Source organism: Euphorbia lathyris, chromosome 1, assembly GCF_963576675.1.
Source record: "Euphorbia lathyris chromosome 1, ddEupLath1.1, whole genome shotgun sequence".
NCBI lineage: Eukaryota > Viridiplantae > Streptophyta > Magnoliopsida > Malpighiales > Euphorbiaceae > Euphorbia > Euphorbia lathyris.
Window position 1 is genome coordinate 65,262,904 of NC_088910.1, and position 72,089 is coordinate 65,334,992.

Here is a 72,089-nt window from a genome sequence, read left to right on the forward strand (position 1 = left end):
CTTTTCCGGCGTTGACCTCTTAATCCCGTCACTTCACTATGTTGTCTTTTTCATGTAAGTTTTTCTTTTCACATTTGTTCCTTGTTCGGCTTTTTGCTTCTGTTTTCCTTTTATCGATCATGTCAGACCTCGATTTCGCGCCGTTTGACGACGATTATGTCCGTGAGGTCTCTAACGAGGTCGAAGAGATGGTTGAGGAAGCTTCAACCAGCTCTCCTGGGTGTAATTCTCATCCCGACGACTTCCTTCATCTGGCGAATACAACCGACGAGGGTTTACGTTTTGACCCTAAAAAGTTGATTCCGCCACCTGTCCCAACCCCTCGTTTGTTACCAAAGAAGGATAGGTCGGGAAGTCTGGTTTGTCAAGAGACAATCGATGATTTGCGGGAGCATTATCCCTGGCTCCGAGGTCTCGAGACTATCATTCCTGGGGAGGATAGGGGACCGGGCGATTACCCAAAGGGGTACTTCACTATTTTCGTGGCCCAGATTATCTGCGGCTTCACTTATCCGCTGGCGGATGAGATTGCTTCCGTCCTAGGCGGTTACAGAATCGCGTCCGGGCAATTGCATCCTAACGGCTGGGCCGATTTGACTCTGGACAAATTCTTGGCGGATTGTTTAGAGGTTCCCTTTTCGCCCAAAATCTTCTCCAAGCTCCACCATTTCAAAAGCTCGGCGGGGTATTTCACTTTCATCCGCCAGAGCGGATACTATGGTTTTGACGAGAAGCTGAACAAGATCCGCGAGTGGGATCGATCTTACTTTTTTATCAAGTTTAATGAGGAAAACCTGAACTTCCTTCGTTGCTGGAGCCGACCCAACGTAAAGAGTTTGAACTTCGGGTATCCCAGCAAGGAAGAATCCGCCGTTATCAAGTTCTTGAAGAGCACTCCTCCTTTTGTATGGACATACGATCAGGCCTTTCATATGCTAAGGAGCCGAGTAGCGATTGCGTACCGCAAGGGGGATCGCGTTGTCTATATTCCTTATCGCATTTTTGTGCAAGGTACTTTTTATTTCCAAGTTGATGGTTTCTTTTAACCCTTTGCAGGGGTGATCCTTTATCTCAAATCGCTGCAGATCGGGAGGCTAAAGCCCTGGCGAGAAGAAAGAAGCGGATGACGGAAACCGCTTCCGTTGTAGGGGCGGATCCTTCTGGAGGGACGATTCCTTCTATTGGGGCGGCTTCCCCGGTTAGGGCTTCCGCTTCACAAGGTCCCGTTTCTGCCTCCGAGGATCTTCCTTTAACCAGGAAGCGGAAGATAAGTGCGGATACAGAGTCTTCTCGTTCTAAAAAGAAGAACACTTCAGTGTCCCTTACTGTTGGCGGCGCCCCTGTATCCGCCTCGTCTAAAGGAAAGAGCAGTACCCCCATTCACGAGGTATCTTGATCTACTCCCTCTCGTATTTCTACTTTTTCCTCATGAGCTATCTGCCATTCCCTTGATATTTGTCTTTATGCTTTTGCATCCAATCCCCGATATTAGCGGATGGTGGACTAGGACTTTCGGCCTGGCCGTGAACTTCTCTTACAAGGATATTGTATCTTCCATATGCAATGTCCTCGGGCGACTTCCCTCCGCCTCCCGTGTGCGCGAGCAAGTACCGCTCCCTAATACTGTGGAAGGGGTCGAGAAGCGTTCTGTAGAGGTATATTATTGCTTTGTCCTTCGCTTTCAAATATATTGTGTTCATTATAACCGCATATTTCTATTCGCCCATTTTTATTTGTGAGACGTGTTATATGCAGATTATCAATTTCGCTGAGGGCATTCTCCGAAGGGATGCAGAGCGAGCCAAGGAGTTGGAAAGTCTTGGTATGGAATTGGCGACTCAGAAGTCGCTTTATGATGATGTCCAAGGGAAGGTGAAGGTCCTAGAGGGCACCTGTCAGAAGGCCGTGGGCGAGAAGGAGGAGGTCCTTAAATCCCTTCAGGCCAAGTCCGATGAACTGCAAAAAGCCCTCGACGACCTAGCTGCTTTCAAGGAGGCCCAAAAGAAGAGGGTTGAGGAGATTTTGGCTGAAGATGGCGCCCGCATCTACTGGTATGGGGAGCAGATTCATGCCGCTTATGAGCACGGGCATCAGGGTCTAGTACTTAACCGCCCCAAAGTTCCCATCCCTGAAAAGGATTTAACTGGGGAGTGGGATAAGCTGGAAGCCGAGGATGCTGATATGGATGAGGTACTCTTCTTAGATTGGAAGAGTCTTCAGGATCCTCCGATTAGCTGCGAGATCCCTATTCAGCCCGCGGAAGGAGAGGCACCCCAAGCCGTTTCTCAACCTGTGCAAGAGGTACCTCTCGCCGAAGAGGTTACTGAAGCGGTTACCGATTCAAGGGTTGAGGATTCGCTTGAAGTAGATCCTCCTACCGGAGGAGATGAGGGAGTCGCCGAAGTCCAGGAGGGCATTAGGGGCGAAGGAGAGGAAGCTGTAGCATAGCTTAACTTATATTTGGACTTTTGTATGTAAAAACCATGTAACAAAGCGCTCTGATATATATATTTTCTTTCGGTTGTTGCTTTTCATATGTGTGTGATTGTCACTTTTTTGCCCTTTATATGTGCCCTTTGTCCTTTTGCCGACTCCATATTTGTGTTTCTTCATAGCTAGGGTGGCCAGACCCTTTTTGCAATTTTGAGTACTCGTTTATTCGCTTAATTTTATGCCTTAACTTGTAATTCTTCTTTCGAAAATAATCATAAGTTTTGATCATAAGGTTTTGCGAGTGATGCGTAATCATGCATCCGCCTTTCTTTAACAGGCAACACATTTATGTGTTTTTTATTTTAACCCTAAGGTTTTTTGCGAGTGATGCGTAATCATGCATCCGCCTTTCTTTAACAGGCAACACATTTATGTGTTTTTGATTTTAACCCTAAGGTTTTTTGCGAGTGATGCGTAATCAAGCATCCGCCTTTCTTTAAGAGGCAACACATTTGTGTGTTTTTGGAAAGAATCCGCATTTTGTTGTAACATACTGAGTGAATGTAATAACTTTTATTGATGACGAGAAAAAGTTTATTACATATGTACACCAATTGTGCGGGATCGAAGCCTCATTAAAACCTTTTATCAGAAAACCCAGTGGGAAAACTCATAAAAGGAAAAAGAGTACTCGTCATTTCCTCGAACTACTCGGCCTTTCTATATAGGCGTAGATTCTCTAGATTCCAGGTGCGCGGGAGCTTCTTTCCACTCATTTCTTCTATTTCGAAAGTGGCCGGTCCCATCTTCTTGGATACTTTGTATGGCCCGATCCAGTTGACGCCTAGCTTGCCTTTGCCATCTCTAGACTGTATTTTATCTGCTTTTTTCAAGACCAAGTCGTTTTCGTTGATCATTACTTTTCGCACTCTTCTGTCATGGTATTTCTTGATTCTGTTGCGGTACATTGCCATTCTCATGTAAGCTTTTTCTCTTCGTTCCTCCACAGAATCCAAAGCATCTCTGATGTCGATAGGATTTTGTGTGTCGCAATAATAAATTGTCCGATCTGTGGGCGACTTGATTTCAACAGGTAGGACTGCTTCGGCTCCATAAACTAGCGAGAAAGGTGTTTCGCCTGTTGCTGCCTTTATAGAGGTTCTGTATGCCGACAGCATATGGGGTATCTCATCCGCCCAACCTGTTTTTTTTGTCACCTAGCCGCTTCTTGATGCCTTGAACCATGGCCCTGTTGGTAACCTCCGTCATACCATTTGATTGGGGATGGTTTACAGAAGAAAAATGATTCTTGATTCCCATGCTTTCGCAGTATGTTTTGAACTTGGCACAGTTGAACTGGGTGCCATTGTCGGTTATAAGCTTCTGCGGGATCCCAAATCGCATGATAATGTTCTCTCGTAAGAACTCGATCATTCGCTCAGGTGTTTGTGCGGTTACTGCCTCCGCTTCTACCCATTTGCTGAAGTGGTCCACTGCGACTATCAAATACTTCCTTTTCTTTGTTGTTTCTGGGAATGGACCCACTATATCAATTCCCCATGTTGCGAATGGCCACGCCGTCATTATAGTGATTTGTTCAGCTCCGGGAACATGCTTTTCATTCGCATGGATTTGACAGTTGTGACATTCCGCAACCATCTTCTGGGAATCTTCCACCACCTTGGGCCTGTAGTATCCCACCAGTTTGACCTTTCTTGCCAATGCCGCCGAAGCTTCGTGCGCGCCACAAATTCCTTCGTGTAGTTCTCGCAGCACATAGTCTCCTTCATTGCGACTAACGCATTTCAACCATGGACATGTATACGATTTCCGATACAAAGTTCCATCCCGTATTGAGTATCGTGCCGACTGCCCAATTATTTTTCTGGCTAAGCTCTTATCAACCGGCAAATCTCCCTGCTCCAGATATTGACGGATTGGCATCCGCCAATCTTCATCATCTTCCAGTTCCTCGATGATCATAATCTGATCAACCTCGAATGCTGGTGCCAATTTTATTTCCAAGCTGCATGCTTTTTTACTCCATGGTTCTCTACTTGCCGCTGCTTTTGCCAATTCGTCAGCTTTTGCATTTTGGCCTCGTGGAACATGCACCATCTCCCAAACGACTCCCTTGTGCGTTAACTCTTGTGTCAATCGGCTGACCACCTGATGGTATTTTACTAGCTCCTCCTGTTTCACCAGATAATTTTTTATGATCTGGTTTATCATGAGTTTGGAATCGCTGTAGATTACCACTCTTTCTGGGGTGAGTTCATTGAGCAACCTCAATCCACATATCATAGCCTCGTATTCCGCGGCATTATTGGTAGTTTTGAAAGTTAATTTTGCTGCATAGTACAGGCGGATAACCTCCGGACCTTTGATGACGACTCCTATCCCAGCTCCGTCTGCAGATAAGGCCCCATCTGTGTACATGCTCCACTCTTCTTTTTGTGCCTTTGGACATTCATCATCATCCCAGGTGAATTCGTTCACGAAGTCGGCGAGCACTTGGCTCTTTAGCGCTGGTCTTCCTTCATAGCGGATATCGAATTCGCCCAGGCGAATTGACCATTCCATCAACCGGCCGGATGCGTCAGGTTTCTGCAGTACCTTTCGCATTGGGATGCCAGTTCTCACAATGATAGTATGCGCCTGAAAGTATGGTTTCAATCTAGCCGCCGTGGTTATCACTGCGAGGGCCATTTTGTCCAACTTCGAATACCGGAGTTCTGCATCCTTCAGGACTTTGCTCACGTAGTACACTGGATATTGTTGCCCTTCTTCTTCTCGCACCATCACAGTGCATATCGCCATGCTGGTGACGGATACATAAAGGAACAAATCTTCTCCGTCTTCCGGCCTGCTCATTAAGGGCGGATAACATAGTAATCGTTTTATCCCCTCAAATGCTTCTTGACAATCCGGCTTCCATTCAAAGGACTTGGATTTTTTGATGGCATTGTAGAAAGGTAGACATCGCCTAGCTGAGCATGATATGAATCGCCCTAATGCCACCAACCGCCCGTTCAGTCTCTGTACTTCCCTTATGTTCCTTGGCGTCTTCATCTCCATTACTGCTTTAACCTTCTCAGGATTCGCCTCAACCCCTTTGCCGCTAACAATGAAACCCAGGAACTTTCCCGCTCTTGCTCCGAATGTGCATTTCTCTGGGTTCAATTTGAGACCATATTTGATCAACACTTCTAGGATTTCTTTGATATCCCGCGGGTGGTCTTGCATTTTCTTGCTTTTGATGATCATGTCATCAACATAGATCGAGAAGTTCTCACCGGATTTGTCTGAAAATATCTTGTTCATCATCCTCTGGTATGTTGCTCCCGTGTTTTTCAATCCAAAGGGCATCACCTTGAAGCAATAAGTCGCCTGGTGAGTTATGAATGATGTTTTGATTTCATCCGCCTTCTCCATGGGTATCTGATGGTAACTGGATTTCACGTCGGTGAATAATAAAGCTTCATATCCTGCAGTTCCATATTCTGTACGTTCCATTCGGCTTTTTGACTAGCACCACATTGGCTAGCCATTCCGGATAGGTGACTTCTCGAATCGCATCCGACCTTAGCAAGTCCGCCACTGCTTTTTCAATCGCCTTTTTCCGCTCAGGAGCATGTCCCCTCTTCTTTTGCCGCACTGGGGTTGCCCCTTTATTTACATTCAACCGATGGGTTGCTACGTCTGGGCTTATTCCTTTTAGCACTTCATTTGGGGCGGCAAATGCCGACTCACATTGGATCAATACCTCGGTAATGGCTTTCTTTGTTTCTTCTGAGAGTCCAGCCGCTATTCGCACGCTCTTGTCATTCGAGATGGCGAATAGTTCCGTTTCTCCCAATGCTTCCGCCGGCAGCTTCTCTTCGACTTTATCCTCCTCTTCCAGTTTTGGTTCAAGTGATAATGTATAGGCCTGTTGAGATACAAGTTGATCACCTTCAACTATGACTCGCCCTTGGTGTGTTGGCAAATGTAACGTTAAATGCTTCATTGAGATGAGCGACTCCGTCTCCGACAGGAATGGCCGTCCCAGAATTATGTTGTAGGCCAGTGGGAGATCAACAATTGCGAATTCTAAATCACCTCGCCATTTTAGATTCTTATCGCCCATTTCTGCCTCCAACACCACCTGCCCACTTGTTTGGGAGGATTGACCCCCAAAACCAGTTACATCCATGAAGGTGTGTTCCACCCGCTCGTCGTTGATTCCCAACTTGTTGAATGCTGTCCGGGTAATGACGTTGCAAGAACTGCCTGTGTCAATAAGGACCCGCTTGACGTCCCATCCTTCAACGACCATCGTGATCACCAGGGCATCCGCATGTGGCTCCGTGATTCTCGTAAATGAGTAATTGAGGGCATCCCCCCTATGTGTGTTGCTCTTTCGCCGTTCACGGCGAGCTCTTTTTGTTGGAGGCTCGTAGATTCTGCCTGCTATCACGTTTATCACCCCTTTCTTCTGCTTCTTTTCTGGCCGTGTTTCTCCCTCATGCGGGAGCGTTGTTTTCTCATCAGCTGTTTCTTTTCTTACAAATTGACTCAGCTTGCCTCTCTCGATCAGTTTTTCTGTTTCCTTCTTCAGTTCGTAGCAATCATCTGTGTCATGGCCATTCAACCTGTGGAACCTGCAATACTTACTGGGATAGCGCCCCAAACTGGTTCGGCCTTTCACCTCAGGGAACCGCACATCCTTCTTCAAGGGGCTCTTTTCGATCCAAAGTAACACCTCTTGGCGAGTCGTGTTTAGTGGTGTGTGATGTCCTCCACCTTGAAAGGGACGATCGCCTCTTCGAACAAAATTACTTTTGGACTGGGTCTGACGCCGACTGTCCGAAGTGGTTCTAGCGGCATCTCTTTCTCACCGAGTTTGGGCCCTATGTTCCCTGTTGACATCATCCACTTCCATGAATTCTTTTGCTATCTTCATGAGCTCGGCTACAGTGCGTGGTTTGTTACGGATGATTTCTTCCCGCATGCTCCAATCTGTGGTTCCATCCGCCATGATGTTGCGAATACTCACGATATCTGGGTTCTGCAATCGCACCAGGATATCGTTAAAGGCGACAACAAATTCCCTTAGGGAATTATAGTTTCTCTGTTTGATCTCCTTCAGCTGCCTATCTGTCACATCTGCCGCTTTACAGCCCACGATCTTCGCACAGAAATCCCGACTATATTATTGCCAATTGTGAATAGATTCTGCCGGTAAAGATCGAAACCAATCAGATGTCGCACCGCCCAAAGTTGTCGAGAATAACCTGCAAATTATGCTTTCGCTTGCCCCTGCAACATCCATTAACTCTCTGTAGTTCCTGACATGAGCCTCAGGGTCAGAATTTGGATCCCCATAGTATTTTGGTATGGCAGGTGCTTTGATTCTGTGATCTGGAATGAATTCCCGCAACGAAGGGGCAAAAGGTGAATCGCTCTGGACCTCTGCTCTCGGCCTAGGCGAGTACCCCATTCGCTCCATCATGCTTCGTAATTGATCTTCTAAGTCAATATCGGGTATTCGCTGGACTTCTTCCATCCGCTGCTGGTGAATTCTGGGTGGCATCCACCCGCCCATCGGTGTTGAGACGTGTGCCTGTTGGGGGACTAACCGCTGTCCCGTTATAGGATCAAAGTTCCATGTGTGCTCTCGCCCAGGAGTCATCAACTCCGAATGTCTGTAAGGAAAAGGTTCCACTTGCTGTAGCGGAAGAGTGCCTTGCACTCCTGGCAACGGTTGGGATGGCTGCCAGGTCGGATGTATCGTCGTAATGAGATCTGGGTGCGAGTAGTTGCTCGGGTGGCTGTGTGGGTTTGTGCGACTACTCTGGCCCACTTAGTTTGGCGCCTGAGATGGCTGCGGGAGGGCCGATATGATAGGGATAGTCGGTGATTGTGTTGAGATAACCACAGGTTCTTGAGGAGCAGCCGCCTCGGCGGTATTGTGTTCGGCGAGGGCCGTTAGTAAATTAATCATTCGATCTCCAGCCGCCTGGCTCATGTTCGAAGCCAAGACTTGTCCTGCCATCTGCACGAAATCACTATTGGACATTTCCATCTCAGTTTGCACTTGGACTTCCAATAAGGGACTCAATTGTCCCGAAGGACCCGATGAGCTAGGCACCACAGGCTGTGTACTTGCAGGTTGCGAATTCGCAATCCGTGGTCCCCTGGAGTTCATACTGGTTGATCTAGTGGTAACACTGGTCGTTCGTGATGGTTCTGACATGTTCTTCGTGTACCTTTAACCAAATGTTGGTAAAAAAGGTCCACGCTCACCGCACCAATGATAACTTGCTGGATCCGCTTTGATATTCTTTGCCGGAGTTACCTGCAAAACAAAACCGGAGACAGGATCTCCGGGAAAACTCTCCGACGATCAAGTCAGTTTTTGTAAAAATGAGTCTATAATTTAGCAATAGCTTTGTGGGAAAAAATGTGAACGTACCTCCCCCCTTATTCTTAAGGCCTTTTATAGGTGTTTTTTGGGTAACCGCCGAGGGCGGTTACTCCTTAGTGGGCCACGTTCTGAGGGCGGTTACCCCTTTTTAGGCCATGTCCCTTTCGTGGCTTTCATGGCAACGAACGTGGTTTTGAGTGGGAGTCTTGACGCTCCGTTTAGGAATTCGGGGCGGTTTACTCGCTGCGCCCGCTTCCTTCATTCGGGTCCCATCCAATCTTAGCCCATGGGGCTTTAATATGGGCTGGGCTTGCGAAATGAATATAACCCGTTTTGGGCTTCGCGGGTTATCAAAATCATTCTTGAAACATCACCTTCATCCGAAGCCAAGACCGAATCGACTCATTTCCCCCTCGTCTTCTTTCCTCTCTCAATTGGTCCCACCATACCGAAGCATCCCCCTTCAAATGGTAAGCTACTAACCAACCTTCAATTCATCCAGAATATCAGTATGTTTGAAGAAATGTTCCACTTTTGATAGCCAATCCAATAACCCTTCGATATCCAATTCACCCCCAAATGAAGGCAAGTCAATTTTTAACTTGAAAGCATCATCCCTATCAAAGTTTCCAGCATAACCTCCCCTAGCATGATCATCATCAATATATGGGATTTCTCCCAACAATATCATCACGTCTATCATCAACAAACCCAACATTTCCAATATTTCTAACATTTCCAATACTATGAGCCCTCTTACCTCATGAGCCATTGGGCCCTCTTGATGCGGGTTTTATAGCGTCAGATTCCCACTTGGCAGAGGTGAACATGGAGGTGTCGATTGACATTGTGGTTGAGGGATCAGAATCTCCTCATTTATTCTTTGATGACCTTTGGTGGGTTTTTGGACCATGGTTCTTAATTCTAGTTGGAACCTCTTCATGGATGCTCTCATTTCCTTCATAAATTCTTGGGTTTTCTCCTTTAACTCGGTTCTCAAGTCTACAATCTTCTTGTCTACAACTTCCATTACTTCTTATCTTAATCTCGGTTAAACCATTACCGAAAAAATTCCCAAGTTAGAAAACGACCAGCTCTATTACCAACTGATATGGATTCATGACAATGATGATGGTTTTGATCTTAAAACAACAAAAAATAATCTCTTGACTAGATAAACTAGTAGGAAATAATCCCAAAAGGTTAATAACCTTGTTTCTAAAGAGGAAAAATGTGTTTGATCCATCAAAAGTTGTTCATCCTTACAAAAAGTGTGGCTTAAATACCTCCATAAACTAGATGAGAAAAGACCCAAAAGCCCTTACTAGGGTTACAAGTTTGAATTACATATTAGGGGTAAAATGGGAGGAATTAGATTAAGGGGGAAGTACAAGTTTGAATTAGATGAGAAAAGACCCAAAAGCCCTTACTAGGGTTACAAGTTTGAATTACTTAATAGGGGTAAAATGGGAGGAATTAGATTAAGGGGGAAGTATAAAAATAAACCATGTGGTTTGGGACATTTTCAAACATAAACTATGTGGTTTAAAAGTTGGTAAATAGGTACCTTGAGGTTGATTCCGCTAGCAAACACAAACCAAATGGACTAATGATGTTAAAAAAAGTCAAAGTTAAAGAAAAAATAGTTAATTTTGTCCTTATATTTATTTATTTTATAAATTAACCTACTTATTATCTAATTATCACAAACAAACCCCAAAATAAAAAATAAAAATCAATTACACCATCTTCTCTATCTCTCTTTAATCTCTTCTTTTTCTTCCTCTCTCTTCTCTCTCCTCTTTGTTAATTTAATGTGAAAATAAAAAAATAGGAGAGATAGAAGAAAGAAAGAAGAAGAAAAACACAAAATTAAAACATCTATTAAATGAAAATTACATTAACATTATAGAATTAAAAAATAAATAAAAATAAAAACCCAAAAGGTCAAAAAATATGTTTACTTCTTGGGGGCCAACCTTGACTTGATCTTCTCAACCTGCTTCGCCACCGGTGACGGTAATAGTCTGAGTTCCAAGCAACTGACTGTTGAAAGCCGCAATCACAGCGGCCGGAACCTTACCATTATTCTTCTAAAAATGCACCAATCCTTTTAGGAAAAACAAAAGTATCCCTTTGACTAATAGTCTTAGAAATCAACATATCAGCGGTGGTGATGAATCCAACAACCCACGTTCCTTCGAGAACAAACACCATTTTAGTGGCGCGTGGATGAGTGTGCGGTGGATTAAAACCGTCAGGAGCATAGTCAATTCGAGCCATCGAAACTCCTAACATATTTAGACCTAGAATTCTCGGAACATTAGCGTCGGTTACAAGAGAACCTTGAGTATTGTTTGTAAGTCCCGGTTTAGCTATTCCAGTGAAGTAGAAATCCTCCGCCGTTATGTTATCTTTGCAGGCAAATCCATTAAGCTTCACTCCTACTCAAAATTAATCAAATGGAAACAAAATTAGAGTTCAACAACACAAAAATCTCGAGTCAATTAGTAAAGTTGACACCAAATTCGAAGATCAGATGATTATCAAATTTGGACAGAGTAAAACTGTAAATATTTACAAAGTAAATTAAGAAAGAGGAGAGAGAAGAGAGAGGAGGAAGAAGAAAAAAAGAGATTAAAGAGAGATGGAGAAGATGGTGTATTTGATTTTTTATTTTATTTTGGGATTTGTTTGTGATAATTAGATAATAAGGGGGTTAATTTATAAAATAAATAAATATAAGCACAAAATTAACTCTTTTCCCTTTTCCCTTTGACTTTTGACTTTTTTTTTAACATCGTTAATCAATTTGGACTGTGTTTGCTAATGAAATCAACCCCAATGTACCTATTTGCCAATTTTTAAACCACATAGTTTATGTTTGAAAATTGCCCAAATCATAGGGTTTATTTTTGTACTTTTCCCCTTAGGTTAATGGCAAATAAGTAAATAGGTCTAAATGGCAAAACAGTAAATAAATTGAGGCAGCATTGTGGCAGAATTGTGGCAGACTTGTCTTCATTGGTCGTTAAGCAGAGTCACACGGCGTGTGCTCTATCTCACACACTGTGTGGCTAATTCTTCGATCGATTCTACACGAGCTTTGGGCCTTTGACTCGTCGTGTGGTGCTCGTCCATGATCTCCAAGAACTGCCACTAATATGTTTCACACGATGTGTGCTAAGATGACACGATGTGTGAATTATGCCAAGAAGTTCGAGGGACTCCGCAAGCCTCCCACACGACATGTGATGAGTTGACACATTATGTGGCTCCTCCCCTGTGCATTCCTCCTCCATCGAACCTGCTCACACGACGTGTGGCTAAGACGAGACGTCGTGTGTGTTGGTCCCTTGTAAGGTTGCAAGTATAGTTCCAAGGGGGGGTTAGGAACTATTTAAACTTTTTCGCAATTAGGGCAGACTTCTTTTTCTAAGGAAAAAGGTTTTAACAGCGGCGCTGAGTAAACAGCAAGATACTGGCTTGGTCAACTGGTGACTAGGTCAGTTTCTTAGCTTAAGTCAGGAGATAGCACTTAGAGTCTATTCCTGAGCTCAGACGTTCAACGCGCACAACTCAACTTGACCTCTTTACTTAGTCAGTTTTTAGTTATTTTAAGCAAGCAATATAAATAAGGAGTTAAAGGTAAGAAATACTTCACTCAGCAGATTTATCCAGGTTCGGCTTCTTCTAAGCCTACGTCCTGTCCCCGGAACACGTTCCGAGATTTTGAATCCTCTACTGAGCTCTTTAAAGGTAGATCCTCAAACCTTTTACAATATCAGCAACTGAGTATGACAATAGTACCTTCCTCTATACCTCTACTCAATCCTAATCTCTCGCTGAGTACTAAAACCGAGTACTCAGCCTCTCCTTTCTATCTCTAGAAATGATAAGTGTTTTGTCCTATACAAAGATTTGCTAAGACACTTTAGACGATTGAAACAATCACTCTAGACTTTTACACAGATATAAGAATTGTAGTGTAAGAATTTGTTTTGCTTCTTTGCTTGCAGAACTTGTAGAAATTTGGTCAGCGTAATGGCTTGATCAAGTTCTGTATATAGTGAAGCTTGTGATGGCACTATTTATAGAGACGTCTGGGCATCGATCATTTCGAATTTCGAAATAACCGTTGGAGGGAAACGGCTACATGTCGTTGTCATCCTGACTTGCTCAGAGCTCTCGGCCAATCAGAATTGTGTATCTTCTGTCCTCGGTCAGCTCAGCAGACTGTCTCTCCTTTTATGGTAAAGTCAACTGGACAGCATACTGTGTCGTCTGAACTTTGCCCAAAAGGGAAATACTTTGTCTGGAAGTTTTGCTTTGCCAGCTGCTATCTTGTACGCTTTGTCGAGACTACTCAGCAGCTTCATCTTGAAGTTGTTCCCGAAGGTCTTCTAGATCCTTCCGTTTGCTGAGTTGCGTTTTGTTCAAAACGGCAACGTCTTGACACACGCGGGCCGAGTTCTACTGAGTTGTTTAACTTGGGCCTTGGCTTCCGTATTGGGCTTGGGCCTTTTAATCCTTATGTCTTATAACAGTTTTAACTCAACATTGAACAAACACATTAGTAGAATAAATCAAAGCATTTAAACTTAGTGTGTTTAGAATATGTATTTTAAATTATACTTAAACAATTTTGTCAAATCAAAATTATGTGGAAAGGTGTTTCAACAGTGTGAGCCCACCTTCACTCTTGGGTTGGTTGGCTTAAATCGATGCCCTCATCAATGCATCAATTAACATTCGTATAAATTCTAGTTCAATGTGCTTCTACATATACCCTTTTCTTCAATTAGCAATAATAAAATGATAAGATGTAAATTTATCCCTATCACCTTTTAGACAAGTGCAGATTTATCCTTAATATATGAAATGGTAAATTTTATTCCAATACCAACATCAATTGTACCCTCCCTAATATAAAATTTGAATGGGTTGGTTTGAATGTTATTTGATCGTCACATCTGTCGATGAACTTAAGTAATTTCATGCATTTTGACAGATTATTTATAACTATATTAATAATATAGTAAACATTTTAGGTCGTTTTTGTGGTTAACTTGTATGTGGTTTACTTACTTATTAGTATTTTAGCAAGTTGTTTGTAACTATATTACTAACAAAATAAATATTTTAGATATTATTGATGTTTGGAAGATCTGATGTGACCGTTAATGTAACCCTCTCACTAGGATCACATGATATCTCACACAACATTAGTTACAGACATGTTTTCAAGTCTCAGTCATATTCATTCATAAAACTATATCCTTTACATATTATACATAGGAAAAAGCGTTTACAATTTACAATACATGTTTAAGTCATTATCCTATATAGAGGATTCACAAAACAAAATACATCAAAATACTCCAAAATGCATTGGCGAGAATGGACTGACACTGCCGGTGCGACCTTAAACAAGAAGAACTCCACCTAACCTGTAAAAAATCTATTGGCAATGGATGAGCTGCCTACTCAATAAACATACTACACATATATGTATACAAAAGTAATGTAAAGAACAGAGATCAGAATATATCATCATTACCAAGTTAGCATATTAAGTAGAAAGATAGTCACTTGTTTCACTTATTACAGTAATGATTATTTTAGTAATTATGGGCCCTGTTGTACTTAGATAATATATATAAAATGGTCATTGGGCCTAATTTGTCACGTCCGTACCCAAAAATATGAATTGTAATGTGATATTAGATTATATAATATTTTCAGTTATTAACCAATTAGGTGTTGAAAGTGTATAATAAGAGTTATATCAACTGAGTTTTATCAACTACGTGGCTTTGATTCCCAATTAAAAATTTAAGAGACGTTACGTTCGGGATACGTAGGAAGCTTGATAGAATTATCAAGTCCAAGCCAAATAATGAAATAAACTTATATAGTCCGAATAAATTTTTATATATTAGACTATAGATTCGGCTTTTAGGTTGTTAGGCATTTGTTATTCTATTTTCCCTTCATGCCCGATGCCATTTAGGGTCAGGTGTGACATAATCTGTATTCCGGCTCACTAAATTCGGAATACAATCATCTGTGCTACGTAGGGCTGTAAATGAACGGAGCCACTCATGAGCAGCTCGACGATCGGCTCGATAAAAGCTCGGCTCGACTCGGCTCGGTTTGTAAACGAGCCGCTCGTGAACACGATTTACTAGCTCGGTTCGTAAACGAGCCGAGCTTGAACAGGCCAAAGCTCGGCTTGAAAGCTCGCGAGCAAGCTCGATTAGAATATTTATGAACAAATTTTAGTTTTGTAGAAAACTATATAGTTTTGTGTTGGTTCACAAATATCTAAACTTAATATTATTTTATTTGCTATTAGATGAGTTCATTCACAAACATAATAAATGAGTAATAGACGAACTATTTGTAAGCATCTTATTTATTTATTCACGAACTTTACTTGTTAGCTTGTTTATGTACACAAATAAAGGGTTATTTGCGAGCAAACTTCACAAATATAATTAACGACTTACTCACAAACAATTCATGGTTAGATAATTTTCTTAATAAACAAAGTCCAAAGAGGATTTTGGGCTCGAAACAAGCTCGAAGCTCGGCTCGAAGCTCGTTGAGCAAGCCAAAGCTCGGCTCGGGCTCGGCTCGTTAATTTTATAGCAAGCTCAGCTCGGGCTCGAGCTCGTTAATTTTATAGCGAACAGAGCTTGAACAGGCCAAAACTCGGCTCGGCTCGGCTCGTTTACAGCCCTAGTGCTACGGAGGAGTTAAACTCAACTCACGTAGTCCACTACGCATATAACTCAACACATGTGCTTCCAGCTTATAATATTCGGATAACACTCTCAACTAGGACCATATCACATATCCATCTAAGCAAGCTCATATTCGTTTCTTATCCAACCATTATTCAATTCCAGTATGTGCACAAGGCTCAACATGCCACATTTGTATTCATAACATTGCAAGTTACTCTATCATATCACTTTTGTAACTATCACAATGTATCACAAACACTTAAACATTATTCACAACATTCACATCAGTTTCAATCACATCTCACACTCAACAAGTCACAAGCCACAATACATGCATACACATATATAAGCAATATGCTTACCATTGTACTCGGTTTGATCTATTCTACACGATCGGGTGTGCGTTCAATTGCACCTTATCCTCCTAATGTCACATAAAATTTATACAATTAGTCTTAATGTCAACTTAATGAAAATATAAACTAATGCATGCTATATGATATTTACAAGACACTAACCCAACAATGTTCATGCAATCTAATTCTTTTGTCTTAGATCCTCATATGACCTACTTGCACACATTCTGTCATAACTCTCTCTATATGAATCCAAATGTTATGTTTCTTGAACCTATGGAAACTAGACATGTATAAGTGTAACATATCCAAAATTCACATTAATATCATTTATACACAATATATAGAATGCAAAAATGATTCTGTCCTATTTCCAGCCAGGAAATAGACTACCCAGCTTTGCATCTACCATAATGAAATCAACCTAGCTCATAATAAACACAATGGATTGCCAAATCCTTTTACAGAAATGAACTTAAAATAGTTAGGAACAATGTTGTATAGATAAACTTTCCCAATTCTGACCCTAAGGTCCTCAAAATGCTACATCAACATGGTTGCCTCACATAACATTCAATTTCGAGGCAGTCATGCTCCATCAAGGTTATCTTTATCTATATATTGAATTAAAGTCTCATATTTTACAGATCGTTTCTTAACATATATATGAAAATAGTTTATGCTTTATGTCTTTCCAAATTCGAACAATATCAAGATGAAAAATATGTCACAAGATGACCGAAAACAGTACCTTATATTTCTGTTTAGGGCATGCACTTGATGCATGCCTTTCATTTAGACAGCATAAAACCAATTTCAACAACACCAAAACTCCACAAAACCAATATGTGATTTAAAAGTTGATAAACAGATACATTGAGGTTGATTAAGTTAGCAAACACTAACTAACAATATTTTAAAAAAAAAGTCAAATGATAGTCAAAACCAAATGGCAAATAGTTATTTTTGTCATTATATTTATTTATTTTATAAATTAACTCTTTTACTATCTAATTATCACAAACAAATCTCAAAATCAGAACCAAATATCAAACTCACCATCTTCTCCTTCTCTCACATATCTCTTTGATCTATTTTTTTTCTCTCATCAACCAACAATGATAGCATCTTCTCCGACTCTCATAATTTCTTTTCAGATATTGGCTGCAACCCACACCAGTTTAGGTACTCATGAATTGACACAAACAACATTATTACAATTTAGATTAATTTGACTGATTGTGTTTGCATTAAAATTAATTGCATGGGTATTTTAGATGCGCTATATATCAGTAGTTAAAAATCTTGCTTGTGAGATTCTGGAAATGATGGTCGAGGGATTAAGAATTCAGCCAAGAAATGCGTTGAATAAATTTCTAAAGTTGACAAATGGATTTCATTTATAAAAACAATCTAAAACACTAACACTGAAAAAAAAGCGATGCGTGACAAATGTTCACGGAGCATCTGAATGAGTTTTTGAACCCATAATAGCTGAAGCCGTAGCACTTAAAGAAGCTCTATCATGGATCAAGCTATCAGGATTATCCAGTGTTGAAGTCTGCACCGATTGTTTATCCATCATTCAAGAATTACAGCCTACTGCTCCTCATAATTCTTACTTAGCTGACATTCTTTCTTTTTGTAGTGAGTTATTAAAAGAATTAGATTTAGTTTCAATTTCTTTTGTAAAACGTTCAGCAAATTCAGCAGCTCATTGCTTAGCAAGAGCGGTTGTTTTGGAATTTGTTCATGTAGAGTGGACATGTCCACTTCCGTTCCTTAGCGATATTCTTTTAGCCGATTTGGCAATTTAATAGAAACATCATTCTTTCAAAAAAAAAAAAAAAAAACTTCTGTTTCCGTATATGTATTTTCCAGTAGAAGAAGAATATTATGGGCCAAGAAAGCCCAAAATTAGAATAGGGGTATTCCAGTCATTCAACAAAACAACTTCAGTTTTCCAACTGTTATATTTACTCCCGCCAAAATCCAACCCTCAGCTTATTATCTCATATTTCCGTTCTGCAAATCCAAATCCTCCTCTGTTTCAATGGCGGCCAAACTTCTCCTTTCCCTTACTTTTCTCTTCCTCTTTTCCTTCTCCTCTTCTGTCCCCATGGAAACTCTCCTTGAAGCCACCGATATTCTCTCCAATTCCGGCTACTTATCCATGGCTCTCACACTTCAACTCGTTTCCGACTCCATAATTCCTCACTCTCCCTCTCTCACCGTCTTTTCTCCCTCCGATTCCGCATTCTCCCACTCCGGCCAGCCATCTCGCGCTCTCCTTCAATTCCACTTATCTCCCCTCACTTTCCGTCTCAACTCCCTCCAATCTCTACCTCAAGGCTCGCAGATTCCCACATTCTTTACCAATCACTCCCTTACTATCACTTCCTCCGGTAACAGCACCGTTTCAGTGAATGGCGTCAATATCACTGACGCTCCATACGATGATGGCTCTTTAGTGATTATCGGAATCGATAACTTCTTAGATCCAGGGTTTGAGCCCGCAGGCGCAGGGCAACCGGAAGGAACCTACGTTACTGGTAATCTTGGATGTTCTTTCGATTCTGCTGGCAGTCGTACTGGCTCGGCGTTTTCTGATGCTGCTAGGGTCTTGAGATCAAAAGGATGCTCTGTTATGGCTTCGTTTCTTGATTTGCAGTTACTAGGGTTCAAGGATCAACCTATGTTAACAATATTTGCTCCAATTGATGAAGTGATGAATGGATATGTCGGTAATGTGGAAGAGTACGCTTCGATTTTTCTGAGGCATGTAGTGCCGTGCAAGATTATGTGGAAGGATTTGCTTAATTATGACGATGGAATGGTTTTCGATACTTATTTGGAAGGGTTTGGAATTACTATGAGTAGATCTGGTGATATATTGATGCTTAATGAAGTTCCTGTTAGCTTCCCTGACATGTATCAGAATGATTGGCTGGTTGTTCATGGCATCCGAGGGGTACTAGGTGTAGATGGGCAGCAGGAAACCAGCGATGGTGAATTTTGAAGTCTTGGATATAGAGCTGAAGCCATTTCTGCATACGGTTGATTTAGTAACGAATTTGAAGCTTTTGCATTAAACATGTACAACCTGTTATAATACTTGTGATATTTCTGAATGCTTGTGGTTCTCAGTGATAAATAAAATAGCTCAGTGATTTCTTCAAAAAGAGTGGTTGTGCACTTCGAGAGTTAAATGTTGTTGTCTATCACCAGGTAGCAATCGTAATTTTCAGCAAATGTTAGATCGAGTTTATCAATATTCCAAACCATACATATTTGAAAATACTCATTTCATTTTTTATTTTATTTTAGCCATACATATTAACAGAAACAGAACCCCTAATCCTAAGCCTAAAGTGTACCTATCGCACTCTGTTTTCCCTATACAAACTAGATATGGGTATTTCTTATATAATCCTACTACTCAAAATGGAACTTCGCTCCATCTTGGTTTTTTTTTTTTTTTCACATGAATACAACAAAATTCATCATTATACATTCCCTCAAAATTCTAATCCGCTAAACTTCACTTGTATTCGACACGGATAAATCATCCTTGTCATTTTCCGTGCAACTATTATTATCTTCCCTGCTGTTGCTATGGCTGCCATTCATTGGCAAGGGTGACTTCATAACAACCGCTTCCTCCCTTTGGGGGCGGTTTGCATACAAAATCCAGAGAACAAGGCATAGCAAAACTCCAACTGAAATCAGTCCCAGTCCTGCATTTACAATCTTCAGATAGTGTTCCAATGGAGGGCAATAATTTGAGGTGATTTCTTCAAACGTATCCCTCACAAACTTACAATCCTGGAGGCTCAGTAGAAGCGGCGCATAGTGCTCAAGTGCATAGCATTCAGTAACTGCTGCTACCAACTGATTGTACGCATCAGGTGTCACCCTTCCCACAGTCGTGCACTGACCAGATGGTGAAACCTCGCACATATAGTTCTGCCATACCTGAGTATTTCAAGAAATCAATGAGCCGTTTGAATTAACAAGTAAAAACGCCCCTGATTTTTCTATTTCAAGATAATCCAGAACAATTTCCAAAATTGGCAATTAATGGAAGCTTGTAATTATTGAAATAAATATCAGGAAAAGGAGGACCACAGCAAGATAAAGCTTGAACATTTTAATACGGGAGAAGATGTAAATCAACTTATATTACTAGTTCAGTTGTTTTTGTACCATCTATTTAACAATCAGCAAGACCAAACGTGCTTTTTTCATCTCTCCCAAAGGACTTGCAAATCTATATAACAAGCAGGACCCAATGTGCTATATTCATCTCTCCCAAAGAACTTCAAAAGAGAGCACTTTCCTTCATTATTTTCTATTTTTCTTCCATTAAAACATGGTATATGCTAGTTTTACAATTCCACTTGCAACTTCTATGAATAGGCTGTGAACTTCGTTTGCAATATTACTGATGATACCTTAAGGATATAGAAGCTAACAGTCATCAAATTACAAGACACCAAATAGAAAAGGAAACCATGTAGCGAATAAGTTGACAAGACATACCATGGATGCATTTGTCAGAGACACCTCTTGGGGGGCACACTGACGATCTTGAAGATTATAGTCAAATGGATAACAAAGTGGAGGGAGCAAAGGTCCAGACTGGTTATAATAATTAAATTCAGTCGGGGATGGGTTTGCGTCTGCAAAGGTGTATACATATGTATTCACAACTGTCACAATGCCATTGATCACTTGTTTGCTCTGAATGAGTGTCTTGTTTGTTGTACTTTGGTCTACACATGGAAGAATGCTGCTAAGAGCAGTCACAGCATGAGGATTCTCTACCCATTCTTCCATGGCTGTACAGGTATCTGAAATTGCACTAATATTTTCAAAGGAAAATTTTTACAGTTCAGCAACATAGTGGTATTTGCTTGTTGCATAAGCAGTAATTTATCAACTCCACAAATAAATATCAGATAAAAATACGCCTATTCAGTGGTCATAGAATGTTGCTTGAAATTGAAGGACTGCAATTATAATGACATTACTTATCTACTATCAATCCAGTAATCTGTGAGCATAAGACAAGCACAGTTGAAAGACTCAATGTCATCTCATAGACTGAACAACAAAGCAATAATATCCACTTATGTACTGCAAGCAATTATTTATGCGTAGCATGTATAGATAGTCTAGAGAAAAAAAAAAAAAGAAAAAAAATGCACAGGTACAACAGACAAACTTTTCAAGAACAAATAAATGAATCTGAAAATTCATAAAAGACCCAGAATCTTACTTGTTAAGAATCATGAAACCCCCACAAAGAATGAATGTAACTGCAACTAGTAACCACCCGCTCACAACAAATCTGGAAAATCATTGGTATATAATTTGATGCCAATATCAAAAGAATCCAACAATTATATGCACGTACCAAATCTAAGAAGAATATGCACTTACATATGAATTGCATGTTGGTGCCGAAAGATGGACAGAACTGTAAAATAAACAAGTCCAGAAGTTATGAATAAGAAAGATCAAGCAAAATAGTAAATCAAATACAAGGTATTAAACAATGTTCTGAAAAGTACGTACGAAAACCAAGCACAGCAAGTATCAGCATCACTACTGCGACAGTGATCAATGCCGAACGCCTGCAACAATGAATTCGTCCAAGCATGAGTACATTACAGTTAATAAGTGAGGTAAATGCATCAGTTATCAAGGATTGAGTGAGATACATACACAGCTTTGAAGACTTTCACTATTTTTTCAGCATTTTGATTTGTCTTCTCATTCAATGTATCAGCTGCAGAGTTGAGATCTATATTTAATTTGTCTATATCACCCAAGACATTAGATGGAAGAAATAAATGGGCTACGCTGATGATTTTTGCAAGGGACAAATAATCCGTCACATTCCTCAGGGTCTGCACAGTGTAGTCTGACTGGTTTACAACGTATTTTAGAGTATGCAAAGCTTCACTATGAAAATCATCCTGACCAATAGAGAGAAGAATGCATCCACTCCTGAAATGAATAAATAGGTTAGCTGTTAAGACATATAAGAAGAGGTCAAAGGCATTATTCAGGGACATATAAGAGAAATTTAGATATGTATTATATCTAGCTATACACAAAATTTAAGTGCAGAAAACACAATTCGGCAAGGGAAAGCTGGCAATTGGGTTGGGAGTATCTAACATCATGAAATGTAACAAAGGGAGCATCTAACATCCATCCAAATAGAAACATGTATATACACTTGATACACACACCGCACGCATATTTCACAAACCCTGTTGTTGTCTCTCCTTTCCACCCAAAGATAAATAAAACTCTATTAATCCTCAAACCAGGCAAGCAAAAGAAATCATCTGATATCCTCAAACCCACATATTGTAGGTTCCAACTTCATAAAATTAATCCAAAAAACAGGCAATCCACATTTAAAAATAAAGTAAAAACACCAATGGCATGATAAACTAATTGAGGTATGCATTAGAGATAATTACGCTGCGGCACATGTGAAAACTATCAACAATATGAGACATATCCTCTGAGATCTCTCTGATTCTTCGCCTTTTATGTTGATTCTCCATTGGAAAAAATACCGTAATGCAAGGGCCAAGCCAAATATGAAAAACCATATGATGCCTATGATGAAACCAGGAGCTCCTGTGAAACCAACAGACTGCAGACACACAAATTTGTTTTACAAGCATTAGTAATACTTTAGAGAATGAGTAATCCACCCATGAATAAAATGTTGTGTATAAACGCAAAAACATATACAAACAAGCATGTTTTTCTTATATTTTAAACTGTATCTTCCAGTTCGTAAGTACATACAAATGTTTTCTTGCTCTTATCTGCTACTATCTTTAATCTCATGAGCTAAAATGGCAATAGATCAGAAGATGGCCTCTCCATCCGATAAAAACTAAAAGACAATCTACTTTCCAAGTTAGGTCACAATCTCCAGATGCGAGGTCAAGTTAATTACAAATTGAGTGGTATTCCGTGGAAATTAACTTGTAAGTGTGTTTAGCATCTAGAATATACTCCAAAAGTAAAACTTTTTGACAGAGTGCCACAGAACTGAATGAGTTATAAGTACTTACAGCCCAATAATGGCGATTGGTGATATTCCAACCACCCCGATAATGCTGAAAATGGCGAAGAACATCCGGCCTATTAGTTCTCTTTGCCGCGAGTACAAGAGTGTTATCATCAGAAGAAGGCCCTGGTGCCTCAGCAACAGCAGTAGCAGCCTCTGACATGCCATTTCTCCATGCCCCCAAATTCTCCTCCCCTGTAAAAGAATGATCAAATTAATAAAAAGGAAACAATCAATAATCACCTCAAGAAAAATAAGGATTCCCATCTGAATGGCGAGCTAATTGAGCTAAAATTCAGCAAAAATTATGGAAAACAATATGATATGTGAAATGCAAACAGCAATCCTCTTTTCTTCACGAAAGTAAACGAATACATCGTGAACAAAACAAAACACAGATGACAAAGTTATGAAGAGAACACATGAATTGAGTATTGAAGAAACGAATTAATGTATAAAAATGTAGTGTTTTGGTTTACAAACCTAAGATAAAGTTGAGATGATGCGTGGCAAGGCCGCCATTTTGAGGCAGAGCTGAAACAAAGGAAAGAAAAACAAGAAGAGGAAGAAAGAATAAAGATCTTGTAACTAAAAAGATCTCCATTTGGCAGGATTATCCGCAAAACCAGAAAAAAGAATGTTCATGGAAGGCGCAAATCACGGAAAGCCATTTGGAAAGAAGGTGTGAAGTGTTCTCTCCCCAAATCTGGAGGAGTCGAGAAGGGGATCAAAGTGTGAAAGTATCATATAGATATAGAAAGGGTGAAGTGGGGTTTGGTATTATTATAAAGAAGAAAAAATGGTCCCTGATTTGCAGCAGAAAAAGGTGAGGCTCACATGGAGGCGACGCCAGGAAGAAGAAAGGAGAGAGTAAAAAGGCGGGTGTGAAGTGATTACTGATTATTTATTTAGTCTGTTAAGCAAAGGATTTGTTTTTTTATATGTAATCTGCACTTTTTGCTTTCTCTCTCTTTCGCTTTCTTTTTCTTTAATATTATTCTACTAAGGAATTGGAAAACCTGTTCTTTTATTTTCTTTATTTATTCATTTTAATTTTAAGAAGTGGTTGCAAATTAAAATATACAAAGATAAATATTGCATGATTTTCGATCAACCTTACCATTCAAAACAGTTAAATCTTATCGATATGATACAAAATCAATTTAAATTTTAAATTTTTAAATTATTCATAACTAACAAGGAATTTTAATTTGTTATCATTTGTTCACAAAATCTAGAATTAAATTGAAATTTCTATCATCCTCATCTAGAAAATATATATACACACACTTTTTTAATTTAGTTATTCTATTTCGCGATTCGAAACTGATCAGATACATTTTAAATTGATTACTCTTCTAATATATTTTTATATATTTTTTTATCTATGTTGCAGAGTACGTTTAAACATATTAAGAAACAATAAATATTAGTTATAAAAAAAATAATAAACTCTCATATTTAGAGCCCATTTGGTTTACTTGCGGTTTGCTGTTACGGTTTGCTGTTGCTATTTGCTGTTTGTTTATTAGTGTTTGGTAAAATTATTGATGTTAGTATATAAAATGATTAATATGGACATATTTTAAATAAATAGATAAAATTAATTATAAATTATAAATTTTCTATTTTTTCCTCCTATAATTCTAATCTTTTTAATACTAAATAATTAAAATTTAATAAAAGTAAATTTCTAAGGTAAAATTCTAAGGTTATAAATTTACTATTTTTAAGAGAGAGAAAATGCACTGTCTAAAACCATAAAGGGAGAAAAAAAACATATTACATTGTGTTTATTATTTTTTTTTTAAAGATACATCTATGTTGTAAGTGTGAAAGGGGTTAACTGTTAGTCCCTTAAAAAAAAAAAAAAAAAAAAAAAAAAAAAAAAAAAGCTGGTATATGAGTTTTTAAGTAAAAAAAATTAAAAGGCTATTTAGGGCAATAAAACTTAAACGGCAGCAGTAAGGAGGAAAAAGCAGCAAATTGTTGCTGTTTGAAAAAGCAGCCCATTAGTTCTTAAAATGCAAACTGTAGCTGTTTGGTATTTTTAACCAAACACCATTTTAGATGCCATTAGAACTGAAACAGCAAAAATAAGGTAGAAAAAGGAGAAACAAACACCCCCTTAGTTGTATTAATAATGGGACTAATGACAATATTAGTAAAATAATTAATATAGTAGTTGATTATGAAGGATGAGTAAATCATGGATTAGTTACTATGGAAAATGTAAAATGTTGAACAAACTCTCATATTTAGCGCCATTACTCGTGAGACTAATGGCAACATTAATGGAACAATTAATATGCAGTTAATTATGAATGAAGCGTAATTCATGGATCAGTTACTAGGGAAATGACTAAAACGGTTGAAAAAACTCTCATATTTAAGTGGCATTAATCGATAGACTAATGGCGACAGTAATGCAGTAATTAATATGACAGTTGTTTATGAAGGAGACATAAATCATGGGTCAGAACTTGAGTCTGGAGAAGATATTGTGGTTATGAAAGTAAAACGTAGAAGTAAAGAAGATGTTTTAAATGAGAACGAGAAGACAGTTTCAAATAATAGTCAAATTGTGGATCATCATGAATCTATTAGCCTAGAACTGTCGTGGACTGGGCAACCCACGAGCAGTTGGCATTTTAATGGATGTTGTCCAAAATTACAAATCGTTTATTATTTTCGTTCTCGTATTGTTGGAAACTTTTCGGTTAGGAAAGGTGAAGCTATTGGTATTCGAGAGGCTCTTAGGTGGATCAAACTCAAGGGTTTGGGTGGTGTGGAGGTGGGATCAGATGCACTGTCAGTAGTGGAGCATATTCATCAAGCATACTTTCGTTCTTCTTATGGTTCAATTATAGACGATTATAAAAGTCTTATTTCTAGTACCAATGACATTTATGTCATATTTATAGGTCGTTCGGCGAATGGGGTGGCTCGTGCTTTAGCTAGGTCTTCTCGTTTCTTGTCAGAAATTGTGGAGCGGGGTACTGTCCCTCCAGATTTTATTTTACATTTCTTGTATGTTGATTCCGCTTAATGAAACTTATTTTTCTTCAAAAAAAACCTTAATTAACTAATTTAAGTGGTGAAAAATAAATGTTATCAAACAAACTTAAAATAAATAAGTAGTTAACATTTTAATTTAAGTGATTATCAATGTTATCGAACAAGGCTTTATTTTTCTCCTTTTTAGATTAGGAGTCTTAACTCCTATATAAAAGGGTTAACTCCCTTTGCAAAAGGTATGAGATATTATTACTCTTTTTCTCTTTAAGATTTAAGTTTTCTCTCTCTAAGATTATAACTCACTTGAGCATCAGAGTATCCCTCGCTTGGGATCCGGCTAAGTACTTTCTTATCTTGCAGGAACTCTCGCTAAGTACATACTCAAGCCTTGCCAAATGCCTCCATACATCAAGTTGGAACATAACAATATGGATTGTCCTAAACGCATGTCTAGATCTCTAACAGGACTAAATTTCATACCCTTCCATCATTGGTGCGGCGACCATGGACCTAAGATCATTAAAACATGTTTTATTCTGGATCATATTGACAAAATAAAGAAGTATTTGATGAGCATAAAAATTGAATAATGGGATATGGTATGAAGAAAAAATCCTTACCCATTTTCCCTTTTTTTCATTTGCTTTGCATCACGACCCAATAGGAGACTTGCGTTTGGATGACGAATTCTCATGATCCCCTTCCTTTATATCTAGGGCCACAAAATATGCATTCTCTTCTTCATCTTTCGGAAGTTTCTCTTAGTTCTGGATCTCCTCTCCTTTCCCTAAATATTTCAAGTTTATACACTTCAAGATGTTAGGGAATGGGTCTTCAATGGTCCAGTTACATGCAGTAACGGAAGATAGAAATAAGAGGAGAATAAAAAGAAAAGGAAATATACATGTTTCACTCTCTTCCAAGATAAATATGTATTCTTTCTTCTCTTTATCACAGGTCAGCGGGATGGTCCCATTAAGAAAGGACTTCATTGAAAATCTATACTTCCACTTCTTTGTCCGAATCCTTGGTAGGACTGGCAAGCACTCTTTTTCTGCCTTTGTCAACTCGGCTATTGTTACCTTAATCGAATTCCCTCCGAGATTCCATGAGGGAAAATTTTGATGCTCTTTCACTTGGATGAAAAAGTGTGCATCCTTCTAGTCCTTAATTGAAGAGGCTCGGTCTGAGAAGTACTGAAAACCCTCCAGCTTGGTGAAGTACTAGTGATACTTTATCTTGGTTTAGATGGCCATAGAAACCATGTTGCTGAACAATCACCCCGGTAGCAAAAAGAGAGGACATTCATGTAAAGGATAGAGAGATCATCCTTCACTATTCTCCTTCTTCTCTACTTCTTGTAAGGCATGTATATCTGGCATGGTTTGCACTTATTAATGAATTTATCCGCGTCTTTAGTCATATTGGGCCAGTAAAAGCCATGTAGAAGTGCCTTTATAACCAGCATATACTTCGCCTTGTGGCTACTACAGTCATCCTCATGAATTTATTTTAGTATATATTCGGCATATGAAAATCGTACGCACTTAAACATGAGAAAATGAAAGTGTAGGACTTATCTCTTGAATGTGCAATAGAGAAAAGATTAGTGAAGACTCTTTAGGAGGCAACATTGGATTCTTTTCATTTCTTCTAGGATGATCCCCAAAGCGTTATGGCAAGCCATTTCAGATTTCTAGCTTAAGACTCTCCCAGGATGCTCTCATCTTTCTTATTTCCTCCGAACGCGCCCGATTTTCTCCATAAGAGTCTCTCTAAGCGCTCTTAAACTAGCTTCCACACTTTAAAAACGCTTATCTATGGACTACTCTGATGAACTTAGTTGAACCATTGTTGAATAAGTCTCGGTTAGGAAAGTGATCGGCTCTGATACCAACTGATACGATTCGGTGATGAACAAGTTGGTTTTAATCTTCAATAAACAAAAAGGTTTCTTCTCTAGCTAAGCTAGAATGAGTTAATCCCAATATTCACGAGCTAAACTCGTAGGAATGGTGAAATCCCCACTGTAGAAAGGATGAACCCTAACATAAGCTCTCAAAGAGAAAATATAATTTGATTGATAAAAAAGTTAATTGATTACAGAGAAAGAGATGAATTTATATCATCTCTAAACCTAATTGACAAATTACATAAAATCCAAATTACATAAATAATTAAAGGGGCAGAGTTAAGGGTAAAATGGGGCAAATATAAAAAAAAAATGGTGGCAAGCTTGTAAGTAGGGTGGTGACATGAGTTGTGAATAAAGGGTGGCAAAGTTATAATTAGAGAAAGCTGGAGTAAGGTGTAAAATTGATCCTGCGAGGCATTTTAAAAGTCCATAAAGCGTGTGACCTTTTTAAGTCGAAATGTATCTGTTGTTTTAGTAGTTCACACGACGTGTGGGATTGGTCCTGAATTCTCTTATGTCATTTCAGTAATCAACACATGTGTGGGATCGATTTTCATATAAATGGCCTTTCTTTTGTCTCGATGTGTTATCCCTTTGATCCGGCTTCTCCTACCACTCATCTAGTCGACTAGATGCCCGCATCATTCTATTATGAATAATATGGTAGAGTTGAGTAAACTTGTCTAGTAATCTTAACAAAAACTTTGATTTTATCTCTTGTGAACATCATCCTTTTGGTCAATAGTGATTGGTTCTGGAATTTCAAATATGTGCACCATATGATCATTGACAATACAAGATATTATGAGCTATCTTAATGGCATATGAACATTTTTGGAAGGATTCCTCATAAATCACTTAAGTGAATCTCTCTAGTGATTTGCTAAGTCAACATCAAGATTAAAACTCTCCACCTGCAATACCCGTTCCAAAATACAGACTGGTCTTTTTTCTGCACAATAAAGAGTTCCTTAATCTTAATGCAGTTTGTTCCATATTGTTAGCTTCCATCCATCAATGTATTTGAAAAGACTAGTTTTACGGTTATTTAAGTATCATACCAGATCAAAAAGCCTGTAAAAATGCTAACAACTAAGTCTGATATATATAAGTTAATCAAAAAAATATCTAAAATGTTTATTGTGTTATTAACATAGTTACACATAACCAACAAAAATATATGAAATTGTTTCAGTTTATTCGACAAACTTATTTGGAGTGTCCCATTTGACAGTTAGATAACACTCAAACTAGCATTTTTAAAATTTCAGTAACGTATGACTAAAATGGATCTTGCTTAAAATGTTAAGGTTAATTTTTTTATAATTTCGTACGTTATGACCAAATCTTCACTTCCCCATAAATACTTGGATTAAATTTGGTCATTATATATTAACAGGACAAAGTATTTCTATTTTGTTTAATTAGATGTTTTTGCCTTGTTTTACTTTTTTGGATTTTTTTTTTGGTTTCATTTTAATAATTTTGTTGGCTGTTTTGCTATTTTTGGATCTCTTTCTCCCTATGCCAACCTAAGTGGCAGCAATAGAATTGGCATACCGTCTTAAGGTTTTTTTTTATGTCCATCAATTTTAAAATAATTATCATATTTAACCAAATTACATGTACAAAAAATATTGATTTTACATTAAATTTATAGAAAAAAATGAACTAAAATACATACTCATTAATTAAGATAATAGTGGAGTAATTAAATGTGGAATATATATTGTACATGTCTTAGATTATTATTACACAATTCATAAAATAAATTAAAAATGAAGTTCTTACTTGCTCAACTATAAAATTTGTACTATCTAATATTAGAACCACATACTCATTGATTATTTTACTTTTTTTAAAGATGTATATAATACATCTTCCGTATTTAACTTATTTTTTTGCAACCGAGAGATTAATTGATTATATTTTACGCAAGTTTAAGAGACTAATTGAATATTTTATGCAAGTTCAAGGAGCTATCGAGACGTTTCAAAAGTTCAAGAAGTCAATCAACTTTTTTAGACAAATTCAGGAGGCAAATGATGTATTAAGCCTAGGATTAAAGTAAGATAATTATATTATGCGTTATAAATTAAATGAGACGCATATAAGAAGATAAGAAAATAGAGGCAACAAATTTTCTTTCAAAAAATGGTCTTATTTTATTATATTATTCTTTTTCAACTTAAAGTAATATCTATGTTCAAATAGATTTAAAAAAATGTTGGGATTCTATGTAAATAAGTTTTTTTTGCACACTTTATTTACGATTTTGGCATTAACTTAAACCTTGATAATAGAGAGAGTATATGACAATAAAAATAGTAGTCTGTGTCATTTGTACTTGATTCAAACCTTAAACCTTAATTGTTTCTTTGAAGTTTGAAAAGTTTCAAATAAATCATATTTTTTTCCAATTATATTGAGTAACATCTTATTTTTTAATAAAAATTACTGGTTGCAAAAAGATAGTGAAGTGTCAAAAATAAATGTTAAATAGATAAAGGAAATTAGAAATTTTTGAAAGTTTACTAACAATTAAAATTTTGAAGTGATAGAATGAAAATTGGATAAAAATAAAGAAATATTGAATGTAATTTTAAAAATAAAGATGTTAGTAATTAAATAAAAATAAGAAGTTATTTGAAGTTATAGATGAATTAAAGTTTTGGATTAAATAGAGGGATAGGCGTAAAATAATTGAGATGGTACAAGTCCAGTGGGAACTGAATGAATGAAACGAAGAAACGGGAAGGCTGCTCTGCTATGACTATAATGTTACATGGGACTTTGTGTTGACTTTTTTGCTCTCTTTTATTAGGTATTAATTTTTTTGAAAGAGGCAATCCATCTGTTTAATTGTACTACTGGTCGGGTAAATTAGACCCATGGCCACTAAATTTTACTATTTTTTATTCTTAACAGTATGTTTACCGAATTTTATATTTTATAATATCAGTGGCCACTCAATACCTCAAAACGATCGTTGACAGTTTCAAAATAAAAATTTTAAAAAGTTAATGATATTCTAAAGAACTTTAATTCTTGAAAATTTTCATTTTCATGTCATTTATGTGTTATTTGGTTAGGGGAGAGAAAGTAAATATTTAGAGAGAGAAAACTCCAAAATTGTGATTTTGGAAAATAAAAAATATGGTTTTATGGTAAATATCGTTATGAATAACTTTAATTCTTAAATATTTTCATTTTGAGGTCGTTAACGGTCAGTTTGAGAAGTTAGTTAAAATTAAATGGCTAGCGATATTAAACAGTGTAAGATTCAATTGTCATACCGTATTGAAGTTCAGTGACTATATTATTAAGATGAGTAAAGTTCAATGGTCATAAATGTAATTTACCCCTACTAGTCTGAAACCGTGGAAGATCAAATAATTTAAGTGGGGCCCCGCTCATATATACCTTTCGCCGCGACCAAAATCTTGTGGTTGCCGTTGATTGTTATGTGCGTGGATGGTGATGCTGCTCTTCTTGCTTTCCACTTTTTCAAACCTGTATAAATTTAAGGTTAAATAATTTATTAATGGTTGTCGACTAAATTTTTAAAAAGTTTGATCCGCATTTTAACTTATACAGTGTCGTGCATTTTTTAAATGTCTTTTATGTTTTGTTTTTAACAAGATAAATTTTATTTTGTTTTTTTCACCATTGGATGGTGGTGGAATTTGACAAAGTTAACTCATCCAATTGTGAAAAAAATAAAATAAACATAGTCTAATCCAATATATTGACGCTGTAATTTAAATTAACGTTTTAAAAAATAAATTTCAGAACAAAACAAATCAAAATATAAATATAAATATAAATAGAAAACTTCCTAAAATAATGTCTATATAAGGAATTAATAGGAAATTTCAAAACTTGATTTGGAAAATAATCAAAAAGCAAATCTTATATTTTTCAACCAATCAAAACGAATTAAACCAACGCTCTGATACCACTGTTAGAGATTCTAGCAAGTTAATCAATTGTAGAACATAGGAATTATGGTTGAAAAATTATTTAGAATCCTTTGAGTTTGATATTTGTCCGTTAACCATTGATTGAAAAAAACATTTTAATTCTCTTACGAATAAAACTTATCTGTTCTGTCTCTTCTAGAAACTGCTGAAGAATCCACAAAGTAGTCAATCTCCAAAGTCTGGTGCATGAATAATTACCGAGATGGAACCAGTGCTAGCTGATGAACATGATGGTAGAGGAGTTTAATTGAGTTCTAGTTTAGGATAAAGAGAGAAAAAGACAATTATAAGTAGTATTTACAAAGAGTAAAAGTATGTAATATGAATTCTTTGAGGGAGTGAGACCTGTTATATTGGAGAAGAGTCCTCTTTTAGGGACAAATTGGAATTAAAGGGGTGTTTAGTTGCTCATTTTCATGCTCCTGATTGTCTTTTCACTTCAAAATGGAGAATTTTAGGTGTTTGGCTAGTGACCTTATGTCTGTCTTTTACATCTGAAAAGCAGCATTAGGTGTTTGGTTAGAGACCTCTTGTTTACCTTTTACACCCGAAAAGCAGCCTTTTACAAAAGCAGAGAATCTCTGCTTTTTGGAAAAACAGCTTTTTTCAACAGCAAACCGTAACAACAAACAGCAAACATCAATAGCAAATAGCAAACTGTAACAGCAAACAATAGGTAAAACAAACGGGCCCTAAGAGTCCAAATCACCCTTAAAGCTGGCAACCATAATGAATTTAATCCAAATTGAACTCTAGGTATCAACTCAGTCCTTTAGTTGGTAAATTTTAACAAATTAGTCCAAATAGAATCAATTTTAATACCTAAAGTTCAATTTGGTCTAAATTAATCATTACTGTCAATTTTAGAGGTCATTTTGACCATTAATTCGAACAAATTAGCTCTAATCTATTTAAGAAAGAATATTTAAAGAAGCAAAATTACGTGTTTTCATGAACTAGCTCCCATTCAACATTTTTAAATGGCCTAATACATCACTAGCTCCCTGAACTTGTCCATAAAGATAGATTGACTCTCTAAACTTTGCAAGTGTTTGACCAGCTCATTGAACTTGAGTATTTCATATCACCAACTCCATGAATCTGTCCACAAAAGTATATTAGCTTTCTGAACTTTATAAATGTCTCACCAACTCCCTAAACTTGTTTATTTCCTAAGAACTAAATATAAAAACTATAATACTAACTCTCATTCTTCATCCATTCGATCTCTCAAACCTACAACACTAACTCTTATAATAGGTTGAAAGGTAGGAAAAAAGAAAAAAATTACTTCTTGAATACACTATGCCATTTTCCCTTTCATATGACACAAGATACATGACAGACATTTGTTTTCGTATCGTCTGAATATTTTTCGTGACAGTATTTTAACTGTATGTCATCTGAAGGCGAAATAAAAAATGCGTTCGATTCTCAGATGACATTACGATTACAGAATCCTGTCATCCAAAGAAAACGCGCGTTTTCGTTAAATTTGATGCGCTCAACAGATGACACTTCTAATAAATGAATGTCATTGTATGCCGAAAACAAAAAAGCGACAAATGAAATTTCACTTACGCGGCCATACCAAATTTTAGGCGCTCTATATCATTTGACTGAAATTTCAGCTGATATATAAACTCTCTCTCAATCCCAAACCCCAGTTTAGGTTACGCAAGCTTCATCCCTCTCATCCCTCTCTATCTCCATGGTTGATTTGAACATGCAATCACTGGGTGAGCTCGAAACATGGTACTGGTAAGCCATATTTTCTTCGTTCCTAGCTGTATTAGAGTATCATTGTTCCTTACTCTATCTTTTCCTCATCCGATTTACTTTGGTGTATGTCGATTTCAGCAGCTGGTATAATGATCTTGTGATTTTCAGACCTATCGTTGAAAGGTTTAGATCTCTCGCTTAGCTACACTGATTTTATTGTATTTAGATTCACTGCTGTAAAGCTTGGGTCTTTATCTTTTTTAATCTAGGGCAAGACAGTGCCTGATACAGTAGATGGTATGAACTCATTTGATTCCTTTTTATTTGAACACTATTTGCAGGGATAGTAAGAATGCTTCAGTACATGGGAAGGCTGACTGAAGAGATTGTCAATCGGTTCATGCCTTTAGCATATGGGAAGATTTCTTTAACTTACTGAATATATATTAATGTTATGTTGGTTTGAACTGATAGGTCGTGACTTTAGAAGTGATTGTGTATGTTTGATGTACTGTTTTGGAACCTATAACTCATTGATTTAGGAAACTAGCCTGATTTAGTATATATATTGTTATGTGGTTTTGAACTGAATGATTATATATATGTATGATGTTGTGGGTGATGATGAAATGATTGGTATGAACTGATTGGTTAGATATAACTGTTTAGGAAGCTAGGACTCATAGAGTTTATGTATGAATGATCATTAAGCATGTGGCTGATTAGGCATATTCTAAAGCTTTGAATGTTCATTGAGATTGGTACTACTCTTACACCTATGAGTTATACTGCTAGAAGTGATTGAGTATGTGTATGTGTATGTGTATGAAACATGTTTATGTATGATGTTCTATTGATGTTTATGTTTGAGGTTCTGTATGAGTATATGTACGATTGTTCATTTGGGCATGTAGCTTATTCATCATGCATCAAGTATTAGAGGAACATTGTAAAAGGGTCATTGAGCATATGGCTGATTAGGCATACTCTAAAGCTTTGAATGTTCATTGAGATTGGCACTACTCTTACACCTATGAGTTATATTGCTAGAAGTGATTGAGTATGTGTATATGTATGAAACATGTTTATGTTTGATGTTCTGTTGATGTTTATGTTTGAGGTTCTGTATGAGTATGTGTACGATTGTTCATTTGGGCATGTAGCTTATTAATCATGCATCAAGTATTAGAGGAACATTGTAAAAGGGCCATTGAGCATGTATGAAGCATGTATTAAAGAGTAAATTTAGGCTAATTGCATGTACGGATATGGCTTGCAAATGATAAGATATCACCATACTCTTTTTTATTTGAACATGACCTATGATGATAAGTAAGGAATAAGTTGTCTTGAATAAGTAAGGAATAGACATGCACGAATAAGTTGTCTACTTGTTATAGCATGTTCACTTGAATATACATGTCTGCTTGAATAAGTTGTCTACTTGTTATAGCATGTTAGGCATACTCCTAAATCTCCATTACTATGTATCATGTCACTTGGCTGGTTATGCTTATGGAAAAGTGTTTAACATGGTGATGAAGTTGTATGATTCTAACAACACAAGTTTATGACTAAGCTTGTGGTGACAGTATCATACACTTCATCACCATGCTAACTTCATCATGAACTGTACAATCCAAGTGGCAGGTACATAGTGGTGGCTTTATGATGCTATGGGAACAATTTTTAGACATGCACGAATAAGTTGTCTATTTGTTATAACATGTTAGGCATACTCTTAAAGCTGAAAATGTTATGAAACCATTCAGGATGGTGATGAGATAAGTTTACAATATACCTTCCACTTTGTTATCTGATTGAAACCATTCAGGATGTTGATGGGTTTTCGATGCTATCAACATAAGTTATGAACTTGATATTATGTTTAGGAAGGTAGCTGATCATGCATACTCTTAAAGCTGAAAATGATGAACTTGCCTGATTCTTTTCTATTTTAACATGAGTTATGCTGATGAGACATATGTTTCATGTCAATTTAGCATGTTATGTGTTATGTGTCTATGTATGAAGCATGTTGGCTTGTTTTATGTTCTGTTTATGAAGTAACTGATTCAGGAATAGACATATGTTTCATATCAATTTAGCATGTTATGTGTTAGGAAGTAGAACTGATTCAATTTAATAGACATAAACGAATAAGTTGACTACTTTGTTATAGCATGTTATGATCCACTTGAATATACATATATATGTCTACTTGAATAAGTTGCCTACTTTGTATTGCCTATCAAAAAAGGATAGCGTGCAAGGGGGGGCATTATGATGTGACGTGCGAATAGCGTACAAGGGGGGGCGTGATGCGCGAATAGAAATGAGATTTTGATGCTAAAGAAACACTGGAGCTGGATGGATGGAGTGGAATACTGGAGGGGCATGGAGCCAACATTGAAGATCAGATTGATTACCAAGTACATTTGTAATCAGTAATCATTCTGTTCTTCAAGAATGGCTCTATGCCCATCCAGTAGTCCACACCATCCAGCTCAGTGTTTCTTTGGCATCCAAATCTCCTTTCTTCAAGAATGTGCAGATGGTAACCAAGGATATCGGGATGATAGGGAACCATTAGAGTTAAATGGCGTCAAATACTGGAGGGGCATGGAGCCAACATTGAAGATCAGATTGATTACCAAGTACATTTGTAATCAGTAATCATTATGTTCTTCAAGATTGGCTCTATGCCCATCCAATAGTCCACACCATCTAACTCAATGGTTGCCCAGCATGCAAATTTCTTTGCTATTCACACATCACGCCCCCCCTTGTACGCTATTCGGACGTCACATCATAATGCCCCCCTTGCTTGCTATTTACACATCATATATCCATTGCATGCTCTTCAGTCCATCTCTTGGAAGTTGCTATATAACCTGCTCTGTTGCTGATGTATCATTCAGCAATTCGCTCTCGGCCAGGAAATGGCCCCTCAATGAAGGGCTCTACCAGCAGTCCATAAATATTCCACAGCAGCTATAAAATGCATAGATAAATTAAATTAGACCCCAAACATGAGTAGATAAACTAGACCCCAAACATGAATAGATAAATTTACGGGTAAAAAATACATAGATTTATAGCATCATCTTACCGTGGCAATACTATGGGCATGGCGATCAAGTAGCTGGGGCATAGAAACATGCCCCAAGGGACCGATATTAGGATGGTAAATTTTGGTCCTGAATATGACCTGCGAACAATAGTAATATCATGAGTGTATTTACAAATATATGAACTGATTTATGTGTGTTAACAAGTTTATGCATGTTTTTACAACTGGAGGTGTGGAGGGGAAATCGACAAGGAAGTCCATGTCGACTATGAATACACCTCCTTCATAAGGGGTGTTTGGAGGGCCCTTCATCATGGCAGTCCATTGCCGCCGGTCAGGACCATATATATTGACAAGCCACCTAGGTGCCTCATATCGGAGTAGGTCAATCTGAAACTCAACATTACGATAAAGGTTCCTTACAAGTATATCCATGCTCGAAATAACAAACTGTAAGTATAGTGTTAGGTTGCCCTAGGTGACTATTGAGAATTGGTAAACGCTTCCTATTTATAATATGGGTGGGTAAGTGAAGGGTCTCAGAATGGAGAAAGGGTAAAAAGAGATTAATTAGGTCTATCTGTATACGGTACGTAATTAATGAGCATCGTCAATTGGTTTTGCAGATATCAAGACTTTGGGGATTCTAGGAGATGATGACTTAGATATGCTTCAGTTCAAGTTGGATTTGGCTTTCCAATCAACACCACCACGCCTCTGAAAGATTGACTACATATTGACGGATTTGGAGATGTACATTAATTGCTTATTTTTTTTACCTTACTACATTCAGAAATTTATGTAGTTCAAATGTAAACAGATTATGAGCATTAGTCTCCAATAAAATTAAAATCATTGATATACAGAAATTCTTGTTCATTTGATTATTGTTCATTTCCAGAATCATTCGAAGAAGAAGGCAAGGAGTGACATTTACGTTTAAAAAAATATCATCTAAATAACAATAAAAAGACATTAAAATAAAAGAATCTGTCATCTAAAATAAATCTATTGACATGATTGATTAAGACCTATGTCATCTGATACAAGTTACTACGACAGAAATTATTATAAAAATTGTCACCGCGAATACCAATATGCCAATTTCCCATATAGCGACTTGACATTTTTAATTATTAGTATGTCATGTGATGACATTAAAAGTGACGTTAATAAATAAAAAGATGCATCGTAACAATGTTCATATGACAGTACGAAACTAGGCTGATGTCATGTATAGTATCTTCAAATGACAGAACCTAACTGTCGTCTGAAGGTGCAATAGACGACAGCAAGCCCTGTAACAGATTTATATCTCGCGGGACGACGGTTTCTAACCATCGTCTGAAGGGGGTTTTGGTGTAGTGATATATGAAGATATATTTTTAGAATTTAGATTTAATAGGTTTTTGTATTTATAGTCGTGGTTCTGCTTATAAGTTTCTCGTACGTCTCACTAGAAGGAGGCATAGTTCCTATACGAGTATGAGGAACTTGAGATGTTGAGAGCATGTTGAATGCTTTGGTTGTTGGTTATGAGGTAACAACTCTGATCACTTATGTGCCTCTACCTGATGAAATCATGTTGATTTCTCAGATCGACACTTACCGCTCTAATGATAATGTATGCATAAAATTCTTCTTGGATATCTGAATGGCTTTGTGGAAGATCTAGTTGAGTGTTTTTTTCGCGTTTTTGCAATATAGAGACAAAGGTTGGTCGAAGCTCAACAAAAGGTTTTCTGACCCTCAAGTTAGTTCTAGTTTAGGATAAAGAGAGAAAAAGAGAATTATAAGTAGTATTTCACAAAGAGTAAAAGTATGTAAGATGTACTTTTTGAGGGAGTGATACTCTTTATATTGCGAAGAGTCCTATTTTTGAATAGGAACAAATTGGAATTAAGAGTCTAAATCACCCTTAAAGTTGACAACCATAATTAATTTAAGGGTTAAGGTGCAAAAATACCTCTAACATTTTGGGTCAGGAGCAATTTTGCCCCTAACGTCTAAAATGGTGCAATTTTACCCCTAATGTTTGTAACCAAAAGCAATTTTACCCCTAACGTTGATAAATTGGATCAATTTCATACACTATTATAAAATATAGTCATTTTTTTCTTTATTTTGCACCAATTGCATATCAATTTGTTCTAAAAAAAGGATATAATGTTTTTTGTAATTTAATAATAAAATTAGAGATTAATATTTATAAATTTGGTGAATTTTTTGAATTTTTTGTCTAATTCGTACAAAAGACAGTATATTTTTAATATTTTTTTCACATTCCAACATATGTTTGTGATTTGTTACTGATAAAATAACGCATGTGTGAAGTGTGGATGACAAGATTCGTGACCGAGAAGACAGTTTGATGAATTATTTCTCAAATTGACCCAATTTATCAACGTTAGGGGTAAAATTGCTCTTGGCTTCCAATATTAGGGGTAAAATTGCGCCATTTTAGACGTTGGAGGTAAAATTACACCTGACCCAAAACGTTAGGAGTATTTTTGCACCTTAACCCTTAATTTAATCCTAATTGAACTTTAGGTATCAATTCAGTCCTTTAGTTCGTAAATTGTAACAAATTAGCCAAATAGAATCAGTTTTAATACCTAAATTTCAATTTGGCTAAATTAATCATGGTTATCAATTTTAAAAGTCATTTTGACCCTAATTCGAACAAACAAATTGACTCTAACCTATTTAAAAAAGAATATTTAAAGAAACAAAACTACGCGTTTTCATAAGATAGTCGCGCCTGCTTAAAACTTCTAACTAAAATAGAATTAAAATACTATGATTAAAAAGGAATATAATATCTGAAAAGATGAACCGAGTATCTGATTTAATCGAACAAAATATAGGACCAGTGTATTTAGTATGATTGAATTAATTATCCGATTTATATATTATTACTGTTTATTGATTGTTGTTGCTGATAGACAATATTCTGAAAAAAAAAAAAAAAAAGGTGATGGCTAATTAAGCTACCTGAATGGCAAATATAATAATAAATAAGAAAATGAAATTTGAAAACGTAGGAGAGAGGTGTTGGTATATCTTAATAATGGATGATGAGATAGGCATTCAACATTTTTAAATTATAAATCCCAAAAAAGAGAAGGCCAAAAGTGGTGGAAATGGTAAGCGTACGTAACGTAACGATTAGCATAACCGTTTCAAATTAAATTCGGCGTATTTGGATTTGGATATCTACTCCACTCCACCTCATTTTCATTTTGGATAATTAATCCCATCATACTAAATACACTCACCACAATATATAATTGTAAGATATATGTGAAAAATGTTAATTCACCCCATAGACATATATATGGACAAACTTTTAAAGCAACCACCCAGTTTTACTGTTACTGAACTGAAACATTGTTGAACTAAAACATTACAGAACTGAAACATTACTGAATTGAAACATCATTAAACTGAAATATTACTAAACTCAAATATTACTGAACTGAAACATCACGAAACTGAAACATCACTAAGCTGAAACATTACTGAACTCAAACATTACTGAACTGAAACGTTACTAAACTAAAACATTACTGAACTGAAACATCACTCAATTAAAACATTATTGAACTGAAATATCACTCAACTGAAACATTACTGAAGTGAAATATTAATAAACTAAAATATTACTAAAATAAAACATCACTTAACTAAAATATTACTGAACTGAGGGTTCAAGTCCCTCTATCCCCAAAAAAGAACGGTTCGGCTCCCTAATTCTTTTTATCCCATTCTCTTTTTTCGTTAACGGTTCCAATTTCATTATCTTTCTCATTAATTCGATTCTTTCACAAACATATTTGAGCTGGATTTCTTTTCCCCAATCTTGTGATAGATTTGATACACCTACAAATGCCCATCTTTGGGCAAAACAATGAATTCCTTTTTATTGGAAATTGGAATGATTAACAATCCAAATCATTATTTGCATTACTCAAGCCGACATTCTCGCTTCCGCTTCGTCCACCGCCGCTCGCGCGGGTGCTTCCCTCTAAGGCGGAACGCTCCCCTACCGATGCATTTTTACATCCTACAGCTTCGGCAGATCGCTTAGCCCCGTTTATCTTCGGCGCAAGAGCACTCGATCAGTGAGCTATTACGCACTCTTTCAAGGGTGGCTGCTTCTAGGCAGACCTCTTGGCTGTCTCTGCACCCTTACCTCCTTTATCACTGAGCGGTCATTTAGGCGCCTTAGCTGGTGATCTGGGCTATTTCCCTCTCGACGATGAAGCTTATCCCCATTCGTCTCACTGGTCGACCTTGACCCCTGTTAATTTGAGGTCTGAAGCATTACTGAACTGAAACACCAGTAAACTGAAATATTACTAAACTGAAACATTACTGAACTGAAATGTCACTAAAATGAAATATTACTAAATTGAATATCACTGAATCGAAACATCACTCAACTGAAACATTACTGAACTGAAATATTACTGAACTGAAATATTACTGAACTGAAACATCACTGAACTAAAATACTACTAAACTGAAACATTACTCAACTGAAATATTACTGAATTGAAACCTCACTAAACTGAAACATTATCGAATTGAAACACTACTAAACAGAAACATTACAGAACTGAAATATTATTGAACTAAAATATCATTGAACTGAAATATTACTGAACTGAAATATCACTGAACTGAAACATCACTGAACTGAAATATTAATAATCTGAAACATTACTGAACTGAAACACCACTGAACTGAAATATTACTAAACTGAATATCACTAAACCAAAATATCACCGAACTGAAACATCACTGAACTAAAACATCACTAAACTAAAACAACACTTAACTGAAATATTACTAAACTGAAACCTTACTCAACTGAAACATCATTGAACTGAAACATTACCGAATTGAAACATTACTCAACGGAAACATTACTCAACTGAAATATTACTAAACTAAAATATTACTGAACTAAAACATCACTGAACTGAAATATCACTGAACTGAAACATTACTAAACTAAAATATTACTGAACTAAAACATCACTGAACTGAAATATTACTGAACTGAAACATCACTGAACTGAAACATCACTGAACTGAAATATTACTAAACTGAAACATCACTGAAATGAAACATTACTGAGCTCAAATATTACTAAAATGAAAAATTATTGAGCTAAAATATTACTAAACTCAAATATTACTGAACTGAAATATTACTGACTTCAAACATAACTGAACTCAAACATCACTCAACTGAAACATTACTGAACTGAAACATTACTAACCTGAAACATTACTAAACTGAAACATTACTGAACTAAAACATCACTGAACTAAAATATTACTAAACTAAAACATTAATGAACTCAAACATCACTGAACTGAAATATTACTAAATTGAAACATCACACAACCGAAAACATCACTGAACTGAAACATCACTAAACTGAAACATTACTGAACTGAAACATCACTGAACTCAAATATTAACTCAAACATTACAAAACTAAAACATTACTAAACTGAAATATTACTTAATTGAAACATCACTAAACTGAAATATTACTAAAATGAAACATTTGTGAACTAAAGCACCACTAAACTGAAATATTACTAAACTAAAAATCACCCAACCGAAACATTACTTAACTGAAATATTGCTAAATTGAAACATTATTAAACTAAAAAATTACTGAACTGAAATATTACTGAACTGAAACATTACTCAATTTAAACATTACTAAACTGAAAGGTTACTGAACTGAAATATCACTAAACCGAAACATCACTAAACTGAAATATCAATGAACGAAAACATCACTCAACTGAAACATCACTAAACTGAAATATTACTGCATTGAAATATCACTAAACTGGAACATTACTGAACTGAAACATCACTAAATAGAAACATCACTGAACTGAAACATTATTGAACTCAAACATTACTAAACTGAAACATTACTGAACTGAAACACCACTCAACTGAAACATTACTAAACTGAAACATTACTCAACTGAAACATTACTAAACTGAAACATTACTGAACTGGAATATTACTGAACTGAAACATCGCTGAATCGAAATGTGAAACATCACGCAACTGAAACATCACTAAACTAAAATATTACTAAACTTAAACATCACTGAACTGAAACATCACTAAACCGAAAAATCACTCAACTGAAACATCTCTAAACTGAAATATTAGTGCACTAAAACATCACTGAAGTGAAACATTACTGAACTCAAACATCACTGAATTGAAACATTACTGAACTGAAACATCACTCGACAGAAACATTACTAAACTAAAATATCAGTGAACTGAAACATTACTGAACTGAAACATTACTGAACTGAAATATCGCTAAACTAAAATATTACTGAACTGAAACAACACTCAACTGAAACATCAGTAAACTGAAACATGACTGAACTCAAACAACAATCAACCCAAACATTACTAAACTGAAACATTACCAAACTGAAACATCACTCAATTGAAACATTACTAAACTAAACATTACTGAACTGAAACATCAGTGAATTGAAACATTACTAAACTGAACTTAAACATTACTAAATTGAAACATTACTGAATTTAAACATTACTAAACTGAAACATTACTGAACTAAAATATTACTTAACAAAAACATCATTGAACTGAAATATTACTAAACTAAAAATCACTATACCGAAACATCACTGAACCCAAACATCACTGAACTGAAACATCACTAAATTTAAACATTAGTAAACTGAAACATTACTGAATTTAAACATTACTAAACTAAAACATTACTGAACTAAAACATTACTAAACTGAAACATTACTGAACTTAAACATTAATAAAGTGAAACATTACTGAATTTAAACATTACTAAACTGAAACATTACTGAACTTAAATAATACTAAAATGAGACATTACAAAACTAAAATATTACTAAACTAAAAATCACTCTATTGAAACCTCACTCAACTGAAACATCAATGAACTGAAACATTACTGAACTGAAATATGAATAAACTAAAATAATACTAAACTCAAACATTACTAAACTCAAATATTACTGAACTCAGACATCAGTGAACTAAAATATTACTAAAATGAAACCTTACTAAACTAAAACAATACTGAACTGAAATATCATTGAATTGAAATATTAGTGGATTGAAACATCACTGAACTAAAACATTACTAAACTGAAACATCAATGAACCGAAACATCACTGAATTGAAATATCACTCAACTGAAACATCACTCAACTAAAACACCACTAAACAAAAATATTACTGCACTGAAACATCACTGGACTGAAAAATCACTGAAATGAAACATTATTGAATTGAAACATTACTAGACTAAAATATTAATAAACTAAAATATCACTCAATTGAAAATATAATTGAACTGAAATATCACTAAACTGAAACATCACTGAACTTAAACATCACTGAATCAAAATATTACTAAACTGAAACATTACTGAACTGAAACATCACTCAAGTGAAAAATACTAAACTGAAACATCATTGAATTGAAACATTACTAAAGTGAAACATTACTTAACTGAAACATCAGTGAACTGAAATATTACTAAACTAAAAAATCACTGAGCTGAAATATCACTGAACTGAAATATTACTGAACTGAAACATCACTCAACTGAAAACATCACTCAATTGAAACAGCATTAAACTGAAACATCATTGAACTGAAAATATCACTGAACTAAAACATCACTGAATTAAAACATTACTAAACTGAAACATTATTAAACTGAAGCATTACTGAACTAAAACATTACTAAACTGAAATATTACTAAACTGAAACATTACTGAACTACAACATCACTAAACTGAAATATTACTAAACTAAAAATCACTCAAGCGAAATATCACTGAAATGAAATATTACTGAACTGAAATATTACTGAACTGAAACACCACTTAAATGAAACATCACTGAAATGAAATATGGCTAAACTGAAACATTACTCAACTAACACATTACTGAACTGAAACAATACTAAACTGAAACATTACTAAACTGAAATATTACTGAATTGAAACATCACTGAACTAAAACATTATTGAAGTGAAACATTACTAAAGTGAAAAATTACTGAACTGAAATATTACTGAACTAAAAATCATTGAACTGAAATATTATTGAACTTAAATATTACTAAATTGAAACATTACTGAATTTAAACATTACTAAACTGAAACATTACTGAACTAAAATATTACTTAACAAAAACATCACTGAACTGAAATATTACTAAACTAAAAATCACTATACCGAAACATCACTGAACCCAAACATCACTGAACTGAAACATCACTAAATTTAAACATTAGTAAACTGAAACATTACTGAATTTAAATATTACTAAACTAAAACATTACTGAACTAAAACATTACTAAACTGAAACATTACTGAACTTAAACATTAATAAAGTGAAACATTACTGAATTTAAATATTACTAAACTGAAATATTACTGAACTTAAATAATACTAAACTGAGACATTACAAAACTAAAATATTACTAAACTAAAAATCACTCTATTGAAACCTCACTCAACTGAAACATCAATGAACTGAAACATCAATGAACTGAAACATTACTGAACTGAAATATGAATAAACTAAAATAATACTAAACTCAAACATTACTAAACTCAAATATTACTGAACTCAGACATCAGTGAACTAAAATATTACTAAAATGAAACCTTACTAAACTAAAACAATACTGAACTGAAATATCATTGAATTGAAATATTAGTGGATTGAAACATCACTGAACTAAAACATTACTAAACTGAAACATCAATGAACCGAAACATCACTGAATTGAAATATCACTCAACTAAAACATCACTCAACTAAAACACCACTAAACAAAAATATTACTGCACTGAAACATCACTGGACTGAAAAATCACTGAAATGAAACATTATTGAATTGAAACATTACTAGACTAAAATATTAATAAACTGAAATATCACTCAATTGAAAATATAATTGAACTGAAATATCACTAAACTGAAACATCACTGAACTTAAACATCACTGAATCAAAATATTACTAAACTGAAACATTACTGAACTGAAACATCACTCAAGTGAAAAATACTAAACTGAAACATCATTGAATTGAAACATTACTAAACTGAAATATTACTTAACTGAAACATCAGTGAACTGAAATATTACTAAACTAAAAAATCACTGAGCTGAAATATCACTGAACTGAAATATTACTGAACTGAAACATCACTCAACTGAAAACATCACTCAATTGAAACAGCATTAAACTGAAACATCATTGAACTGAAAATATCACTGAACTAAAACATCACTGAATTAAAACATTACTAAACTGAAACATCACTCAACTGAAACATTATTAAACTGAAGCATTACTGAACTGAAACATTACTAAACTGAAATATTACTAAACTGAAACATTACTGAACTACAACATCACTAAACTGAAATATTACTAAACTAAAAATCACTCAAGCGAAATATCACTGAAATGAAATATTACTGAACTGAAATATTACTGAACTGAAACACCACTTAAATGAAACATCACTGAAATGAAATATGGCTAAACTGAAACATTACTCAACTAACACATTACTGAACCGAAACAATACTAAACTGAAACATTACTAAACTGAAATATTACTGAACTAAAGCATCACTAAACTAAAACATTATTGAAGTGAAACATTACTAAAGTGAAAAATTACTGAACTGAAATATTACTGAACTAAAAATCATTGAACTGAAATATTACTGAACTTAAACATTACTAAATTGAAACATTACTGAATTTAAACATTACTAAACTGAAACATTACTGAACTAAAATATTACTTAACAAAAACATCACTGAACTGAAATATTACTAAACTAAAAATCACTATACCGAAACATCACTGAACCCAAACATCACTGAACTGAAACATCACTAAATTTAAACATTAGTAAACTGAAACATTACTGAATTTAAACATTACTAAACTAAAACATTACTGAACTAAAACATTACTAAACTGAAACATTACTGAACTTAAACATTAATAAAGTGAAACATTACTGAATTTAAACATTACTAAACTGAAACATTACTGAACTTAAATAATACTAAACTGAGACATTACAAAACTAAAATATTACTAAACTAAAAATCACTCTATTGAAACCTCACTCAACTGAAACATCAATGAACTGAAACATTACTGAACTGAAATATGAATAAACTAAAATAATACTAAACTCAAACATTACTAAACTCAAATATTACTGAACTCAGACATCAGTGAACTAAAATATTACTAAAATGAAACCTTACTAAACTAAAACAATACTGAACTGAAATATCATTGAATTGAAATATTAGTGGATTGAAACATCACTGAACTAAAACATTACTAAACTGAAACATCAATGAACCGAAACATCACTGAATTGAAATATCACTCAACTGAAACATCACTCAACTAAAACACCACTAAACAAAAATATTACTGCACTGAAACATCACTGGACTAAAAAATCACTGAAATGAAACATTATTGAATTGAAACATTACTAGACTAAAATATTAATAAACTGAAATATCACTCAATTGAAAATATAATTGAACTGAAATATCACTAAACTGAAACATCACTGAACTTAAACATCACTGAATCAAAATATTACTAAACTGAAACATTACTGAACTGAAACATCACTCAAGTGAAAAATACTAAACTGAAACATCATTGAATTGAAACATTACTAAACTGAAATATTACTTAACTGAAACATCAGTGAACTGAAATATTACTAAACTAAAAAATCACTGAGCTGAAATATCACTGAACTGAAATATTACTGAACTGAAACATCACTCAACTGAAAACATCACTCAATTGAAACAGCATTAAACTGAAACATCATTGAACTGAAAATATCACTGAACTAAAACATCACTAAACTAAAACATTACTAAACTGAAACATCACTCAACTGAAACATTATTAAACTGAAGCATTACTGAACTGAAACATTACTAAACTGAAATATTACTAAACTGAAACATTACTGAACTACAACATCACTAAACTGAAATATTACTAAACATTATTAAACCTATTAAAGCATTCACGACTCAGCTGCTCCCATCCATCGATTGATCCTGGAGCAAGGGATTAGAACCAGTTAAACACCGGACCCCTAAGGGTTGTTGAGAAAACTCTACAGATGATCCCTTCATTAGTATCACAGACGTCCATGAGTTCTTTGTATTGGCGGACGTGGACCTCCAGGTTGCCTTCTCCTTTGTAATGTGGCAGGGTGGGAGATTTGAATCTTCGATCTCTCTCATAGCTTAAGATCCGCTTGGAGAATGGAGAATCTTTATGGGAAGGAGTTGGTCTATTCGCGGAATATCCATACTTGAAACATTACTAAACTGAAATATTACTTAACTGAAACATCAGTGAACTGAAATATTACTAAACTAAAAAATCACTGAGCTGAAATATCACTGAACTGAAATATTACTGAACTGAAACATCACTCAACTGAAAACATCACTCAATTGAAACAGCATTAAACTGAAACATCATTGAACTGAAAATATCACTGAACTAAAACATCACTAAACTAAAACATTACTAAACTGAAACATCACTCAACTGAAACATTATTAAACTGAAGCATTACTGAACTGAAACATTACTAAACTGAAATATTACTAAACTGAAACATTACTGAACTACAACATCACTAAACTGAAATATTACTAAACTAAAAATCACTCAAGCGAAATATCACTGAAATGAAATATTACTGAACTGAAATATTACTGAACTGAAACACCACTTAAATGAAACATCACTGAAATGAAATATGGCTAAACTGAAACATTACTCAACTAACACATTACTGAACTGAAACAATACTAAACTGAAACATTACTAAACTGAAATATTACTGAACTAAAGCATCACTAAACTAAAACATTATTGAAGTGAAACATTACTAAAGTGAAAAATTACTGAACTGAAAAATTACTGAACTAAAAATCATTGAACTGAAATATTACTGAACTGAAACATCACTGAACTAAAACATTACCGAACTTAAAAATTACTAAACTGAAACATTACTGAACTGAAACATCATTGAACCAAAACATCACTAAACTGAAGTATCACTAAACTAAAAAACCACTCAACTGAAATATCACTAAATAGAAATATCACTACACTGAAATATTACTACACTCAAACATCACTGAACTGAAACATTACTGAACTCAAACAACACTAGAATGAAACATCACTGAACTGAAATATTACTGAACTGAAATATGACTCAACTGAAAATATCACTGAACTAAAATATCACAAACTGAAACATAACTAAACTGAAACATCACTAAACTGAAACACCACTAAATAGAAACATCACTGAACTGAAATATTACTGAACTCAAACATTATTAAACTGAAACATTACTGAACTGAAACATCACTCAACTGAAACATTACTAAACTGAAACATTACTGAACTGAAACATTACTTAACAGAAACATTACTAAACTGAAATATTACTGAACTGAAACATCACTGAACTAAATATTACTGAACTAAAACATCACTAAACCGAAAAATCACTCAACTTAAACATCTCTAAACTAAAATATTACTGTATTGAAACATCACTGAAGTGAAATATTCCTGCACTGAAACATCACTGAATTGAAACATAAATGAACTTAAACATCACTGAACTTAAACATTACTAAACTGAAACATCGCTGAAATGAAACATTACTGAATTGAAACATCGCTTATCTTAAACATTACTCAACAAAAACATCGCTGAATTGAAACATTACTGAACTGAAACATTACTAAACTGAATATCACTCAATCGAAACATTAATAAACTGAATATAACGTAACATAATGTAACTTAACTTAACGTAACATAACATAACGTAACGTAACATAACGTAACGTAACATAAGGTAATGTAACTTGACATGATGTAACGTAACGTAACGTAACGTAACGTAACGTAACGTAACGTAACGTAACGTAACGTAACGTAACGTAACGTAACGTAACGTAACGTAACGTAACGTAACGTAACTTGACATGATGTAACGTAACTTGACACGGCATAAAGTTACATAACATGATGTAATGTATCGTAGCATGATGTAACGTTACATAACGTAACATAACATAACATAATATAACGTAACTAAACTGAATATAACGTAACATAATGTAACTTAACTTAACTTAACGTAACGTAATATAACGTAACGTTACGTAACTTAACGTGATGTAATGTAACGTAACATAATAATATAACCTCAATTTACATAAAGTTATTATGTTACAAAATCAAAATCACTCAGTTTTGTGAAAAATATTACTTTATGTAAAAAAATTGAACTTTACGTCAATCTCACTTCTTTAGAGATAATTTATGTAAAGTTGGACTTAATTAACGTAAATTTGTATTTTTACAAAAAAAAATCATTAACATTGCGAAAAATCGAGTTTTACATAAAACATTTGAACTTTAGGTAAATCTTATATGTTTAGGTAACGTTACGTTACGTAACGTAACTTAATGCGGCGTAAGTAACATAACGTAATGTGACGTGACATAACATAAATTAACGTGACCACTAAACTTTACACTTTTTAACATCTATGGTCACTCAATGCCTCAACACGACCATTAACGGTCTAAAAATAAAAAATTCTAAGAATTAATGATATTATAATCAATTATAATTTTTTAAAATTTTCGTTTTGAGACCATTTAGGTGTTGTTTGGTTAGGAAAGAGAGTGGATTTTTAGAGAGAGAAATCTCCAAAAATTATGATTTTGGAAAATAAAAAATGTGGTTTCATGTTAATTATCGTTCCGAACAACTTTAATTCTTGAATATTTTCATTTTGAATTCGTTAAAGGTCATTTTGAAAAATTATTTAAAATTTAGTGGCCACAAATGTTAAAAGGTGTAAAGTTGAGTGACTTTTATATTAAGTTTATGAAGTTTAGTAGTCATATCATTAAAAAATAAAGTTTAATGGCGATTGGTGTAATTAACGCTATAATAAAGTATCAACCAAAATATATATGTATAAACACAATAGAAAATTGAGTAGTAACAATTCAAAATTATATAAAATTACAAATACAATTAAAAACTATGGACTGCTTAATTTTTTTATTTTATTTTTTTATATGGTATTTTTTTATACTCCATAGATAAAACAAAAATATAATCCATGATTTTGATTTGATTAAAATTTGAAGTAGAGAAGCAAAGTTAATGCTCTTGTGATTTGGTATGTCTAATAACAATAATGTATCTTCAAAAAAAACAATAACGTGAAAATTTTAAAAAAAAAAGATTTAATTTTATTTTTAGTTCTTTTTATTATATTTTATAAGAAAAACCGTGACAATTAATATGAGAGAGAAATATTGTGATTTTGATTTTATTATGGAGAGAGAACTATGCTTTTAAATAACCTAATAACCTGTTGGTAACCTCCTATAGCAGGTCACTTATTCAAAATATAATAGTCTCCATGGATGGAGACTCACCATTGAGAACTCTTCTATATATATATATATATAGCAAATTTGGATAGTAACGATAACTATTAAGTGGAAGAATGTTGGAACACAAACTATTACACACGAAATCATTTGATCCCCGTCGAAGTTCTCCTCATATATGTCTCCAGGAATGACAAACCCTTCGCCCACTCAAAATATTGAATCAACAACGATCCAAACCAGATTCATTAATCAATCTGGAATCCAAAGAGAACTATTCAGATATGCAGAACGACCTGAAATTCGAAGAGAATTATGGTTGTTAAATCCGATTACAAGATAAAAACTGCACCAGAACTTGGATCATCCAGCTCCTGGTGTCATGATAAGATCGCAACCAATGACGGAGAGGTTTGGAAGCAGAGTAGTAGATTATTTGACTCCCCAACCCGCCAACATGGAAAGAACAAACAACAATATAACATGCGAGTACTATGTACCTGGTTCAAGTATGGATATTCCGCGAATAGACCAACTCCTTCCCATAAAGATTCTCCATTCTCCAAGCGGATCTTAAGCTATGAGAGAGATCGAAGATTCAAATCTCCCACCCTGCCACATTACAAAGGAGAAGGCAACCTGGAGGCCCACGTCCGCCAATACAAAGAACTCATGGACGTCTGTGATACTAATGAAGGGATCATCTGTAGAGTTTTCTCAACAACCCTTAGGGGTCCGGTGTTTAACTGGTTCTAATCCCTTGCTCCAGGATCAATCGATGGATGGGAGCAGCTGAGTCGTGAATGCTTTAATAGGTTTGCTGGATGCATTCCTCCAACGGTCGTCTGTAGAAAGCTATATGATCTGGTGCAAGGAGAAGATCATTCCTTAAGAGAGTATATTGATAAATTCAATCAGCTGTGTGTACAAATCACACGGGTTTATCTCAATACTCCTTTAGAAGAAATGATCTACAACACCACTTATGAGAGGCTAATGGAAGACTTAGTCAGCAATCGCCCTGAAACTCTTGCGGAACTGATCGACATGTCTAAAAAATTCATGGATTTGGATGATGTGAAGAAAGAACGAAAAGAAATATTAAAGAATTATGGAGGTGAAAGCAAGGGAAAGAAGTCCTTCGAGATACACATTCAAAGAATAAACGAAGCACCCGAGAAAGACTGACATACACTTTATTAAATGCTCCCAAAAGGGAAGTCCTTATATGGATCGAGAAAAGTCCTTATAAGCGAGATATTCAATATCCCATCTCCAAAGCAGGGGAGAATGTTGGACTAAATTCTAAGGCATACTAGAAGTTCCACAGAATCAACAGTCATGACATAGATGCTTGTTGGGAGCTATTCAAAGAAATAGAAAAACTGGTAGAAAAAGGCAAGCTAGACAAGTTTGTTCAAAGTTCTCAAGTTACGGAAGAGAACAAGTAGAAGCCTGATCCAAAAAAGAAATCAAAGGGCGTGATAAATGTCATAGCTGGCGGACCAGGATATCAACCTCCAAGTAAGAGATCCAAGACATCCTCCCCATGGACCGATGATATCAAAGATTCCATCAACCGTTCATTCACCGAACCAGGAAAAGCTATCTCCCCATATTCGGATGCTCTGGTAATAGCTATGACCGTTGAAGGGTGGAATATGAAGCGTATGATGATTGACACTGGAAGTTCCTACAATGTTATCACTAGGGGAGCATTCACCAAGCTGAGAGTTGATCCAGTACGAATTGAACCAACATTCATAGATTGGGAGTGACTAGACATATGATACATACTAGAGGCCAAGTAATGTTGGAGTGCGAGATAGAAGATGATAATGAAAAGGGACGTTTTATCCTTATCTTTTAGGGAGGAATACGGTTCATTTCGGGATCAATAACAATCCTTTAGGTTTAATTTTAATATAAATTCAATAAATCCACGAGGTAAAATAAAAAAAACACGCTTTTGTTTAAAATCCGTGTTCCAACCCTCATATTTACTTTAAAAATTCATACAACAAGATGATCTCGGGTTTTGTAATTTCACTTTGCAGGAAAGAAGAAGGCATACGAGACACATCAGGGTGACAGAACGATACAAACGCACGCCATGTAAAAAGAATAAAAAATCTTTCCCACGACGTGCCAAGTAATGTGGGTCGACGTGTCACTTTGAAGAAGATAAAGTCAACCAGAATTGTCAGTCAACGAACGGGCAGAAGCAATTACATAGTCAACATGGTAGTGGCACGACGTGTCACATGACCTGCACGATGTGCCACGTAATATTGTGTTAAGCCCAAAATATACCTTAAATATCATCATTATTTACATCAGTTTCACTACAAATTTGTGCTGTTTATATCTATTTAGCGTAATTTTACGTCCGAATATGTTTCTTTCATGCAAGGTACCTAAATATATGATAAAATCTAAATAGGAACGAAAAGAGGTCAGAAACGAAGGAAAAACCCTACAAAAGGAGTCAAAGACGACGAAAATCAAACGCACCGAAACGAAGATGAGGAACGAAGTCGGAGACAGGATAAACATCTCGTGTAACGACCGAGATTCCTTATTCTCGGTCACGACACGCGTCGCCAGTCACTTCCTCCGTTTCGTCCGAAGGCTGAAAATTCACTTCCCTATTCTCGGTAGAGAATTTCCATTCTCGGTAACTTCAGATTTTCAGGCAGCACAACATACACTTGTTCGTTTTCAAAGAAACGCGTCCATTTGATTGGATAGAAACGTCTCTTCATAGCAGACACGTCCCTTAGACTCGACTCTTCAACAACTATAAATAGAGAGTTGATTTCAGAGTTGAAATATATATAATTGCGAGTTAAGATTTAGTACAGAATTTATGCAGAAATTTTGAGTTAAACGATTCAGAGTTAGAAGTTCGATTTTGTAAAAAGTAATATGATGTACACACATTGTTTATCAAATAATTATATACCCAGTAGCCTTTAGATTTAGATTAAGATCTGTTTATATTAGTTTACATTTTGGTAGTAGAAGAACCATCTCTATTCCGAAGATTCGACGAGAAGATTAAGTAGCGGATTCGACCCATGAGCCTGACAAACTCTAATGAGGTTTGAGGAAAGGACTGATGACCCGAAACTCTTATGTCGTTCCAATGCTTCCATGCTTTTTATTCTGTGTAAACTTGTATCAAATTCATACTTCATCTAATAAAGTTCATGCAATTCAATATAATTTTATGTAGCACTTATGTAATTGATCCGAAGTGAGTTCTGGTGTTTTCATTAAAACGTAATTAAATTCAATATCTTTACAAGGAAACTTTGTTGAACACTTAGGCAAATTCATTCTTCGAGAATTAATTTGGTTAAGGTAGCGTTCTATTCCGACCGTAGGAAGATTGTCTGCGGTTCAAAACCTTTTAATTGAAGGGGTTTATATTATTACATTTTTATAGTTTATACAAAATTTAAAGTTGTTTTCTTTGCTTAATGCAAACGAATACAATTATTCTCTTATTTTAAACACTAAACATTTCTGTTTTGTAATTCATACTCAAAATAGAATTGATTTCTAACATTCTACATATTCAGCCTAATTCTTATTCTATCAATTTCAAATAACGATTATCTATTTCTATAAACCTTAAGTCGTATTTAAATTACACTTAAATAAGTTTTAGTTAAAAAACATTCCATATGGGATCGATATCTTTTTATTATTACAAGCGAAACCGTGCACTTGCGGAAATCGCTCAACAAGTTTTTGGCGCCGTTACCGGGGAACGCCAAAATTTTTAACAAAAATTTAGATTTTTCGTGTTTTATTTCGAATCTACATTTATACATACTTATTTTAACTTTTGTAATTTATTAATTTTAATTTACTAACGTATTTATTTTTCAAATTCTGTTTTGAAGGTAGTTTCGGTTCGTGCAAAGATTTCAAGTTCATGCGCAGTTCTCGAAGTTCAGGCATTGCACCAAACCCAGTTGACCCAGAAATTGAAAAGACCATTAAAAAGAAAAAGAAAGACAAGAAAAACAAAGAAAAACAAAATTCAGAATCCCAGCCAGAAAATATGGCAACACTTATGGATTACGCTAGGCCAGGAGTAGCCGGTGTAACAAATAGCATAGTTACACCCCAAATAAACGCACACCAATTTGAAATTAAGCCCGCTTTGCTTAATATGTTGCAAAATAATGTAACATTTTATGGGTTACCTAATGAAAAGCCTAACACCCACTTGACAAATTTCTTAGAAATTTGCGACACTTTTAAAATAACAGATGTGACTGCTGAAGCAATCAAACTTCGCCTCTTTCCTTTCACTTTGAAGGATAGAGCCAAAGAGTGGTTAGCTTCTATGCCAGGGGCAACATTTGAAACTTGGGACCAACTAGCCCAATCGTTTTTATCAAAATATTTTCCTTTAGCAAAAACCACAAGAGTCATAAAAGAGTTAACATCTTTTTCTCAAAATGATAATGAAACTCTTTATGAGGCTTGGGAACGTTTTAAAGAACTTCAACGTTTATGCCCACACCACCAATTTCCCGATGCACTTTTAATGCAAACATTTTATAATGGATTAAATCCTACAACTAGAGGTTCATTAGATGCTATGTCGGGAGGGTTATTTATGAAGAAGACATCGGCCCAAACAAGAGAACTTTTGGAGGAAATGGCAATCAACAGCAGTATGTGGCCCGCAGAATGTGGACACATACCGGTGGTGAAACCATCATCCTCAAACACATCGTCAGTTAAAGATATAGTGAATCTTGATCCAGTCGCGATGTTACAAGCCCAATTTTCTGCCTTATTGAACAAAATTGATAGGTTTATGGTACCGTGCGATGCCAATGGTAATCCAGTCCAAACGGATGTGGATTATGAAGGTATGAGCGAGATCGAACAGGTAAATTTTGTCCAAGGGCAAAACGAAACTAATAATCCTTATTCTAGTACTTATAATTCTGGATGGAGCAATCATCCTAACTTTAATTGGAAAGATGATAATAATAATGCAAATGCTAATCAAAATTGTGCTAATAATTATCAAAATCAATCAAGAGATACGATTAGCACTTTATCTTCTAAAATCGATAAATTTATAGATGCTATCGGTGGATGGTTTTAAATGGATCGAGAATAAATTCGATCAGCTTATTAAAAACCACTCATCTAGCATCCATAATTTGGAGGTTCAAATTGGACAAATTGCTAAATCAATTCCATCCCGAAAAGAGGGAAGTCTTCCCAGCCATACAGAAGAAAATCCAAAAGAGCATGTAAAGGCTATCACTCTTCGTTCAGGGGAAAATTACTTAGGTTCGGAAATGCCCGGAGATTCTACTTTACCAGGAACTGATTTACCAACAAAATCCAAAGAAGATGCATTAAATGCAAAAAGTTCACCAATTGACTCAAGTATAAAAACATTTGTACCCAAACCACCTTTTCCACACAAAGTCTGAAATAAGGACTATGACAAACAACTATTAACGTTTTTAGACAAACTTAAAAATTTGCATATTAATTTGACGTTTATGGATGCGATTACGCAAATTCCTAACTATGGTAAGTTCTTAAAAGATTTAATTTCAAAGAAAATTAGTTGGGAAGGAATTTCATCCATTTCGCTAACTGAGGACTGTAGTTCAATAGTGTCAAGCAATTTGCCCACTAAACTCAAAGATCCCGGATGTTTTACCATTCCGTGTAAGTTGGGAGATATTGAATTCCCAAGCTGTCTTTTTGATTTAGGAGCAAGTATAAACTTAATGTCGTTGTCTATTTTTAATAGGTTAGGTTTAGAAGAAGATATCAAACGTACCAATATGGTTTTGCAATTAGCGGATCAAACCACTAAGAGACCATATGGTATAATTGAGGACGTTTTAGTTAAAGTTGACAAATTTATTTTTCCTACCGATTTTGTTATATTAGACTTTGCATATGACGTTAATTGTCCACTAATTTTTGGTAGACCGTTTATGAACACGGGACGTGCTCTAGTCGATGTGTCGGAAGGGAAAGTAGTTTTAAGGATAGGAGAAGATAAGATCGAGTTTAATATGAACATAGTAATGAAATATCCTATGGAGGAATTCGCTTGTATGAAACTTGACTTAGTTGAAGAATGTGTCAATAACATTGTTCAAAAAGAAGAAATAATAGAACCTATAATGAGAGAAGAATTAGAAGATAAGGACCCAGAGCCTTTGATTCGAGAAGATGGACCAGTTCCGCCTTCAATTGTAATACCCCCTAAATTAGAACTTAAAGAGTTACCAAACCATTTGAGGTACGCTTTCTTAGGCGAAGGCGATTCTCTACCTATAATTATCTCTAACAAGTTAACTAAAGTTCAAGAAGAAAAATTAAAAGAAGTTGTTAGAAATAGGATAGGAATTATGGGATGGCAAATTTCAGACTTAAAAGGAATTAATCCTAGTATTGTAATGCACAGAATTCACTTAGAAGAAGATAAGCCACCTAAAGCGGATAGGCAAAGACGCTTAAGTCCGAACATGAAAGAAGTAGTAAAAAATGAGATTACTAAACTTTTAGACAATGGAATCATTTATCCTATCTCGGATAGTGAATGGGTTAGTCCAATCCATTGTGTACCTAAAAAGGGAGGCATAACTGTTGTAAGGAATGACGAAGGTGAATTAATACCTACGCGAACCACCACCGGTTGGAGGGTTTGTATATATTATAGGAACCTAAACAAAGCAACCAGGAAAGATAATTTTCCTCTACCTTTCATTGATCAAATGATCGAAAGGATAGCCGGTCATGCTTTTTATTGTTTTCTAGATGGTTATTCTCGATTCTTTCAAATTTATATTTACCCGAATGACCAAGATAAAACAACCTTCACATGTCCTTATGGAACCTTTGCATATAGGAGAATGCCCTTTGGTCTATGTAATGCACCAGTAACATTTCAACGTTGTATGACTGCAATTTTTAATGATTTTATTGAAGATATCATGGAAGTTTTTATGGATGATTTTTCAGTTTATGGAGATTCGTTTGATGCATGTTTAGGAAATTTAGATAAAGTTTTGACTAGATGTGAGGAAACAAATTTAGTTTTAAACTGGGAAAAATGTCATTTCATGGTTGACGAGGGAATTGTTTTAGGTTATAAAATATCTGAAAAATGATTAGAAGTGGATAGAGCAAAAACTTCAGTGATAGAAAAACTACCTCCTCCAACTACTGTTAAGGGAGTACGGTTAATTTTAGGACATGCAGGTTTTTACAGAAGATTCATAAAAAACTTTTTTGTAATTTCCAAACCACTTACTAATTTACTTATGAAAGATTCAACCTTTGATTTTAATGAAGATTGTGTTAAAGCTTTTGAAACATTGAAAGCAACTTTAGTCAGTGCACCCATAATTGCTAAACCTGATTGGGATTTACCTTTTGAAATCATGTGTGATGCAAGTGACTTAGCCGTAGGATGTGTTTTAGGTCAAAGGAAGGATAAGAAGCTTCATATTATTTATTATGCCAGTCACACATTGTTCGGTGCACAGTTAAATTACACCACAACTGAAAAAGAAATGCTAGCAGTGGTTTTTGCATGTGATAAGTTTAGGTCGTATCTGCTAGGATCTAAAGTTATTATATATACTGATCACGCGGCTTTAAGGTATCTATTTGCTAAGAAAGATGCAAAACCGCATCTTATTAGATGGGTCCTATTATTACAAGAATTTGATATAGAAATTAAAGACAAAAAGGGAGTCGAAAACCTTGTCGCCGATCATCTATCGAGACTTGAAGATGAAAACGGTCCTATCGGTGAAACTATCGGTATACGAGATGATTTCCCTGATGAATATCTGTATCAGATAAAAAGTGTCATGTCACCATGGTATGCGAATATAGCCAATTATCTCGCAGCTAACATTGTTCCAGAAGGGTTAAGTTTCCAACAAAGGAAAAAATTCTTTTCCGATATTAAACAGTATTTTTGGGAAGATCCTTTCTTGTTCAAAACTTGTGGTGATGGTATGATTAGGAGATGCGTTAGCGAAAATGAATACGGGTCTATAATGTCAGAATGTCATTCAAGCTCTTATGGAGGGCATAACGGCGTTAGTAAAACAGTTGCTAAGATATTAGAATGTGGATTCTTTTGGCCTACATTGTTTAAGGACGTTCGTTTGTTTATTATTCGTTGTGACAAATGTCAAAGAACCGGGAATTTAGGAAGGAAAGATGAGATGCCTCTCACAAACATGTTGGAAGTTGAAGTCTTCGACGTGTGGGGGATCAATTTCATGGGACCTTTTCCCCCTTCTTTTGGTAAAACTTATTTTTAGTAGCCGTAGATTATGTTTCAAAGTGGGTTGAAGTAATTGCAACCCCGACGAATGATGCTAAGGTTGTCATTAAGTTTCTTGAAGATATATTTTGTAGATTTGGATGTCCTAGAGTCATGATAAGTGATGGAGGTACCCATTTCATAAACCGAAGTTTTGAATCACTTATGAGAAAATATGGAGTACACCATCGCGTATCTACGCCATACCATCCTCAATCGAATGGTCAAGCGGAGATATCAAATAGAGAATTCAAGTGGATTCTAGAGAAAACAGTTTCATCTTCAAGAAGAGACTGGTCTTGCAAACTTAACAATGTGTTATGGGCATACCGTACTGCATTTAAAACACCTATAGGAATGACACCATACCGATTAGTGTATAAAAAAGCATGTCATTTTCCAGTAGAGTTAGAGCATAAAGCTTATTGGGATATTAAAGCACTTAATTATGATTTGCAACAAATAGGTAAGAAACGATTATTCGACTTAAACGAGTTGGATGAATTACGTCATTTATCTTACGAAAATGCAAAAATATATAAAGAGAAAGTGAAAAAATGGCACGATGCCAAAATTAAAGTCAAAAGCTTTAGTGTTGGAGATAAGGTGCTGTTGTTTAATTCACGACTCTGGTTATTTCCAGGTAAACTTAAGTCTAGATGGACAGGACCATTTTTAGTCGTTAAAACTTTCGACTATGGATCTATAGAACTTGAAGGACCTAATGAAGTTTGTTTTAAGGTTAACGGTAATAGATGCAAAATTTATTATGAAAACGCTCCAATTAGGGAAATTAAGTTTGTAACAAAATTTCATTAAGATTAATTCGTTAATTTTCATATATATTCTTATTTTGCTTTTGTTTAAATTTTTAGTTTAGCTTTTATTTTATTTTTATTTCTATTTTATTTCTATTTTATTTTTATTTTTATCTTTACACATTTCATTTTTATGATTTTTAGTTATTAGATGAGTGTATATTAAGTTTAAAATGCATAAAAATATATTTAAGTCATGTTTTTAATCAAATTTTAGCTATATAGTCCGAATTTGAAGAAATTCAGGAATCTCAGTTGAGATTTCAGGAATCTCAATTGAGATTTCAGGAATCTCAGTTGAGATTCAGCACTTTCAGAAATTGTCCAAGAAGGGAAGACATTTTCTGATCTTACCGAGAATTTATATTCTCGGCCGAGATTCGGATTTGTGAGTTTCGACGCCTGATTTCCGAGAGGAAATCAGCGTGTCGCGACCGAGATTGGCAATTCTCGATCGCAACACGAGTGTTTTCTGCACCTGTCAGACCTGTTTCTTCTTCTTCCTTGCAGTCATAGTTGTTCAAACTCGAAAAATTGAGTTTCTTCAAGTCCAAGAGGTCCAATTTGATGCCTTTTCGCAACAAAGAGACATATTATTTCGTCCTATAATTCCTATAAATAATTAGAGAGGAGCAGAAATCTTTTTGCTATTCATTTCATCTTTATCAGACACATTTCTGACTTTTTCTCAAAATTCTTTCAAACACCTTTTACAAGTTCCAGAGACTTTTTCTTGCTTCAACAACATGACTTCCAAGCAAAAATCTTCCAGGAAGGTTGCTGCTTCACGCCATAAGCGTCCTGACTTATCAGAACGCTACAGTGCGCCATTTCCTATATACAATCATGACGAAGGCCGACGATATTGCCAACTTCGCTACAAATTCTTTGTTGGCATGCTGTATATGGACGAGTTCTTAAATGATGAACTCGAAATTAGCGATGATATGGATCGCTATTTGAGGAATTTGGGATGGTCAAAGTTTGCCCACATGCGGTTTCCTATTATTGGAGACTGGATTCTCGAATTCTTTTGTATAATGCGCTTCATGAATAAGCGATGGGTTCGTTTGAGTTTTTGCAGAGATGGCAAAACCTTTACATTTGGATACCCTGCATTACATGCCTGGTTTGGTTTTCCCCCAAGGGATACAACCATACATCATCCTGGCAGAGATATGACATCCAGAGACATTTGGAGGATGTTAACCGGATTCTGGCATTTCAATCCACGTCTCGCCTACAACAAATCCATCCAATGCAATTCGATGCTGTATTTACATAAGTTTCTGTGTCACAGCTTATATGGACGCACCTTTAGCAGTGTTGTCCAAGACACGGACTTATACGTACTTGGTGATATTTTCCAAGGCAATACCGTCAATTCCTCCAAAATATTTATGGAAGGTCTTGTTGCCGCTTCTCGATCCAAGGATAAGAAGATTGGTTTCGGCAATATCATCTGTGGAATAATTCTCAGGGCCAAGGGCATAATTTCTGTTCCTTGGAGCGATGATGAATCCTTTCCAACAATGGATTATGAGTTCTTGAAAGCGAGGGCCTCGTGAAACGTATCTTTAGGGTAGGCCCGTGATTTCTTTCTGCGGAAGAAAGGCAAATATTCGTGCAGATGAAGATTGATCGTTATAGGGCAATGCGAATCCCGATTCAACGGGATGAATATTTAGTTTACTTTAGTTTATTTTGATTGTTTGTAAATAGTTTGAGTTTTGTTTGTATTTATTTTCATTGTATATATTGTTCATTTTTGTACTTATGTTTTATTGAAATACAATTTCCATTCCTTACTTTCATTCTTTCATTTTTTATTTTTCAGTTTTTTCCATGATTCCACGTAATCCGTAAACATCATTTTCATGTTAATAACTTATAAATAATGTTTGGAATGAAGAACATGATAATACATTTTCCTTTATATAATAAACTTATATGAATTTTTCATAATGATTATTCGTGTATCCGTAGGAATTTATTGAACTTAACGTATATCACTCATAAAATGAATTTGTATCATAAATTCATTAATCTGTTTGAATTCTAATGTTTAGTACTTTCATGAATTTGTATTAATTACATTCCAATTGATTCATTTAACCTATATAATTTAATGCTATTCATTGTTCATTAATTCTATTTAAGGTCTTTATTGATTCATTATTCACATTTGATAAGGATAAACCTTTGGTTTTCCTTGCATTTAATGTTTTAAACTTGTGTTTTTAAGTTCAGGTATGAATTAATTCAAGTACATGACATATTTACCTAGAAAAATGTACGCACAGAGTTAATATGCGCGAAATTCAGCTACCAGGGGCAGAATCTCGGCCGAGAATATATATTCTCGGTAAGTTCAGCAAAAACGTAGCCATCAATCGAAGGGAATTTCTCCCTGAAAAGGCCGTGTCGTGACCGAGATTCTGGATTCTCGGTCGCGACACACGACCTGTAGGCAGGGGGGAATTTCGAAAATTGCACCATTTTTGAGCCTATTCCTATTCCTAATCTACCTATAATTAATTCTATTCAACCCTATATATACCTACTCCTTACACAAACATCACATCACCTCAATTTTTACCCAATCCCTCACTCTAAACTCTTCCCAATACCCAACTTTTACTCTTCCCAATTACTCTTATCCCTATTCCAAATCACTTACCCTTTTCTTTTACCATCTCTTTCATTCTTTCATTTACCATCCTTAAACCCTCACAAGCTTTTGCTTTTCTCTCTACATTTCTTCTTCTATATTCTCAAACACCATACCCACATCATGCCTAGAACCAAAGTCGCCGGCCAAAAGCCAAAGGTTACGGAAGCTAATCGTCTTCGTGTCCGTTGCGGAGCTTATTTTGATATTGCTTCCGAGGAAGAAGCAACACGCTTTACTCATTTTTCCAACGCAAAAATAGAGTTTGTGGACATGCCTTTCCTATATTTTGATTCGGTAAGGGAGTTATCTTTCTCTGATCGGATTAATGCTTTTCTTGATACTCTAGGATGGCATACTTTTGCTTCTATGAAATTCCCTCACAATAACGAATTTATTGTGGAATTTTTGGTTACGTTGAAATTTGATAAGAGGAAGAATTTTATCACCTTTAGGAACAATAGTGTAACTTATACTATTGATTATGAGGCAATGGGGAATATGTTCGGTTTTCCAACGAGTGATTTCATTGAGAAGCCTAGGGAATTAGATAATGACACCATTCGGAATACTCTTTCGGGACAAGCTTATTTCAATCCCAAAAACACTTCAAGCAAGATGATTAGGGATAATTGCTTGTATTACTTTCACAAATTCTTGAGTTTTTCGCTGTTTGGCCGGGTTGAGAGTTCAAAGGTTCAAGTTCGTGATTTGTTTGTGCTTGATTGTTTATTGAAAGGTTTGAGGGTTGATAGCATCAGAATGCTATTTGATAATTTGTATCGTGCTTCAAAGTCTCACACTAGGCAAGTACCTCTAGGAAATTTTATTGCCGGCTTAGTGATGGGTGCACGTGGAGAGTTGGCCGATTATGATATGTCTTCCTACCATGGCTATATCCCTCTTTTGGATATTTCGGCCCTTGACCGAGCTCACTTATTGGTTAATTCAAGTCCTCCCATTTTTGTTTCATATGAGTCACGTATTGCCCATCTTAGTGGTAATACGGGAGGAGGAGCCTCGGGTTCTCAATTTGTAGGTACCGAAGGAGGCGGACCGGAGGAGGAAGTGGCGGAGGCGCCACATGCACAACCACAAACCCAAGCACAACATGATGAAGATCCTATTGATTTGAGAAGGATTTTGAACCAAATCAATGCAAATAATGGACAAATGAATTTGCAGATTGATGATTTAGTTGAAAACAACATGGTGATGAATCACAATATCAACGCCTTGAGGAGGGAGAACAAGTCCACATGTCGTCGGATGCTCTCATTCTTCCGTCGTCAAAACATTGAAACTTCACCATCTCCACCGGATTCACCTTCCAAATGTTTAGGTTTTATCTTTTCTATTCTCATTTCCTTTGTTATGTTTTAATTTGGTACAATTTCTTTTAGTGTGGGAGGAGATATTACATATATCATTTTCTTTTAGTACGAATAAATGAAATGAATGACGATAAAATGACATCCATTTTCAACATATACTAACAATTTTTATGCAACAATTTATTTTAAGCAAATGCAACACACATTGCAACATATTTATTCAACTTAACATTAGTTTTTCATAACTCTATTACTATTGTTTTTATAAACTTAACATTTTCATATGATTTTATAAACATTTAACTTATAATTATTTTTAGATTATCATTATTGTTAGAAATAATATATTTCTATACGGGCAACATTTTTGAAATTTTTCACAAATATCCGATACGATTTTAAATAAAATTGTCTCGAGTGAATGTATTTAAGTAAAAATTCTTTATTTTTAATCTCTATTTTATATCATGCAATTCATGATACAATAATCTTATTTTTAATTTTCAATTAGGTTTATAGGCATTAAATTGAACTAACAATTTTTTTAGCTCGGTTTGATTTTCGTCTTACATTAACACCAATTGAAGTTTTTAAGGAAACTTTAGCCATAATGCATGTTGAATTTTAAGTCAATATAGGATGAATGTGCTATTTTTCTTTTTCCCAATTTATAATTTATAATTTTATAATTCATGTTAATCAATTATTCGAATTCTTAACTTTTGGCCACGACTGAGACCAACCTTATAACAATCGAGGTATGAAAGGGAAGAAAATTAAGTACCGTTTACTTTTGGCCATGATTGCAACCACCCTTATCACAATCGAGGTATGGAAGGAACGTTTAAACAAAAATTAAGCGTGTTTAAGTTTAACGTAACGACTGCGTCCACCCATGGCATGGTCGGTACCTCTTAAACGAACACAAAACAAATAAAATACGTATAAAGTTACGATCAAGACCACCCTTATCTTGGGCGTAACTAAGCAAATAAATTAACCCTAAAACTTATTCATGTACATATAATTCATATAATAGGTTTGGGAAAGGAAATTTTGTGCTTTGAAATACCTTGAGACGAAAGATTCAATAACATGCGTGCTTATATATCGTCCCGAATACTTCAATTTAAAAAATTGAAAATACAAGACGAATGATATATCGCCTTTGTACTAGTTAGTTTGATATTTTGCGTATAAATTTGCCATGCAAAGTTAATCTTTTCGGCTTAACTAATTTAAAACGAAATACAAAGATATATGTTTTATTTTCATAAGAGATTAGTTAAAGAATAAATTCAGTGAAATTTTGCTCGGGACTAGCAAAAGATTAAGTGTGGAGATTCGTTAAGCCCAAAATATACCTAAAATATCATCATTATTTACATCAGTTTCACTACGAATTTGTGCTGTTTATATATATTTAGCGTACTTTTATGTCCGAATATGTTTCTTTCATGCAAGGTACCTAAATATTTGGTAAAATCCAAATAGGAATGAAAAGAGGTCAGAAACAAAGGAAAAACCCTACAAAAGGAGTCAAAGACGACGAAAATCAAACGCACCGAAACGAAGACGAGGAACGAAGTCAGAGATAGGATAAACATCCCGTGTCGCGACCGAGATTCCTTATTCTCTGTCGCGACACGCATCACCAGTCACCTCCTCCCTTTCGTCTGAAGGCTGAAAATTCACTTCCCTATTCTCGGCAGAGAATTTCCATTCTCTGTAACTTCAGATTTTCAGGCAGCACAACATACATTTGTTCGTTTTCAAAGAAACGTGTCCGTTCGATTGGATAGAAATGTCTCTTCACAGCAGACATGTCCCTTAGACTCGACTCTTCAACAACTATAAATAGAGAGTTGATTTCAGAGTTGAAATATATATAATTGAGAGTTAAGATTTAGTACAGAATTTATGCAGAAATTCTGAGTCAAATGATTCAGAGTTAGAAGTTCGATTTTGTAAAAAGCAATATGATGCACACACATTGTTTATCAAATAATTACATACACAGTAGCCTTTAGATTTAGATTAAGATCTGTTTATATTAGTTTACATTTTGGTAGTAGAAGAACCATCTCTATTACAAAGATTCAGCGAGAAGATTAAGTAGCGGATTCGACCCACGAGCCTGACAAACTCTAACGAGGTTTGAGGAAAGGACTGATGACCCAAAACTCTTATGTCGTTCGAATGCTTCCATGCTTTTTATTCTCTGTAAACTTGTATCAAATTCATACTTCATCTAATAAAGTTCATGCAATTCAATATAATTTTATGTAGCACTTCTGTAATTGATCCGAAGTGGGTTCTGGTGTTTTCATTAAAACGTAGTTAAATTCAATATCTTTACAAGGAAACTTTGTTGAACACTTAGGCAAATTCATTCTTCAAGAATTAATTTGGTTAAGGTAGCGATCTATCCCGACTGTAGGAAGATTGTCTGCGGTTCAAAGCCTTTTAATTGAAGGAGTTTACATTATTACATTTTTATAGTTTATACAAAGTTTAAAGTTGTTTTCTTTGCTTAATGCAAACGAATACAATTATTCTCTTAGTTTAAACACTAAACGTTTCTGTTTTGTAATTCATACTCAAAACAGAATTGATTTCTAACATTCTACATATTCAGCCTAATTCTTATTCTATCAATTTCAAAACCAATTAAATAAGTTTTCGTTAAAAAACGTTCCCTATGGGATCGATATCTTTTTATTACTACAAGCGAAATTGTGCACTTGCGGAAATCGCTCAACATATTGGCATGAGGTGTTTGGCACAAGATCGTTTCACACGGAGTCCTAATTTGAAGCATCAAAGTTTAGGAGTGCACTTCCACGACGTGCCCTCTCCTCCATGATGTACCACGCGATGGAATTAGGACATCAGAACATCACGCGGGCTCCTAAATACAGGTACCAGTGTGTCAGAGGTTCACATCCGCGACATGCCACATCATCCACGTCGTGTTGACCCATGAAAATCCAAATTCAACGATTGATCCGAGGATGTGAAAAGCTGACTTTATAGTGGAAAAAGGAGCCGCACGACATGCCATATGTTGGGCATGACGTGGAGCTCTAAATTCAACTTCGGCATATGAACATATATGAGATTCTTGTAATTACGATTTTACCCCAAGTTTCATTTGTGTATAAATAGGAATGTTTGTCACTCATTTAGGCATTCAATTTTCTATGTAATAAAGTTCCTTACACCTTGAGAGCTTGTGTATTCCTTCTGTCATGCCGTCGAAGTTTCGTTCCATCCGCATCCACCAAGCTCGAGAGTTCCACCTCCAAGTCCTAAGAGACGACTTTGAGTCCGGTTAGCTAGTTCTAAGGGCCGATTCTTCTTCCCTTTCTACTTGTTAATTATCCTAAATCTATTTGGATTCATATAGGTGTTACCTTACCAGAGTTGACAATCCAAAAACCGTAGGAATTGACGAGCCACGGAACTTACAGGCCCTAGTTTCTGATCCTAAGAATTAGAGTCGCCTTAAGGGGAAATCACGATCTAAGAACCTCACGGAGTTGTTCGGTCTATAGATAGTCGTCTTTGCAAGAGTAAATTATTAATCATATATGTTCCGAATCGTTTGTCATATGTTATAACTTATCATTATCCGTATCACTCCATAAGGGCTTCAAATACATGAAAATTGTCTCATCCATAGTTTAGGAGTAGTTTATAGCTGTCACCCAACTCAAGTCTAAAGTATTCACTGCTTAGATAATGTGTAGAACCGAGTAGTTTAATACGTGTAGGTATAAATCCCGTGGATTCGATACCCGAACTTAACCGGATTTATTACTTGATACGACGGGGTACATTTGCCCGTATGTAGTGTCTAGTAGAGTTAGAGCACATAGAGAGATCATAATCATAACACACACATAACATCACATATAACTTACCGCTCTACTAGAGGCGCATCAAAAGGAGACCTAGAGTTTTCCATCATGGATGGGTAGTTGGCGTATAATGTCATCCTAGGTAAACCGTTCCTTTTGGAGACTGAAGCCTTAATCTCCATCAGACATCTGGCCATCTCCAAAGGTGGGATTATGGTAAAAGGAAACCAAAAGGTGGCACAGAAACTTACTCCACCTCCTGGTCAATACATTCCCAAAAAAAAAAAGAAGAAGATGAACCTTTGATACACACTGGAAACAACTTCGGCTTGCTGATATTTGAACAAAGGCGACAGATACTCAACCTTCAGAGTATCAAAATCAGGATGCTCGTCTTGATCCTTTGGGAGGGGGCGTCTACCTTGAGAATCCAAAATATCCAACTCAGTAAGTAGCAAAGTCCGGGTTTTAGCTGTCGAAGAAAGCTCGGTTAGGTAAAGCTAGCATTTCAGGTTTAGTAGCTCTCTGTGAAACAAAACTACTCATGATAGCTACTGGGAAGAAAGTGAAAATCGCCAAAGGGTTGAAGCCTGAGATAAAGGGAGCCAACTCCAAGGTTATGAAAGAATGTGGAAGTGTCTTTGCTTGGGAAGATGAAGTTTTGACGGAAGTAAATCGAGATGACTAAAAACCACCTTTGATGAACAGACCAATCATTGGATAAGATCTATATCTTTATGTATCCGTTGCCAATAGGGCTGTTTGTATGGTGGTTATTCGAGAAGAGGAAGGACTTCAATTTCCTATTTATTATATCAGTAAAGTGTTAAAAGATGCTCAAACTCGATATTCGAAGCTGGATAAGATGGCCCTCGTAGTATTGAAAAAACTAGACCTTATTCCAACGCATGTACGATAATCAGACCTTATTCCAAGGCACATACGATAATAGTACAAACTAGTATTCTTATGAGAAAAGTATTGAAAAACCCATAAACATCAGGGAGATTGATGGAGTGGTCTATATGGTTGGGAGAATTTGACATTCCATATGAAGGAAGATCCGTCCTCAAGAGCCAGGTCTTGGCAGACTTTGTTAATGAATTCGTAGAGGTAGCTAGCGACTCGCCTTAAGCAAGAAAGGAAGAATGGACAATGTACACAGATGGAGCATCCTCGGTTGAAGGGGATGTAGTTAGTGTTGTTATAAGAGGACCAGAACTCATCCACATCCAATATGCTGATAAAATGTCATTCCCTTGCACCAACAATGCAGTAGAGTATGAAGCAGTGATACTAGGGATGCGGTTGTTGAAAGAAATAACTTCAAAACAGGTCGTGATATATAGTTAAAGATGAAATCCTTCATTTATATTTGGAGGAGGTTCACTATCTTATCTATGTCATTGAAGAAAAAGAGGTGAAATGGGAAATGGTACACATATGACGAAGATCTAACACAGAAGCAAATAATTTGGCCAAATTCACCTATAGTGTTGACTATTAGAAGACCCTCACATGCCCATTCGATGTAAAAGCTAAACCGACGTATGCCAAAGAAGTTATAGTAGTGATAGCGACAACAACTGAAGATTGATGAATCCCACTCCTTCAATGCCTGAATTCTGGAATCATTCCTGAAGATAAAGTACAGTAAAAAAGGCTAGTGAAAAAGGCAACTCATTATGCAGTTATGGGTGGACAGTTGTATCGAAAATCCTTCAGTCAACCCTGGTTTAAATGCATAGCAAAGGAAGAAGGTCACTACGTGTTATGAGAATTTCATGATGGGATATATGTTGAAACACCTTTCCACATGATTTTGATTTGACAAAATTATTTAAGTAAAATTAAATATATTCTAATCACACTAAGTTTAAATGCTTTGATTTATTTAACTAATGTGTTTGTTCAATGTTGAGTTAAATTGTTTATAAGACTAAAAGGCTTAAAGCCCAATACGGAAGTCAAAGCCCAAGTCAAACAGATCAAGACAACTCGGCCCGTGTTTACAAAACGCAGCTCAGCGGAAGAAGGATCTAGAAGACCTTCGTTGAACAACTTCGGAATGAAGCTGCTGAGTCGAATCGACAAAGAGTACAAGACAACAGCTGAGCAAGAACAACTTCCAGACAAAGTGTTTCCACTTTGGGTAAAGTTCAAAAGACACAGGACGCTGTCTAGTTAACCTTACCATAAATGGAGAGACATTCTGCTGAGCTGACTAAAAGCTGACCGAGGACAGAAGATACTCAAATCTGATTGGCCAAGAGCTCTGAGCAAAACTGAGTGACAACGACAGGAAGTCGTTTCCCTCCAACGGTTATTTCGAAATTCAAAATGACTGGTGTCTCAGACGTCTCTATAAATAGAGCCCTTCAGTTGCTTCATTTCAACACAGAACATTATCAAGCCATTACGCTGACCAAAATTCTACTCAAGTTCTGTGAGACAAAGCAAAGCAAATTCTTACACCAAATTATATATCTTTCGTGTAAAAGTCTAGAGTGATTATTCAATCATCTAAGGTGTCTTAGCAATTGTTGTTTAGGACAAATCTTTATCATTTCTAGAGATTAGAAAGGAGAGGCTGAGTACTCGGTTATAGTACTCAGCGAGAGATTAGGAGTGAGTAGAGGTATAGAGGAAGGTACTCTTGTTATACTCAGCTTCTAAGTTGTAAAAGGTTTGATGCTCTACCGTTAAAGAGCTCAGTAGAGAATTCGAAAGCTCGGAACGTGTTCCGGGGACAGGACGTAGGCTTAGAGGCCGAACCTGGATAAATTTGCTGAGTAACATCTTTCTAACCTTAAACTCCTTAATATATATATTGCTTGCTTAAACAAAACTGACCAAGTAAAGAGGTCACGCTGAGTTGTGTTGTATTGAGTATCTGAGTTCAGGAATAGACTCAAGTGCTATCTCCTGACTCAAAGAAAGAAGCTGACTTAGTCACCAGTTGACTAAGCTAGTGTCTTAATTTACTCAGCGTGCTGTGTAATCCTTTTCAAAGAAAAAGAAGTCAGCCTTAACGTATTAAAATTTTAAATAGTTCCTATCCCCCCCTTGGAACTAACTTGTTACGTTATAAGGGACCAACAATATATGGAACACGTAAAGCATCTGCCACAATCTTTACGAAAGTTGGACTAATAGGATATTTTTAGTTATGTGCGGAACAAGATGCTGGAAAGTTAGTATAATCATGTCATAACTGCTAGATTCATGCCAATGAGAGTCACAAACCTAAGGCCTTTCAACGGCCCATTTGGTAATTATGGCCATTTGCAACATAGGGGATTGACCCAGTAAGAGAATTTCCAGTAACAACCAAACAGTGGAAGTTTGTAATTATGGCAGTTGATCACTTTACGAAGTAGGTCAAAGCAAAAGTCGTGTCAACCATCAATGCTGATCAGATCATTGACTTTATGATGGCAGGGATCATATCTCGATTTGGGGATCCACACACAATTGTCATTGATAATGGTAAGTAATTCAACTATGCGGAGTTTAAGAAGTTTTGTGAAGGTTTAGGCATAAAAAAACAGATTTGCATCTGTTTATTACCCCTAATAAAATGGAATGACAGAGATCGCCAATTGAAACATTATGAAGGGAATAAAAAAGAGACTGGGAGAACAAAAAAAGAGTTGGG

At 35.6% G+C, this 72,089-nt stretch overlaps 2 protein-coding genes and 1 non-coding gene across 4 annotated transcripts; 1 reads left to right on the plus strand and 2 right to left on the minus strand.

Annotated features, from left to right (window-relative positions):
- The first annotated feature begins 17,984 nt into the window (after nt 1-17,984).
- Nucleotides 17,985-19,149, plus strand: LOC136235862 (putative fasciclin-like arabinogalactan protein 20). Its single transcript, XM_066025936.1, has one exon. It carries the CDS (start codon nt 18,004-18,006, stop codon nt 18,967-18,969), a length of 966 nt encoding a protein of 321 aa, XP_065882008.1. The 5' UTR covers nt 17,985-18,003; the 3' UTR covers nt 18,970-19,149.
- A 246-nt stretch (nt 19,150-19,395) lies between these two features.
- LOC136235848 (uncharacterized) lies at nt 19,396-23,948 on the minus strand. 2 transcript variants are annotated; one of them, XM_066025924.1, is made up of 10 exons: nt 23,539-23,948; nt 23,060-23,250; nt 22,451-22,629; nt 21,681-21,965; nt 21,531-21,589; nt 21,396-21,432; nt 21,232-21,303; nt 20,493-20,814; nt 19,772-19,925; nt 19,548-19,687 (listed from the first exon to the last, which is right to left on the minus strand). In XM_066025924.1, coding segments are annotated over exons 1-10 (1,422 nt in total). In that variant the 5' UTR covers nt 23,660-23,948; the 3' UTR covers nt 19,548-19,685. The 2 variants fall into 2 exon arrangements, with proteins under 2 accessions (XP_065881990.1, XP_065881996.1); XM_066025918.1 differs by having other exon boundaries at nt 19,396-19,925.
- Nucleotides 23,949-55,839: 31,891 nt separating this feature from the next.
- LOC136215892 (small nucleolar RNA R71) lies at nt 55,840-55,946 on the minus strand. The gene has a single exon (XR_010682895.1). It is a non-coding gene; the product is annotated as a small nucleolar RNA R71 (small nucleolar RNA).
- Nucleotides 55,947-72,089: the final 16,143 nt, after the last annotated feature.

Bases quoted from the DNA above. Each gene is read 5' to 3' on its own strand.
- LOC136235862 (XM_066025936.1), top strand. From the start codon at position 18,004: ATGGCGGCCAAACTTCTCCTTTCCCTTACTTTTCTCTTCCTCTTTTCC.
- LOC136235848 (XM_066025918.1), bottom strand. From the start codon at position 23,659: ATGGAGATCTTTTTAGTTACAAGATCTTTATTCTTTCTTCCTCTTCTT. The intron at 21,590-21,680 runs GTATGTATCTCA...TCATTGTTGCAG, and splicing joins GTGAAAGTCTTCAAAGCTGT to GCGTTCGGCATTGATCACTG. The intron at 21,304-21,395 runs GTAAGTGCATAT...ATGATTTTCCAG, and splicing joins CACCAACATGCAATTCATAT to ATTTGTTGTGAGCGGGTGGT.